The 72089-nt window shown below is 32.6% G+C and overlaps 1 long non-coding RNA gene across 1 annotated transcript; it reads left to right on the top strand.

The window, feature by feature from the left end:
• Nucleotides 1-21994: 21994 nt before the first annotated feature.
• Nucleotides 21995-36672, top strand: LOC141898500 (uncharacterized). The gene is made up of 3 exons (XR_012618565.1): nucleotides 21995-22015; nucleotides 34043-34083; nucleotides 36585-36672. It is a non-coding gene; the product is annotated as an uncharacterized LOC141898500 (long non-coding RNA).
• Nucleotides 36673-72089: the final 35417 nt, after the last annotated feature.

A 72089-nucleotide genomic window follows, 5' to 3' on the forward strand; every position in this document is an offset into this window, starting at 1 on the left:
TCTATAACCAGAAATGTATCAAACTTAGAGTTGCAGTTTCATCGTCTTCCCCCTCCCCAAACCCTCTGGCATTATTTTTCATTTTTCCAAGTTTTATCTAAGAATTGATATGCTTTGGGCCCAAAGTACAATTTCAATATGAAAAAATTGATTAAAGTTACTTTCCAGTTTCATGGGATTGACAACAATTAATTGTCTCTGTGTTCCTAGTCACTGACAATATTTTGAGCGTATTTCGTTATACACTCAAAATACACAATACATGCACAATACACAATATCAATATACACGAGGTTGTTTTCGAATCGAATGATTTGTAAGTATAAAAAATTAAATCAAGCTGTGACGAAGCGTCCGTCACTTAGATTTCATCTTATTACATATTATTACTGTAATTAAGAATTTATTCAAATGAAGTGATAATTTCATTGTTAGATCGTACCGGTATATGCGCATAAAACAAAAAACACATCTAACAATCTACGCAATCCGCAATCGATCAACTCGAACATGACGACGACCTCAAGGCATGTCTCTGTAACCGAAGGTAGAGACTAAAACACGGTTCAGGACTCGGCAGCGGAAACCGGCCCGGAAAGAATTTCAAAACGTGTATTGTCGGTACCTAGCACGATTTCAGCGTTTTTCGGGAATTCCCTGAAATTTCGGCGTTTTTATTTCAGTGTTTCAGCTTTTTCAGCGAAGTTCAGGAACCGGTACTTATGTACCAAGTTTAGGGGAAATCGAGAATAACGAAGATACAGTATTTTTACCATTCCCTAGTGGCAGTTGAATGAACTAATTTTGGCGGTTTGCGTACTATACTTATGTATATGCACTCACACCAGGTTTTTGTTTATGTCTATCATAAAATGACTGAATTACACGTAAGGAAACGGATGAAAGAATGAGTTTTCGAAATGTACGCACACATGCGTATTGTTTGCATACTGTTTGAATCGGGCTTAAATTTCGATGTTTAGAGGCTCACAGTGAGTAAACAGTTGAGTTCTAATTAATATTATACACAGTATTTGTCAATGCAGCGTAGTACTTGTGATACCGAATGGTTTCACCGACAGTGAAAGTAAGTTGCAGTTGTTTATATCCCTTCAGTAAGATCCAGTGTGAAAAAGAATATAATAATAATAATAATAATCGCAGGAATACAATAGGTTTCTGCGTAGGCAGCAGAAACCCTAATAATAATAATAATAAAGCTATAAATATAGCTGCAAAAAAATATAAATAAATATAGCTGCAAAGCAGCGATAACGGGTTTCTGCCTTGCTGGATACACGTCGTACAAGGGTGCGTGCAAACTTTTCACCGAAAGCAGTTCACAACGTTCCCCTTTTCAAAGGAGCGCCACCTAGGGGTCAACTTATGACATGGATATGTTGACCCACAAGGGCTACTACGCGCAAAGTACTTATGTACCAAGTTTAGGGGAAATCGAGAATAACGAAGATACAGTATTTTTACCATTCCCTAGTGGCAGTTGTATGAACTAATTTTGGCGGTTTGCGTACTATACTTATGTATCTGTACTCACACCAGGTTTTTCTTTATGTCTATCATAAAATGACTGAATTACACGTAAGGAAACGGATGTTAGAATGAGTTTTCGAAATGTACGCCCCCTAGTGGTTAGAATAGGAACTCATTATGTGAGGGGTTCATTGTATCTCATATCCAGGTATACGTGTATCACTTTTCATAGAAATCCCTTTATCCGCTTAGTAGATATGAATAAAAATGTATTTCCAGCAAAATGTAGGTGGCGCTCCTAGAGAACCATAAGTTACCATACATGAATACAAGTATCTTGAAAAGGGCTACTAACCTCACATCGCAACCACGTTTATATCACCAACAGTTAAGGAGATAGGAGCAAAAATCGTAGTTTTCACAGTCCCCTGGTGGCAGTTGTATGAACTAATCATGCAGGTTGGCATATTACACACATATATTTGAAATAATACCAAGTTTTGTTATTTTCATAATAAACATACCGCATTACATGCGAAAAATGGATGCTGAGATCGATTTTTCAAAATTCAAGCCCCATAGTGGTTAAAATAGGAACTAATCATGTAAGGGGTTCGTTGCATTTAGTTACCAGGTACATGTGTATCAATTTGTATAGAAATCCATTGATAGCCTTAGTCGATATAGATGAAAATGAGTTTTCCAGCGTCTTATAGGTGGTGCTACTTGAGAACCATATGAGTTACATAGTTATACCATACAATACAAGCGCCTTGTCATGGGCTACTGGCCACTCGTTGCAACCACGATTCTATCTCCAACGGTTAAGGAGCTAGGAGCAAAAATCTCATTAAAAAATTTGGGGGCCCATTTTCGAGCCCGTAGAGCCCAAACGGTTAATCGTAGATAGGGCGTGCCATTGACTTTTTTAACCTCCGGGCTGTTATGAACAACTTTCGTGCTCGCCTGAAGCTGAAAAGTCAAAGACAAACAATTTTCTCACACAGTTACTTTTCGATGTCATAATTTTCAAATGTAAAACACGCCCTGGTGGGTGAACGGGGTCCCAAATCAAAGATCCCTTCGACTTACCTCAAGGTACCTGTGTTCCGTACATCTCCCGAAAGTTTCTAGTAAATCCGTCAGGGAATATTGTAATGCTAGCAGAAGAATATAGTCATCCAGGCTCTCGCGTATCGATAGCTGCATTTATTAGCTCTATCCAGGGAAGTTACTGCAAGGATGCTATTGCTTGTACGTACGTATATGCGGCACAAACAAGGCTATAAAAATTCCTCAGTTGCGTTCACTCGAGAATGTCATATTTCAACGGCAAAACAATCGACTCGTAGAGTGATAAAAATACTTTTTACTACTGATCTAGAACAGGGCTCTCTATGACTGCATATACGGATACGCACTCAAATACACGTACTGCGGCACTGTGGGAATAAGACACGTAGGCAATACACATACGTAGATGGATACTGTTTGAATCGGGCTTAAATTTCGATGTTTAGAGGCTCACAGTGAGTAAACAGTGGCATTCTGATTAATATTATATACAGCATTTGTCAATGCAGCATAGTACTTGTGATACAGAATGGTTTCGCCGACAGTGAAAGTAAGTTGCATTTGTTTTTATCCTTTCAGTAAGATCCAGTGTGAAAAAGAATATAATAATAATAATAAATATAGCTGCAAAGCAGCGATAACGGGTTTCTGCCTTGCTGGATACAATGTCGTACAAGGGTGCGTGCAAACATTTCACCGAAAGCAGTTCATAACGTTCCCCTTTTTAAAGGAGCGCCACCTAGGGGTCAACTTATGACATGGATATGTTGACCCACAAGGGCTACTATGTGCACATTGCAACCTCGATTCTATCGCACACGGTTAAGGACCTAGGAGCAAAAATCATTGTTTTCAAGGTCCCCTGGTGCCAGTTGTATCAACTAATTATGCAGGATGGCATATTATACATGTCTTTGTACTTATACCAAGTTTTGTGATTTTCATAATAAACAGACCGCATTAAATGCGAAAAATGGATTCTGAAATCGATTTTTCAAAATTTACGCCCCCTAGTGGTTAAAATGGGAACTAATCATATAAGGGGTTCGTTTCGTTTAGTAACCAGGTACATGTGTATCAATTTTTAAAGAAATCCATTACTACCCTTAGTCGATATAGATGAAAATGCGTATTCCAGCGTCTTATAGGTGGCGCTACTGGAGAACCATATGAGTTACATAGTTATACCATACATCAATAAAAGCGTCTTCGCAAGGGCTACTGATCACTCGTTGCAACCACGGTTCTATCTCCAACGGTTAAGGAGCTAGGAGCAAAAGTCTCATTAAAAAATTTGGGGGCCCATTTTCGAGCCCGTAGAGACAAACGGTTAATCGTAGATAGGGCGTGCCATTCACTTTTTTAGCCTCCGAGCTGTTATGAACAACTTTCGTGCTCACCCGAAGCTGAAAAATCAAAGACAAAAAATTTTCTCACAGTAACTTTTCGATGTCATAATTTTCAAATGTAAAACACGCCCTGGTGGGTGAACGGGGTCCCAAATCAAAGATCCCTTCGACTTACCTCAAGGTACCTGTGTTCCGTACATCTCACGAAAGTTTCAAGTAAATCCGTCAAGGAATATTGTAATGCTAGCAGAAGAATAAAGTCATCCAGGCTCTCGCGTATCGATAGCTGCATTCATTAGCTCTATCCAGGGAAGTAACTGCAAGGATGCTATTGCTTGTACGTACGTATATGCGGCACAAACAAGGCTATGAAAATTCCTCGGTTGCCTTCACTCGAGATTGTCCTATTTCAACGGCAAAACAATCGACTCATAGAGTGATAAAAATACTTTTTACTACTGATCTAGAACAGGGCTCTCTATCACTGCATATACGGATACGCACTCAAATACACGTACTGCGGTATTGTGGGAATAAGACACGTAGGCAATACACATACGTAGATGGATACTGTTTGAATCGGGCTTAAATTTCGATGTTTAGAGGCTCACAGTGAGTAAACAGTGGCATTCTGATTAATATTATATACAGTATTTGTCAATGCAGCATAGTACTTGTGATACAGAATGGTTTCGCCGACAGTGAAAGTAAGTTGCAGTTGTTTTTATCCTTCCAGTAAGATCCAGTGTGAAAAAGAATATAATAATAATAATAATAATAATAATCAGCAGGAATACAATAGGGTTTCTGCGAAGGCAGCAGAAACCCTAATAATAATAATCAGCAGGAATACAATAGGGTTTCTGCGAAGGCAGCAGAAACCCTAAATATAGCTGCAAAGCAGCGATAACGGGTTTCTGCCTTGCTGGATGAGGAGCGCCACCTAGGGGTCAGCTGATAACATGGCTATGTTGATTCACATGGGATACTACGCGAAAAGTTCTAATGTACCAAGGTTCTATAAAGATTGGTCCAGAAACAGTTTTCTCATTAGATGATTATAATTTATTTATGCATTACAAAGATTTATGGTTAACTAAAGAAAATAGAAATAATATGATATTTCAAGGCATCCAATCAGAAAACCAAAATAAATTAAGATCATAAGCTAATAATGCAGTAGTAACTAATGACGTAGATAATTTGATTAAAAAGATTTATTGAAGCAAATATAGAATTCCATTAGACTTTGAATTGATGAATAATAATGCACATTTATATAAATATGCAATTCAAGAAGATATTATATTTGAGATAACATTTGCTCCTGTTAATGAAATTTTAATATCAAGTATAATTAAAGATATGGGTTATAAATTATCGAATATATGTTTAGAATATGATACAGTAACCGATGAAAATATTTCAAGTATAATTCAAACACAATACAATCAAGGATTTTCATTATTATATGATTATATTGATAAATTTAAAACTGTAACTATTAATGCACATGATGAAATAATTAATGAGAATATTAACTTCCCAAGAAGAAATATCAAAGGTATATTAATATTTTTTTACCATTGCAACATATTCTAATGGTGCAATACAAGTTGATAAGTATTATAATCCTGAAATAACAAAGGTAGAAATAACTATCGAAGGTATAGCAAATAAAATATTTTGTCAAGGAATGAGAATGATCGATTAGTGGCCAGAAATTAGAAAACATTTTATGAATGGAAAAGTAAAATCATCTGAAAATTGTAATATTAATCAAATTGATTATTATACCGGTAATAAATATGCATTATGGTTAGATTTTAGAACAACAGAGGATAATTCATTACATGGTTCTGGAAAAAAACTACAGAATACTAAAGATTGGATACAATTATTCATGGCAATGAAAAAAGGAAGCTTAAATTTCAAAATGCACATTTATATTATATCTGAAGCGCAATTAAATATTGTAAATTCTCAATTAGATAGTATTCAATATTAGAAATATAAAGTTAAAATTAACGATATATAAATGGGCGGTAAAAAAACTCCTAATACTAAAGAACAATATTCAAGAAATTTATATTACAACCCTGAGAGTTCGGTTGCTTATTCTTCTGTAAAAAATATATGGCGTCAAGTAAAACAAGATGAATTAGATAAGATAATCCCACAAAATTTAGTTAAATATAAAGATATAAATGAATTTATGTTAGAACAACCAACATATACAACACATAAAATAATTGTTAGAAAATATAAAACTCGTAAAACTATGGTAAGTTATGTAAATCAACAGTGGCAAGGAGATTTAATTGATATGAAAAATGTTAAGAAAGATTGGTGGATATTGAATATAATTGATATTTTTAGTCGTTATGTATGGAGCTTCCCACTTTATAGAAAATATGCTGTACAAACATCAAATGTTTTAAGAAAATTTCTTTCGGATGATAAACTAAAACCAAAAAAAATACAATTTGATGATGGAAAAGAATTTGATAATTCACTTGTTCATGAACTCTTAGATAATCATAATATTAAATATTTTTCAACAAAATCGGATAAAAAAGCAGCAGTTGTTGAACGATTTAATACAACATTAAGAACAAGAATGTGGAAATATTTTACAGCAAATAATACTTTTAAATGGATTGATGTTTTACCAAAATTGATAGAAGGTTATAATAATTCTTATCATTCTTCTATTGGAATGAAACCTATTGATGCTAGAAAACCTGAAAATGCAGAAATTGTTTGGAATAACTTGTATGGGGCATTTCTTGTAGATGATTTTGGTGAACCTAAATTTAAAGTTGGTCAAAATGTTAGAATTTCTAAGTATAAAAAGATATTTGACAAAGGATACGATCGAAATTTTACTAGGGAAATATATAAAATAAAAAAGGTAATAATAACAAAACCATATGTCTATAAATTATAAGATTTAAATGGTGAAGAAGTTGATGGGTATTTTTATGAAGAAGAATTAAGTTTAAATACTGAAAATCTAGAACAAGAATATAAAATTGAAAAAGTATTAAAAACATAAACTATTAAAAGAAAAAAATATTCTTTAGTAAAATGGGTTGGATGGCCAGATAAATTTAATGAATGGATATTATCAAGTAAAATTAAAAATATATAAATGAATAAGGAATTATTTATATTTGAACCTCATAATATGTTAATTTCTGGTGTAACAAATTGTGGAAAAACTTATTTTATATTAAATCTATTAGAAACTATTTATAAAAACTATTTTGATAATATAGTATTATTTTGTCCAACATATGAATTTAATCAAACTTATGATAGAAATATTACTAGAAATAATAAATTTATTATATTAGATCCTAAAACAGTTAAAGAAAATTTAGATAATTGTATTAAAATAGCAATTGATATATATATATATATATATATATATATATATATATATATATATATATATATATATATATATATTTATATATATATATATATATATATATATATATATATATATTGTAGCCGCGACGCCCGGAGCCTCCCTCGGAGAGGTGGGTGACTCAACGGAGAGGTGGCGCCAGGGTAGCGTTTACGGAATAAAGGATGGTACGATCTCAAAGTGTCCGAGTTCCAAGGCTTCTTCGTCAGGGCATGGCTACAAGGGTCCGCCTTCGTCGAACAATCCCGGGTAGTAGGACTGCAAAGGGGAAAAGTCATCCTCCGAAGGTTGATAAATGGAAAGCGGCTGACTCAAGGGAAAAAGGGGTTCCACGAGGGCTAAATAGTGTTAGAGGTGAGTGCGAATCGTACCCCACAACCCCATGGCTGGATGAATGGGTCGCCAGACCAGTCAGGACGAGTGTCCGCCGTGTGATCAGTCAAGTCAGGGCCCTTGACAAGACGCGAGATCACACGGTCACCCGAGCACCGGCGCCTACTTCTCCTCTGGTATCCTCTGGTGTAAAGTGTCATTCCAAGTGCCTCCAGCACGTAGCTCTCGCAACCGGCTTCTTTGGCTTGCCCCAGCTTACTATGGACTCATGTGACACACAAATTAGGGGAATAAAAGGGACACAGACCTCCTCCTCTACTCGCGACAGAGAAAACGAGAGTTTTAAAATTCAATATATATTAATAATATTTTCCAAATTTAACTCGTACGTTCATATAAATGAAATGTATATTATATTCTATAATTAAACAGAATAAACTTTTAAAAATCAACGTAGAAAACTTGCTCTGATTCATTATTTTTAACAATCTAATAAATAATCTAATTATTGCATTTGCCCGGAATTTAAAAAGGTCGAGCTTATTATGTCTACGGATATATACATAAATTAAGCTCAAAGATCATGTGTCAAGAAAAGAATTGACAGAACCGGGTCGCCGAGTTGACCCCGATAACGTTGAACTGACGGCATCTCAGAATTTATATATAGGTCGCCACGTTGACCTATATAAAACGAGATTTAATAGATCGCCAGGTTGATCTATTAAAGTCAAAAGGGAATCAAAGTGATTATAGGTCGCCAAGTTGACCCAGAGCACAAGATCATTAAGCAATAGACTTCGTAACGAGGGTCCTACCCGACGCCAAGAGGACTCGGCGCCGGGTTGAACTACGTACCTCAGATAATTTGAGCGAACTGACTTTCTCAATTCAAAAAAGTGCAAGGTGACATCACGCTGCACTCAGTGCCACAATGACGTCAGGAATGCGAGCAACGTGACGTCACATTACAACAAAATGGCGGACATTGGAGCGTGAGGAGGTAATTTTTATATAAAACCTAATATGATTAAGTTATAAATGGACGGAACGATAAGAAAAATACGTGAAAACATTTTGATCCAAGGTTTATACATTCTGTACAAATTTCAAAGCGATACGATAATTTAAAGGTGTGGGAAATGATCGGACAAAATTGCAAAAAGGGGAGATTTAGAAAAGTTGCGCTAATTACCGCCCAAAACCGACCGACCATTTCCAACACCGGAAATACAAAACTATCAACCACGCGCAGGGCGGCGGAGGAGCTCTGCAGAAGAAAACACCCCGAAAAACAACTACGGCAAGGGATTTTCCGCTACAAAGCCCCCCACCAGCCCTGAACGTCCTCGTTCAGACGAGGCGACATAACAAAACATACATGTTATACAATATAGAAAACATACAGGTTATACAATATATGTGAGGGAAACGACGACAGTTCACGATACCAATTTTTGAATCATAGCGCTTTTCATCTCGTCTTGAATTTCGCAAAACTTGCAGGTGAATTTGTCTCCAGGCAAACCTTCTATTGAAATGACTCCGCCCCAGAGCTCATGACGATGGATAATGCGGAATGGTTTCCGAGGGTCGCTAACAGGTTCCGAAGGCTCGAGCGGTATCAGTTTGGGATAACTTTGCTTGGTCGCTGGAGCTTCTTCCGGTTGGTGAAGCTCAGGAAAAATTTTAAAAAGAGTGTCGTCGGCCATATCATCTAAAGTTAAAATTGGCATGTCGAGCGTATCTACGAGCGGCGGATCTCGCGTGATAATTTTGCGGGCCGGATCTTCTAATGATACATTAACGGTCGCCTCCGAAACGCAACTTGTCGACGGGTTACAGACAATTTCGTTCGATTCCACGACGGACGGCGGTATGTTCTCACAATCGAGAAACGGCGTTGGTTTCTCAGCGGTCGACATCGTAGTATCGATATTTTCGGCGATCGCGATGGTCGATTGTAACAGAGGCGGCTTCGACTCTTGATTTTTGATCAAACGGATGAGTCCGGTATACTTCTTCTTGTTTGATATGAACATCGCCTCATGTTCTTTTTCGATATGAGTCATAATGACTTCTCGATCCTCCGAGCCGACAGCGCACATCATGCAACGATAAAATCGTGCATAAGCATATTTCGATTCGCCGAATCGGTTCTTATACGCCTCGCAGTGTAGGAAGTGTCGTTCCCTCTTGTATTTTCGAGAGAATTTGTGCTGACAATACCGACAGTACCATTGGCCGTCTTTTCTCGCGCCAGCACGGCGCCCCTTCGATATACACGACAACGTCTGATGATCTACCTTCATACTACAATGAAGTAATAAAAACACAGTTTTTAATTATGCGACATCGGTTTCGTCAGTCCCAACCTAAACGTCGTGGTGGGAATACAGGGCGCCCAGTGCGGGTCTGATAAGGCTGCGACTCTGTAACATCGGGGCCATCTTCAGATAAAAGAGGGTTTACATCACATCGGCTCAACATATAGGTCTTGAGCCTATCACCATGTACGCATTTCTCTTTCCCGGAGGGAAGTTTGATGCGGAAAATAACATCGTTAAAGTTTTCTAAGACGTTACACGGGCCTGACCACAAGCACGACAGCTTCTTAGATTTGCCCGATGGAACAGCAGGGGTGTACAACCAGACAGTAGAACCTATTGGAAACTTCGGTAATTGAGATTTAATGTCGTATTGAATTTTATTTCTTTTAGCACGTTTAAGAGTTTGGTTGCGGACTTCGTGAAATGACTCGGAAAAACGGTGTTTCATCTCTATGACATATTGACTACTCAAGACAGGAATTTCGCTGCGAGGGCCGCCAGTGATTACGTCAATGGGTAAGTCTACCTCGCGACCTAACATCAATCGGTTAGGACTGAACCCAGTTGCATCGTGTACGGTAGCCCTGTATGCCATTGTGACATAGGGCAGATGTTGGTCCCAGTCCCTCTGATTTTCCTCAACTTTGATGGATAAACACATTAGCAACGTCCGATTATAGCGTTCAATCATTCCGTTTGACTGCGGACGAAACGCTGTGCTCCTGGTCTTGTGTATCTGAAGTAATTCGCAGACTTCTGCCATTAATTTGGACTGAAAATTTCGTCCCTGGTCTGAGTGTATGATCCTTGGAACGCCGAACCGAGCAACAAATTCGTCTACAAGTTTCCGAGCGCAAGTTATTGCTTCCAGGTTGGGAATTGCATATGCCTCGACCCATTTCGTAAAATAGTCGCCGACTACAAGTACGTATAAGTTTCCATCGTATGTTTCAGGCAATGGACCTAATATGTCCATCGAGACTCTTTCCATAGGCTGGCCTACGAGGTAATTATTCATGGGTGCCTTCTGTCTATTTGAGGGTTTCTTTGAAGCGCATTTATCGCAGAGTTTACAAAAATTCTTCACGTCGTCATGGATACCGTACCAAAAGAAACGGTCGTGTACCAAAAAGAGAGTCTTTTTGACACCGAAATGTCCCCCGACTGAAGATGAGTGGATATGAACAAGAACTTGTTTCCTGAACGTCTCAGGTAAGATTAATAAAGTAGAGTCAGGGTAACCCTTTCTTCTCTTGATAATATATATGAGCCCCTCAATCATCTTCAGATCGTTCCAGTGGGTCCAATAAAATTTGCAGGCAACACCCTGTGAGGAAACTTGGTGCCATTTAGGCCGTTTGTCGTCGTCGACGTGTGTGAGGATCCACTCCAAGTCTCTCTCTTTCCTTTGTTCTTCTTTCATATTTTCGAGTGACCACTCAGTCGACGGTAAGAACTCGCTGTAGGAATAAGGCATGTCGTTGTGAATTGTCATTTTCTTAACTACTCGATTCCTTACAGATGCTGGTGTTTGTTTTTCAGAACAGATTCCATCGATCCTCTCGCACTGACGACAGGGCATGCGCGATAGAGCATCCGCGTTACCATGGCTTCGACCCGGTCGGTGTATGATGTCGAACTGATATACACTCAATAGAGATATCCAGCGAGCTACTTGTCCTTCGGGTTCTTTGAACGACATAAGCCATCTCAAGGACGAATGGTCGGTCCGGATAGTGAATTTCTTGTCAGCGAGGTAATATTTGAACTGTTTTACAAAGGCTACGACAGCTAAAAGCTCTCTGCGGGTTACGCAATAGTTCCTCTCGGCCTTTGTCAAACAACGACTGGCACAGGCGATAATTCTTTCTTTTCCCTCTTGGACCTGGCTAACGACGCCTCCGATCGAAAATGCAGATGCATCGGTGTCAAGAATAAAAGGTAAACTTGGATCGGGGAAAGCCAGAACTGGTGAGTGGGTCAAAATCGACTTCAGCTCGCGGAAAGCTTCTTCGCATTGAGCATCCCATTTGAATTCTCTCCCCTTTTCCGTCAGACGATGAAGCGGTTTTGCAGTTTCAGCAAACCCTTGACAAAACGACCGATAATACGATGCTAAACCGAGGAAAGATCGAGTCTCTGTAACATTCTTAGGAGTGGGCCAATTCTGGATTATTTCGATTTTGTTTTCCGAACATGATATGCCATCAGCGGATATGTGGTGCCCAAGAAAATGGACTGATGTTCTAAACAGCTCACATTTCTTAGGTTTTAATTTTAGGTTCGCCTGTCGCAGACGATTGAAGACAGTACGCAGGTTGGTCATCATCCCAAGGAAACTGCCCGCATGAACAATAACGTCGTCCAGGTAAACTAAAGCAATTTCCGGAATAAGACTTCTGAATACCTTTTCCATCAGCCTTTGAAATGTAGCACCACTATTCTTCAAGCCCATGGGCATCTTACGGAATTGATATAGGCCTTTCCCGCCCACAACGAAAGCTGTCTTTTCCTTAGAGTCTTCGTGAACCTTCACCTGCCAGTACCCTGATGCTAAATCGAGGGTACTGAGGTACTTCACGTCAGCTAGCGATCTGATAGTGTCGTTAATAAGGGGTAAAGGATAGCTATCTGCCTTGGTTAAAGCATTGACATCACGATAATCTAAACACAGTCGAATACTATTATCTGGCTTACGAACCACAACAATACTGCTGCACCATGGACTATCAGATTCTTCAATTACGTGTGCTTTCAGCATGTCATCGACTAACTTATTAACTTCTTCTTGTGTTGCAAGGGGCAACCGCCGAAAGCGTTGTTTTGTCGGAACAGCGTTACCTACGTTGATGACGTGAGAAGTCTCCGAGGCTTCTCCAAGATCTAGGCTGGAGGAGGCGAAAACATCCGAATATTCAGATAATAGGTGTTTCACATCTCGACATTCTTCGGCGGACAGACCTTCACAACTCCGGTGGTACAAATCTCTCAGAAATTCAGGTAATTGGTCATTCGACTTCGACGCATCTGATGTATTAGTTTCCGTATATATTTTCGAAATTTGTCCAATTACCCCTAAGGGTGTCCCCTTATGGATAATCTTCGGATGCGAACTAAGGTTCACCATTCGAACAGGAATACGACTACTATTTATATTTACAACCTCTTTGGCGACCAGTACTTCCGGTCCTAGCCTCCAGTTGTTACTAGATTCTATTAAACCCCATTGTCCAGGTGGTAATGTCGTCTTTACGTGACCCGACACCATGACTTCAGAATTCGGAGGTAAGACTATTTTCTCATCGTTACGTACATAGGCAGAATTCCGTTCGAGCTGGCCCGTCGGAATAGAAAAAGCTTGATTCCCTCGGCATGTCACAGTGCCGGTACCCGGATGGATATGGCAGTCATATGCGGTAAGGAAATCCATCCCTAGAATAGCATCATCTGTGATGTCAGCGACTATCACGTCCCACATTATATCAGAAGAAAAGAGACCTAACGGAACTCTAGCCGTCCCTGCGACATCCAGGGGGCTATTATCAGCAGTATATAAATTATACTTTGTCTTCTTCAAGGTGAGTTTCTTCTTTAGATTGATTTCAGAAAATAATTTCTTACTCCACACTGTGAAGTGGGCGCCCGTATCTACTAAATACTTTGTGTCACGACCGAGAATTCTTGCAGATAAATGTATAGTTTCAGGTAAGATGTTCTCATATGAAAGAACCTTGATCTTTCCTGACTGATTAGATTTGATAGGTAGGTGAGGATGTGTCTGTCCGGGTGTTACCCCTTCCCTCTCAGGAGTAACAGCATCTAGTTTCCCTGCTTCTTCGCGTAATTCGGCTTGGGTTGTTCCCACGGTCTGTTGGGAGCCTGTCTTCGACCTCCGAGGAGGGGACAATTAATTCGGATGTGGCCTTGTTGGTCGCAGTTAAAACATCTTCGATTTTCTACAGAGGTCGGGTTCTGAGTTTTAATAGCCCGGACGTCGGCGGCCAACCGGGTAACAGCATCCGTCAGTTGTCGGATAGCCCTGGAATCTTCAGAGTTCGCAGCAGGCGTTGAGGCGACCGCGTTTATTTGCGACTTGAAGTTCTCATGGTTACGAATGTTTTCCATTGCGTGAATGCTTTCTAATTCAAGTGCGTAGTTTACAAGTGCATCAAATGAGCATGTATCCTTCTGATACATGAGAATCCGGGTCTCGACTTCTGGGAGGGCTTCGATGAAATGGTTCCGACAGAGGCGTTCCCTCTGTTTTGGGGTCAAGTCAGGATAAGCTAGTCTTCCCATAGAAATGATCGTCTGACCAAGTTCCTTCAGTGATTCGCCTCGTTTGCGTCGACGAGATCGTAATTCGGCAAGGTGAATCTCTGCTCTATGACTCGGTCCGAATCTGCTCTCCAGGGCTGTACATAATTGGAAATAATTCGTTATCTCATCGCTTGTCAAATTGCAAGCCAACTGCCTTGCAGCGCCACGTAGGTGTGAAAATAACATGTCAGCTTTGGTCTGCGAGTCCCATCCATTCAGACGAGACACCGTCTCGAAAGTTACTAAGTAATCATTCCATGGTTCATCACCATTGTAACACTCAGGTTTCATTTTACAGGTCAAGATACGGGACATCTGACCTGAAACATCAGTGCGGGAAGATCGAGACCCATTCATCACAACAGGTCGAGGAAACTCATCAATGACTGGAGCATCAGCGGGTCTAGGGACCCCGGCGTCAGGATAGTCTCCAGAACTTCGGTTTACGAACTCAGCAGGCGACAAAGCTCGTTCTCCTACGACTAAACTCTCGGAGCTACGACTCCGAGTAACACTTCTAGACATCCCACGAGTTTCACGACGACTCATAATTGTGTTTATAGTATTCTCGGACTATATGAAAACCTATCGTATTAGATAAGAGAAACGAGAGTCATTTCACGCGTCACGTCATTAAAATATGTTCCTACTTTATCTAATTATTTGTATGAATATTTAATTTAAACGCTGTCACGAGGAGGAGGCCTGCAAAAAAAAAAAAAAATAAGGGAACCCAGGAGTCAGCCACCGAATAGTTGATCCTATCAATCCGTCACACGTCATCAGCTAGCTTCAAGGATAGATACCTCGTCAGTTTTATCACTGATCCCACCGCTGCCACCAATTTTGTAGCCGCGACGCCCGGAGCCTCCCTCGGAGAGGTGGGTGACTCAACGGAGAGGTGGCGCCAGGGTAGCCTTTACGGAATAAAGGATGGTACGATCGCAAAAGGTTGAAAGCCTGTTTTGGTCGATGGCGAGTGACGTCACTAGTACAAATTCCGAGCGGTTCGAATCCCACAATACGCCAAAATCACTACGGCCGCTCTGAGCGCACATCGCATTTCAACGTTGCCGTTTAATAATTGTAAAATAACTAATAATAGTTTAAGTTTTATAAGGGTTAGAAGTACATTGTATTTACTGCTAGTGTATGTATATATCATGTACGGTTGCGAGAAATCCCTGCCCTGGTTAAACAGTAAGTCCACTAAATCTTTAAATTTTAAGTTGTTTAATGAAACTATTATTGTTTTAAATTGTTAAAACTGCAAACTATGGTTGTCGAAGATGCACCTTCTTCACATCCTTTGAAATCCTGGATAGCATCGCTGTCGGCAAAGACCTTCAGGTCTGTCTTCAACGGCACATCGCTTCTGGAACAAGCGACTACTGTGTTATCAAATCTGAACTAGGTAAAAAAATGTTCCCCAAAAATAAAGACAAGTAAACGGATTAATTTGAGGTTTGAATGTTTTTGTTTATTTGTTGGTTTAAATCGAACCCTCGTCATCCTGATCTCCATAAATCTAAGAAAAGTATTCGCACACTTAAAACAATAAAATACGAGCAATAAGCAATAACATCAGACTGGAGTAAGTAACTTTACTTAATTCACAGATACAATCCTACACAAAACAATAGCTATTCAGTGGCGGATCCACCCCTCTATTTTTACCGATGTAGCCGCAAATCTATGCGTTACTGAGTAAAAACCGAATGAAATGTTTCTATTAAGTAATGCTCAGAATGCACCTGCTTGCATCTATTTTTCCAAAAAATTTTTAGGGAGGGTCTTCGCGTTATCGGTGCTTGCTCTGGAATGGCTTACAGCCATCTGTTGTTGCTTTCATTTGCCCCCCCCCCCCCCCTTCAAAATGCTGGATCCGCCCCTGAGTGCAGACAAAATGATCGACAAAGACATACAGAACTCTAAAACAACAGTTAACAATTTAAGCAACGATAGACAAAACAGATAGCTGATTACTTTACAAACCTGTTGTCAGAACCTTAATTATTTTTACATGTACATACAGAGGACTGTTAACAATTCAACCAATGAAATTGCGATAGAGATACAGAACATACAGCTTTAACAGTAAACAATGCAACCAATGAAATTGCGATAGAGATACAGAACATACAGCTTTAACAGTAAACCATGCAACCAATGAATTGCGATTAACTAAGACCTACGAGCAATTATCAAGTTTGATAATTGCTCGTAGCTAAGACATACAGGACAAACAGGACTAACTTAATTGCGATAGACATACAGGACATACAGGATTAACAGTAGACAATTCAACCAACGAATTGCGATTAACTAAGACATACAGGACTAAACCACAGGACATACAGGACTAACAGTAGACAATTCAACAACCAATGAATTGCGATTAACTAAGACATACAGGACATACAGGACTAACTTAATTGCGATAGACATACAGGACTAACAGTAAACAATGCAACCAATGAATTGCGATCGCGATCACAAAGACATACAGGACAAAACCACAGGACATACAGGACTAACAGTAGACAATTCAACCAATGAATTGCGATTAACTAAGACATACAGGACATACAGGACTAAACCACAGGACTAACAGTAGACAATTCAATAACCAATGAATTGCGATTATTTAAGAAATACAGGACTAACTTAATTGCGATAGACATACAGAATATACAGGACTAACAGTAAACAATGCAACCAATGAATTGCGATTAACTAAGACATACAGGACATACAGGACTAACAGTAGACAATGCAATCAATGAATTGCGATTAACTAAGACATACAGGACATACAGGACTAACTTAATTGCGATAGACATACAGGACTAACAGTAAACAATGCAACCAATGAATTGCGATCGCGATCACAAAGACATACAGGACAAACAGGAATAAACCACAGTAAATTGCGATAAAAAAGACATACAGGACTAACTGCAGTAAATATATAGGGCCTTAGGAATGCAAAATACATTCATTTTGTCGAATTTAAACATTCCACAACTTATTTCATTATGTCATTTCCAGTTTTCAAAGGGAATTTTCTTAACTTCAGATGCCTCGAGGACATAAACATATAGAAAGATCTGTCCCAAAAAAATGTCAAGTGTCTTTCATAGTGCAATGGGCCCTGGTTTCCACGTTTATATATCACATATAAAATTCTACAGAAACAATCAATGAATAAGTGAAAATTTACGAATAACAAACAAGACATTCAAGCAGTTGAGTAAGTTAAAATGGGACCAATCTATATATATTATATATGGATTATACAATTTAATCAGGGACAGCCTTGAACCGAGGTTGATGTGTCCATACACTCTCTTCATACACTCTCTGAACATGCATGTATGTATACTGCTGCCAATTGATGATAAGTCAAGGATGTTGAAGTTCTAGACATGGTCAGAATCATCCAGAGACATCGGCACGCATCACAATAACTGATGATTTTGCAGTAACCTGTAACATAAAAAATCAAGCGGTAATCTATTCACAAAATATATTTTCCTGAAAGAAAAAACCTGAAATAGAGCACTATAAACACCAGTGCATATACATCGCTTCTTAACCTTATATATAATCGAGTAAATATATAGGTGACTAAGTGACGGTCATTATAGGCTTCTTCGTTCACCATGGGAAATGAAAATATTTCTAACGTCAGGGATTCATTCGAAACCCGATCAATAATATTCAATACAAACTATTTAGGAAATCGGGTCACAATGAAAACAAAACCACCTGATATGTTCAGGAGGAGCCTCATTGATTGGAGCACATTTCCAATGATACCATCTATGGCAATTATCACATTCAATTGAGAATGTGGACTTTTTCTTAGGATTAGCATTGCAGTTTTTGTGGCAGACAGGGCAGGTTTCAGCAACTAACTGAGAAGGGGTTTTTTCAACTTTTGATGAAAAAAGATTATCTAGTTTCAATTTTGCTAGGTTTTGGAGGCCTGCATTTCCAGGTTGATCTATAAGAATTTCTAATTCTTTTTCAGAATTGGAATTATTGATTTCTGTAATAGGAGAACTGTTGAGATAATCATCTCTATTATTATAATCGATTACAATAGATTTTTTCTTATGATGATTATGTTCAATACCAATGTGCTTTTGAAGGAATGTTTCACTTGCATATGAATTAATAACCCCATCTGCCCAACAAATAGCACATGAGATAGGTTTCAAAGATGAATGAGAAGTGGATATGTGCCTATCTAGTTCCCTGCGACATGAACAAAGATATGGAGGAATTATTTTGTCTTTAATACAAAAGGAACAGACAATACTTTTTTCAAATAAAACAGACTTCGAGTCATTTTTAACAACTGGTATTGACTTAATATCTTTTGGTTTGGTATCTTTTGATTTTTTCGGTAAGGATGATTTATTCTGACTTAAAATATCTGCTGAAAATTCGATATCATTGCCAGGATCTGGATCAGTGGAGTCTATGGTTTCAATTTCTGATATTTTAGCTTTTTTACCTAGTTTGATAGCAGCATTTTCAACCATAGCAGAAAAGGATACACCTCTGTTAGCAGGTCTAATTATCTTTCGCCCTCCGTGTCTTGCATTCTCAGCATCTTTAGGCATTGTAACCTTAGGGCAGTAAGGGTCTATCACTTCAAGTTCAGGAAGGTTTATGGCAACCTGATTGTCCTTGATTGGACCCTCAGCACGCCTATGAGCCATATTGTGAGGTTGTCGTTTGGCTGGTCGTCCGCTTATTAACTTAATTCCACAGTGGCTTTCATTATGTAAAATACTTAGAATGTGCCCTTTCCGAGCAGCATTGATATCATTCGAGCTAGCAATGTGGGAATGATCTTTTAACTTATCAATGAGGGTAGATGAAACAGAACTATTTTGTCGAGTAAAATTGTAAGTTGGCAGAGGCTCCACAATGTGGAATTTATATGCATCAATTAAAGCCTTTGTTGTGGTTATATTGTTTTTTTGGGCAAAACAGGCAAAAAGATGTTTGCAAAAATATGGTTGTCCAATCATTATAAAAGCTTCACAAGTACATATACCTAGTTTCAAATTGATTAAATGGCAATTACCATCTACGTATGAAAGACAATTTTCAGGAACGATTGTAATAACGTAATTGAATAAGATACGACTGGATATTGAATCTAAATTTCCTATGTACCTTCGGCATTTTTTTGAAATGTCGTATGAATGTTCCTCGGATATTGATACTTTATCGGGGAATCTTTCTTCTAAAACATCAAGCTGATTGAATGTATATTGAGTATCACCATTGAAAAAATTATCATTATCTTCTAACCTATTTAAGTTCTTTCGTGAAGAACTCTTCACAACAAACCAATTAGTTTCTTCATCATATTTTAAAATCTCATTATTCTGTAATAAATCAAAGGCTCTTTTGCAACACTTTTCTATCTTTTCAAGGTGACGTATATTCTTAACTCGTTGGTCAAGTTGCTTAAATTGGAGATTGTTCATATTTGTCGCTTTGATCTCATCATTAAAAACATTTTCAAACAGTAATCGTACAAAAGAGGATATCAGTTTATTTAGGTGTCCACTTAAGTAGACATCATCTAGTTGTTTGAATTTGCGCTCAGTAATATTATCAGTTAATAGCAAAGGGTTATTTCTGTTAGATTGGTCTGACTGATAAATTGATTCAGCATTGAATGCATCAGATTAAATTTGGGAATTAAACCAATTCTTCTTTAGGTAATCAATAAATAATGTTTTTGTATCTTGCGACATAAGGTCTAAAGAAATATCATTCTCAATAAAACTAATAAATGAATTGGCTATATCAGTTCTAGAGGAAGCATCCCATGATCTCATAATGCATTTGAAACCAGTTTCTAGAGGCTTGCAAAATAAGCGAAGTTCTTGATTTTCATTTCATATACTGCCTACGGCTACTGCGACTGGTGGTTCGGTTGGCAGAAATTACTTGTTAACATGGGGGGGGGGGGGAAGTAAGCGTGGATGAAGACAAATTAATTTAGCCGAGTAAGTAGCAAGTAAGTAAAGTAGTGGCAGTACAGTAGGCCTAGCGACAATGTGAGTGTGGTGGTAACGTGGCCGTGGTGGCAATAACAAGACTCCAAAACTGGCAAAAGCCAAAATTAAAAAGCCCTGCCGCCGCGCGGTCGCGACGCCTCGCCTGTACCACCGTGTACGATGCTCGCGGCGTTCACCAGTGTTACCCAGTGAGTTTTTTATAATCTTGCAATCTACCTCTTTTTTCAAACCAATATTCCCACCAACTGGTCCGGAGACAAGCTTAACACGTTCGGAAAACATGATTCACAATCTTTTAATCAACAGCCAGCAAGAATACACTTGACAGCAAATTCAAATTCAGCGGTTAACCGTTAAAAGTGAGTTGTTTAGCTGTGGGAGTAACAAAAAGGCGATCTTGATGACGTCACTAGCCATCGACCAAAACAGGCTTTCAACCTTTTGCCACACGATCTCAAAGTGTCCGAGTTCCAAGGCTTCTTCGTCAGAGCATGGCTACAAGGGTCCGCCTTCGTCGAACAATCCCGGGTAGTAGGACTGCAAAGGGGAAAAGTCATCCTCCGAAGGTTGATAAATGGAAAGCGGCTGACTCAAGGGAAAAAGGGGTTCCACGAGGGCTAAATAGTGTCAGAGGTGAGTGCGAATCGTACCCCACAACCCCATGGCTGGATGAATGGGTCACCAGACCAGTCAGGACGAGTGTCCGCCGTGTGATCAGTCAAGTCAGGGCCCTTGACAAGACGCGAGATCACACGGTCACCCGAGCACCGGCGCCTACTTCTCCTCTGGTATCCTCTGGTGTAAAGTGTCATTCCAAGTGCCTCCAGCACGTAGCTCTCGCAACCGGCTTCTTTGGCTTGCCCCAGCTTACTATGGACTCATGTGACACACAAATTAGGGGAATAAAGGGACACAGACCTCCTCCTCTACTCGCGACAGAGAAAACGAGAGTTTTAAAATTCAATATATATTAATAATATTTTCCAAATTTAACTCGTACGTTCATATAAATGAAATGTATATTATATTCTATAATTAAACAGAATAAACTTTTAAAAATCAACGTAGAAAACTTGCTCTGATTCATTATTTTTAACAATCTAATAAATAATCTAATTATTGCATTTGCCCGGAATTTAAAAAGGTCGAGCTTATTATGTCTACGGATATATACATAAATTAAGCTCAAAGATCATGTGTCAAGAAAAGAATTGACAGAACCGGGTCGCCGAGTTGACCCCGATAACGTTGAACTGACGGCATCTCAGAATTTATATATAGGTCGCCACGTTGACCTATATAAAACGAGATTTAATAGATCGCCAGGTTGATCTATTAAAGTCAAAAGGGAATCAAAGTGATTATAGGTCGCCAAGTTGACCCAGAGCACAAGATCATTAAGCAATAGACTTCGTAACGAGGGTCCTACCCGACGCCAAGAGGACTCGGCGCCGGGTTGAACTACGTACCTCAGATAATTTGAGCGAACTGACTTTCTCAATTCAAAAAAGTGCAAGGTGACATCACGCTGCACTCAGCGCTGATTGGCTGAGTGCCACAATGACGTCAGGAATGCGAGCAACGTGACGTCACATTACAACAAAATGGCGGACATTGGAGCGTGAGGAGGTAATTTTTATATAAAACCTAATATAATTAAGTTATAAATGGACGGAACGATAAGAAAAATACGTGAAAACATTTTGATCCAAGGTTTATACATTCTGTACAAATTTCAAAGCGATACGATAATTTAAAGGTGTGGGAAATGATCGGACAAAATTGCAAAAAGGGGAGATTTAGAAAAGTTGCGCTAATTACCGCCCAAAACCGACCGACCATTTCCAACACCGGAAATACAAAACTATCAACCACGCGCAGGGCGGCGGAGGAGCTCTGCAGAAGAAAACACCCCGAAAAACAACTACGGCAAGGGATTTTCCGCTACAATATATATATATATATATCATTGGTTCAACTGTTTTAGAAGTATCAAAATTATTAATGTATGATTTTTATTATAATGTTTTACAACCACTTTTTGGGGAAAAACATATAGAAATCTTATATTTTGATTCTGTAACAGCTGACACCCCAATATTATTAAAATGTAATGATAAAATTTTAATTAGAAGAATTTCAGAAATAATTCCAAAACAAAATGAATGTTATATTTCATATGGTGAGAAAGAATTAATACAAATAAATGGTTTAATGGATGTTTGGACAAGAAATGGATGGAAAAAATTAAAGAATATTATTAGGCATAAAACAAATAAGAAAATCTATAGAGTTAGAACTAAATTAGGGTTTGTAGATGTTACAGAAGATCATAATTTAATTAAACGAAATGGTGATGAAATAAAACCAACTGATATAAAAATTGGAGATGAATTATTACATAAAAGATTTTTTCCAAAAATGAATCATATGTCATTCGATGAAATTATTGATAATATTTATAATATAGAACCTGAAACATTAGAAGAAAAAGAATATTTTATCAAAGGATTTTTCATGGGTGATGGTTCAGCAGGTGTGTATAATTATGTTTGGGGTAATAAATATTGTTGGTATTTATGCAATCAAGACTTGAAATTATTAGAAAGAATTAAGAAATTCTGTGAAGAAGTTTATTCACATAAAACATTTGAATCATGGATGTTATGAAATCATCAGCAGTTTATAGAATACTTGTAAATAATCCTAAAGATTTTGCTATAAAATATAATGATGAATTCTATATTCATGCAATAGTGAAAAGTAATACTTCAACAAAAGAAAAGATAGTTCCAGATTATGTTCTAAATGCAAAAGATAATTTAAGAAAATGGTTCTTCATTGGATTCTACGCAGCAGATGGTGCTAAAAAATTTACAAAGGATAAAAAGATAACCTTTGCACAGAAAGGAAAAGTTGCTATATCAGGATTAAATATATTATGCAGTTCATTAGGATTTAATATGAATATAGAATTAATTAAATCTAAACCAAATTGTTTTAATTTAAGGCATACAGAAAAAGATTTAACTGAAGAAGTTAGAGATTTATTTGAAATATATAACTCATCAGATTATGTTTATGATTTATCAACTGAAGATGGTACATTTAACTGTGGATTTCCATTAATTTGCTTCAATACTGACGCCTACATACTAAAAATCAAGACAAATGACATAACAAAAGACTTAAAAACATTGAAACATCATTTTGATTTTAGCAATTATCCCAAAGATCATGAACTATTTAGCAATGATAATAAAAAGATTCCTGGTAAATTTAAAGATGAATTAGGGGGTGATGAAATGATTGAATTTGTTTGGATAAGAAGTAAAATGTATAGTTATAGAACAAAAGACCATGAAGCTAAAAAATTAAAAGGAATAACAAAAGAAAATGTATTTATATTTATTATTTAACGATTATTATAAAAAACCTAAATTAACAGAAGAAGATATGGAAAATATAAAAGAAACATTCATACAAATATTAAGATATTATGTGGATAATAGTATAACAGATTCAATTAATTATGAATTCTTTTTAAATAAGATTTTAAATTATCTAAACATCGATATTATAATTCCATTTGATGAATTAACAAACAAAAAGAAACAAAGAGAGCGAGATGAAATGTGGAATAATATAGAACTTTATTTAAATGAGAAAAATGAAATGGAAGAACCTAAACAAATTATACAAGAACAATTAAATGAAAAAGAAGAAACCAATAGTGATTTCGAGTTTGACGATATCGATCCATTTTAATAACCATAAGGTAATGTTATACCATCATCTGAAATATGTCTTTTATCATCAAATGGATTTAAACTAGTTTTTTCAACTTCATTAAAACAACTTATATCCAGGATTATCATTTACATTGAAATATCTATCACCTAATACACCTGAAACTCCTCCTCTTATAGATTTTTCAAATAATAATAATTGATCTATATTTGTTAACCAATCCATTTTTATGTCTGTAAATTTTAAACCACAATCCCAAGTTAATCCTGGTGATGAATAACAATGGCAAGGATCAATATTAAAATATTTTAGGTTTACATCTCTAAACCTTTCGAATATATCCGATAATAATAATACATCAGATTTTAAATATAAATCTACTAACTGCCATGATTTGTTATTTTAAAATGATTGCAAATATTCAATGTTCTATTATATACTTCATCTTTAACATATTCATTTTTTAATTCACCATAGAATTGTTCTTTTAATAATTCAGTTATATTAAAATCATTATGCGATTTATAAAATGAATATGGTATTGCGCCTCTATATCTCATTAATTGAAAATCATCATTATTTGGATAGTGTTGTTTTAATATCTTTAATTCATCATCAACTAATGATTTTGATAAGTTATCTAATGAACTACCTAAAAATCTATATGAATCCATAATCTTAGACACCCAAATTGGAAAGATATATAATTCTCAGATGTTTTAGCTAACATTTTAAATTTATAAGTTGGTTGGTATTTTATCTTTTGATCTATTTGAATTTAATTTTTCTATTTCATTATTGATTTCTTCTATTTTATGACATAGCTGTTTGATGAATAAATGAGCTTCATATCCTGATAAATTATGAAATATTACTGGAACAAAGTTAATTTTCTTAGCTTGTAAGTTACAATTCTCATGGGCTGCGCCTCTAAACTTTCCATTCAAATGAGCATGGTCTCTTACTTTTTTAAATTAAAAAATATAGCAAGTCTGCAATTTATCATACAGCGGCACACATGTCGAATCTCACAATTATTACAATACAATTCAAACATAGATTATGGAACATGAGCAATTTTTCTAATATGTCACTAGATATTATCAATTTCATAGTCAACGTGGAAAAATAAAAAGCCTTATAAAGTACAGTTTGAAATTACACTGCAAACAAAACTAATTTGAATCACGATATCCCTGATATAGAAATAAAACATTAAATTCCCACAATTGAAAATTGGCTTAAAAGTTTCTCAAAATATATCTAGATTTCAATTGAAATTCATACCAATAGGCAATGGAGTACTGTATCATTTTTAGTCAATTAAAAATTGTGGAATTTTAACCTTTAAAAAATGATATATTGATAACTTTGGGCTACATGCTATCCGTCGACAACATCACTATTCTACTCCCATATTTACGAGTATTATATAATAGATTGACATGGACATTTTGAATACATTTTATGTAAATAATCATTACACCATCAACCCTATAACCAACTAATCGTCTAAACCCTAAACCTCTTAACCCTAACTATTTTGAAACCTAACAATCTGAATTGTAACCCTCTAAACCCTAACCGCCTAAACCCTAAACCCTTACCATCTAAACATTTAACAATCTAAACCATTAACCCTCTAAACCCTAACCCTCTAAACACTAAACCCTACAACCCCTGTGAAGCTGGCTACCGGTTCCCGGTTCCTTATTCGGCTCCCGATTCAAAACCATTTTGAATCGGGAGCACAAGGTTCACAGTTTTTCATGCAGTCAACCTCGGCTAATTCCTATCACCGTCCTTACATTAATCAGAGTGAGATTGCTGCCCGGCCAAATTGCCCCGTAACAACTGTTTTCATGGGTGCCAAATGAGCCCTGAATAAAAACGCTGGACCAGGTTCAAGCCAAATCTAGCACGGGCTAGAGGTTCCGGAAATGACAAGCAATAGGGGTAATGGGCTTTCATACCAAAGGTCGAAAGGTCGAGCTCATTAAAAACAAAACATTAAAAGTAATTTAAAACTATAATATATTTTCATAACCGTGTGCATTTTATATTATAACTAAATATTTATTCTAAGATATCAATAATTTAAATTTTAAAAGCATATTGTATTAAATCCATTGGTCGCTCCACTACGCTGCCGCTCCGCTCCGCGACCAATTGATTTATTTACAATACACAAATTCATATAATCAAATATATTCAAATAATAATAATTATTCTATTATTCAACTGAAATACACACGGTTATGAAAATATATTATAGTTTTAAATTACTTTTAATATTTGTTTTTAATGAACTCGACCATTCAACCTTTAACCTGAAAGCCCATTACCCCTATTACTCTTAAAATATTCATGTACATGAATAACATTTAAATTGACAGATTATTCAATATAAAAGTATATATTTACAACATTATTTCAATATTCATATTTGTGTGAGTTAGATTTTTAAACATTAAAAGTGTAAGTAAAGTGTGATTGAAATAATGCATGATATAAATCATTGAACTTCTAAAATCAATTTAAAAAAAAATTTAGTATTAAAATGGAAGCAAATAAGTACTACTGTCCAACATGTAATATCAATATAGATAAATCCCAAAAAGCAAGACACAATAAAACTAAAACACATTTAGAGAATAAATTGAAACTAGAATATGAAGATGATATATTAGAAACTAAATTAGATGAATTAAAGAATGAAAAAGAAACATATAAATGTGATACATGTAATCAATCATTCAGTGATAAAAGATATTATAAAGAACATTTAAAATCTAAAAGTCATATTAGAAATATGAATAATGATATTTTAGGTGAAGATTATTTTGATAAAGATAATGATAAGAAACAGAAGACAATTAAAAGTATAAAAAATAAATTAAACAATAAAAGACCATACATAGAAGATGTAAGAAAATATATTAATTCATTAGATAATAAAAAAGATATAGAGATAACCGAAGCATTTAAAAGTGATATTGGCCCAGCAGCTATCGAGTTGAAATTTCATAAAGGAAAAACATTAGAAGAAAATAAAAAACATTTAGAAAATATGAAAGAAATAATAAAAATAATAACTGATGTTGAATATCCTAAAATAAGTATTTCATTAAAAGTTAAATTCATAAAATCTGAAGATAAACCAATATATAATATAAATTCTCATTCACAACATATTATATATAATCAACATATAGATGATAAATTAGATAAATGTTTTAATGAAGTAAAAACTAAAATAGAAGAGAAATATTTTGAAGGATCTGGTTTAATATTTGATGAAATAATATTTATGACTTTACATGTTTATAACACAAAATATAATAAGTTAACTAAATCAAAACCAATTGATGAAAATAACGTATCATATTACGTATCATAAGAACCAGATATTGAAGCATCGAGTTATATTAAACTACCATTTAAAACTAATGCTGTAATAAATGTACAAAATGAAGATGATAAATGTTTTCTATGGGCTATAAAGAGTTGTTTACAACCAACAGAAGATATTACACATAGTTTTAGATTAACTCATTATAAACAATTTGAAAATAATTATAAGATAGATAAGTATCCTGTTTTAATTAAAAACATCCCAAAAATAGAGAAGAGATAATAATATAAAGATAAATGTATTTGATTTAATCAAATTACCAAATACAAAAGGTAACAATATAAAACATTATACATTAGAACCTTTATATCTATCAAAAGATTATGATTCAAATGATGTTATAGATATACTATATTATGAGAATCATTACATGTGGATTAAACAAATCGATTAATTTTTTTAATCAGAAAATGATCACCATAAAATATATCTTTGTAGAAAATGTTTACATAAATTCAGTAATGAAAGTACATTATTAAATCATAAACAATTATGTGAAAATCATGATTATTGTAAATTAGTTTTACCAAATGAAAAAGATAAAATATTAGAATTCAAAAAATATGATTACAAAAATAAGGTACCATTTGTAATATATGGAGATTTTGAATCATTAAATAAAGAATTAACTGATCAAGATAGAAAAGAAATATATTATAAAAGAAAGAAATTAAATTCTAATGAAAATGATCTTTCAGATGAAACGCCAAAACAAATACTATTAAAAAGATTCATCAATCAGCTGCTGCTTTCGGGTTATATATTAAATCTGATTATCCAGAACTAATTAAAAGTGAATATTATGATTATAGAAATGAAAATGTTATCAATCATTTTTGTGACTTATTAATTGAATATGAAATAAGATTTAGTAAATTATTGAATACAAATATAGAAATTATAATGACAGAAGAAGATAAAGAAAAATTTGCGTTTGCAGATAAATGTTATTATTGTGAAAAGATATTTAATTATAAAGATAAAAAAGTAAGAGACCATGATCATTTGAACGGAAAGTTTAGAGGCGCTGCACATGAGAATTGTAACTTACAAGCTAATTAATTTTGTACCAGTTATATTTCATAATCTATCAGGATATGATGCACATTTATTTATCAAACAGTTATGTCATAAAATAGAAGAAATTAATAATGAAATAGAAAGATTAAATTCAAATAGATCAAAAGATAAAAAACCAACTTATAAATTTAGAATGTTAGCTAAAACATCTGAGAATTATATATCATTCCAATTTGGGTGTTTAAGATTTATAGATTCGTATAGATTTTTAAATAGTTCATTAGATAACTTATCAAAATCATTAGTTGATGATGAATTAAAAATATTAAAACAACATTACCCAAATAATGATGATTTCCAATTAATGAGATATAAAGGCGCAATTCCATATTCATTTTATAAATCACATAATGATTTCAATATATCTGAATTATTAAAAGAACAATTCTATGATGAATTAAAAAATGAATATGTTAAAGATGAAGTCTATAATAGAACATTGAATATTTGGAATTAGTATGTAGGCGTCGGTATTTTTTTTTGATTAATGGGAACCCAGAATTGAACGTTCCATCATCTGTTGATAAATCATAAACATAGTCAGTTGGGTTATAAATTTCAAATAAATCTTTAACTTCTTCTGTTAATTCTTTTTCTACATGCCTTAAATTAAAACAATTTGGTTTAGATTTAATTAATTCTATATTCATATTAAATCCTAATGAACTGCATAATATATTTAATCCTGATATAGCAACTTTTCCTTTCTGTGCAAAGGTTATCTTTTTATCCTTTGTAAATTTTTTAGTGCCATCTGCGGCATAGAATCCAATGAAGAACCACTTTCTTAAATAATTTTTTGCATTTAATACATAATCTGGTACTATCTTTTCTTTAGTTGAAGTATTACTTTTCACTATTGCATGAATATAGAATTCATCATTATATTTCATAGCAAAATCTTTAGGATTATTTACAAGTATTCTATAAACTGCTGATGATTTCATAACATCCATGATTCTAAATGTTTTATGTGAATAAACTTCTTCACAGAATTTCTTAATTCTTTCTAATAATTTCAAGTCTTGATTGCATAAATACCAACAATATTTATTACCCCAAACATAATTATGCACACCTGCTGAACCATCACCCATGAAAAATCCTTTGATAGAATATTCTTTTTCTTCTAATGTTTCGGGTTCTATATTATAAATATTATCAATAATTTCATCAAATGACATATGATTCATTCTTTGGAAAAATCTTTTATGTAATAATTCATCTCCAATTTTTATATCAGTTGGTTTTATTTCATCGCCATTTCGTTTAATTAAACTATGATCTTCTGTAACATCTACAAATCCTAATTTAGTTCTGACTCTATAGATTTTCTTATTTGTTTTATGTCTAATAATATTCTTTTATTTTTTCCATCCATTTCTTGTCCAAACATCCATTAATCCATTTATTTGTATTAATTCTTTTTCACCATATGAAATATAACTTTCATTTTGTTTTGGAATTATTTCTGAAATTCTTCTTATCAATATTTTATCATTACATTTTAATAATATTGGGGTGTCAGCTGTTACAGAATCAAAATATAATATTTCAATATGCTTTTCCCCAAAAAGTGGTTGTAAAACATTATAATAAAAATCATACATTAATAATTTTGATACTTCTAAAACAGTTGAACCAATGAATATAGGTTTATTAAATTTCATTGACGTTCTTTTTAATTTAACTGCTGTTAAATAATCTTCAAATCTTTTATTTCCTAAATGTCTAGGACTTGATTGTAAATGTCTTAATCGTTCAGAATTATTTACTAATTCAATATCATTTCTATTTCTAATATTTTCACATGTTTTACCATAAAAACTATTATTCATTAATTTGAAGTAATCTTTTTCAAAATCTGTTTTTGATATGGTTCTCTGTTGAGTATTAAAATCTATATATTTTTCTAACCACTTCGATTGATTAAATTCAATATATCTATGTACTTTCTTTAATTTCATTCCTTGTTTTAGATAAAATTTTAACATTCTATAATGAACAATATAATTGTATTTATTATTTTGAGTAAGTATTAATTTTTCTGTAAAAACATGATCTTTCGGTTTTATTTTCTTCTGGTATTCACTTAAATAACTATCATCTACAGTTAAATGTTCTGGGCAATAAGGTAAGTTTCTTGTTTTAAACTTTATATTTTCAGGATATTCTAAATCAACTACAAAGAAATAACCGATTGGTGCTTCATCTTCTAAACTCATAATTGCGCTTTCCCAATTAGTTTTATCACCATTTTCAACTTCTGTTAGTATAAAATTTTTATATGGTTGAGGTTGCATCATTGCCCAACCATATAAATTATTGGCGTCAATATATAATAATTTATATTCATCATTTGCTTTAAAATACCATAACACCACTAATTTCACCTCTAATTCATTTTTCAAATAATAAAACCATATCTGGTTCTTTTAATAAATCTAATTCTACATTTGTATATTTTAAACCACATTGCCAGGTTAAACCAGGACTAGAGTAGCAATAACAAGGATCAACATTAAAATGATTCAAATTAACTTCTCTAAATTTTTCAAATATGTCAGCCAATATCATAACATCTGATTTTAAATATAAATCAACTAATTCACCATGATTTTTCATCTTAAAATGGTTCCAAATATTTAATGTTCTATTAAACGCTTCGTCTTTCACATACTCCTCTTTTAATTGGTCATAAAATTGATCTTTTAATAATTCTGTTACATTAAAATCATTGTGTGTTTTATAAAATGAATAAGGAATTGCGCCTTTATATCTCAATAATTTAAAATCTTGTTCATTTGGATAATAATATCGAGTTATAACAAAATCATTATCAACTAAACTTTTTGATAAATTATCTAATGAACTTGCTAGAAATCTATAAGAATCTAAAAATCTAATGCAACCAAATTGAAATGAAATCTAATTTTCAGATGTTTTAGCTAATAGTTTAAAATCATATTTTCTTACATTTACACCATTCATAGCATTATATTCTTCTATTTCTTGATTAATTGCACCCAATTTTCTCGATAATTGTATAAATAGATGGGTATCATAGCCTGATAAATTATGAAATAATATTGGTACGAAATTAACTTTCTTAGCTTGTAAATTACAATCTTCATGAGCAGCTCCACGATATTTTGAATTTAAATGATTATGATCTCTAACTTTTTTATCAAATGAATAAAAACGTTTTTCACAATAACAACAATGAGTTGCATAATTATAATCAATTTCATCTTCTTTTGTCATATTTATTCTTTTATTTTTGTTTAATAATTTTGCAAAATCACTTTCTAATTCAATCATTTTGTCACAAAAATCATTAACTACATTTTCACCTCTGAAAGAAATATATTGATTTTCATATAATTCAGGATAATTTGATTTTATATAAATTCCATAAGCCGCAGCTCTTTGATGAACTTTTTAAATTGTATTTATAATTGGTGGGTCTTGTATTGTGTCTTCATTTAATTCATTTCCTTTATCCATTGATTTTAATAATTGCTTTTTGTTATATATTTCTTTTCTATCTTGATCAGTTAATTCTTTATTCAACGATTCAAAATCCCCATAAAATACAAATGGAACAATATTCTTAAATTTATGATTAGTAAATTTCAATTTATAATCTTTTTCTGTTGGCATTATTAATTTACAAAAATCTTTATTATCACATAATTCTTTATGTTTTATTAATGTATTCTCAGTCATAAATTTAGATAAACATTTTCTACATAGTTAAATTTTACGATGATGATCACTTTCTGTTCTAAAGAATAAATCAATTTGTTTTAACCACATATAATGTTCATTTTCATCTTTTTTATAATATAACAAATCTATAGCATTTTCATCATCATAATATTCTGTTAAATATAAAGCTTCCAATGTATAATCTTTAATATTTTCACCTTTTGTCTTTGGTAATTGCATTAATTCAAATACATTTATTTTTAAATTATTAACTTTTTCTATTTAAGGAATAATTTTTATAGTTACTGGATATTGATCAATTTTATATAATATTTCATATTTCCGATAATCTGTTATTCTACAAACATTTTCCTGTGTTGGATGTAAGCAACTAATAATTGACCATAGAAAACATTTATTATCTTCATTTTGAATATTTATTACTGCTTTTGTTGTAAATGGTAATTTAATATAAGATGATGCTTTAATATCCTTTTCTGTTGTAAAGTTTGAATCATTTTTAAACATTTTATTACTTTTTGATGTTTTATTTCTTTTTGTATTATAAACATTTAAATCTAAATATATATTTCATTCAATGTTAAGCCAGAACCCTCAAAATATCTTTCTTCAATATGACGTTTAAATTCATTATATATTTTTTCTAACTTCTCTTTTATTTGTGTTTTTGAAATTATTTCTTCAGAGAGTGTTTGAATATCATAATCCATTTTATCTTCTGACTTTAAAAAACTTACTTTCCCAGAAATACTAATTTTTGGATATTCAAAACCTGTTATTAAATCTAGTATTTTTTCCATTATTTCATTAAATTTATTATAATCTTCTATTGTTGAACCTTTAAAAAATCTAAATATAATAGCTGCAGGACCAATTTTACTATGTAATGTTTCTAAAATTTCAATTGTATCTTTTATTTCTAGTGAATCGATATAATTTCTAACATTTTCCATGTAAGGTTTATTTGAAATGGATTTAGTTTTTGAAGTTGGTTTTTTTACTTTTTGAGGTTTATCGTTTTTCTGGCTGGTGTTCATTCTCTCCCATTTATTAGGAAAAAAATTACTTGTGGTGATGAGTGGTGTCTCGCCCTCTCGTCCTCTGATCTGAAACCCACATCTTCCAATTACTGATTTCCATTGCACACAGACGAAAATATTACGCTATAAACTGAAATATAAATTTAGCCTAACGGCCGTGAAGGTTTGAAAGGTTTTTCCAAAATATCAAAGCATTAAGGATTTCAAAGTGATATTGCAATACGTACTTTTTATGGGGTACCTCAAGGAACACACAATGGGATTCACCAAATAAAATATTTCGAGCGAGGCATAAGAATCAATGACAGATATATTTTCTGGAAAGGACTGGTCACGGAAATTATGTTTTAATCCTTTAGATGTTTGTCATTAATTGGTTTGTCATAAATTGATGGGTCCAAATGTACCGTGTTAAAACCACAATCAGCAAACATTTTCATTATTGCCAAAGACTGAAAATGTTCCATTGCAAACAAATTAAACAAATTAACAGATATTCATTTAAAAAATTCATTCAGTTGAACATGTAATTGTAAATAATTTTATCCTCCCTCAAGCATTGAAATGTTGGGTGAAATGGTGAAAATAAATCCATTCTTTTCTTATTCTGTTCTGATCAAATATTTACTTGAGTTGCAGACATCGGCACGCACGTGGAACCGGGAGCCAGCTTCACAGGGGTAACCCTTCACTCTAAACCCTAACCCCTTTACCCTACCCCTCTAAACCTAACCCGCTAAACACTAAACCCTCTAAACACTAAATCCTAACCCTCTAAACCCTAACCCTATGAACCCTACCCCCAAACCCTAACCCCCTAAACCCTTTCCCTCTAAACCTAAACCTCTAAACCCTAACCCAATAAATCCTAACCCTCTAAATCCTAACCCTCTGAACCCTAACCCCCTGAACCCTATCCCTGTAAAACCTTACCCTATAAACCCTTAACCCTTACCATCTAAGCACTTAACCCTCTAAACAATTAACCCTATAAACCCTAAACCATTACCATCTAAACACTTAACCCTCTAAACAATTAACTCCCTTAACCCTACCCCTCTAAACCTTACCCTCTAAACCTAACCCTCTAAACACTGAACCCTCTAAAAACTAAACCCTAACTCTCTAAACCCTGTCCTTTAAACCCTAAACCTCTAAAGCATAACACCCTAAACCCTAACCCTATGAATCCTAACCCTCTAAACCCTAATCCTCTAAACCCTGTCCCTCTAAACCCTAACCCTCTAACCCCTAAACCCTAACCCTATAAATCCTACCCCTCTAAACCCTAACCCTCTGAACCCTAACCCTTTAAACCCTAATCCTCTAAACCCTGTCCCTCTAAACCCTAACCCTCTAACCCCTTAACCTTATAAATCCTCACCCTCTGAACCCTAACCCTCCGAACCCTAACCGCCTGAACCTAACCCCTAAACCCTATTCCTCTAAACCTAACCCTCTAAACCCTAACCCTCTGAACCCTAACTACCTAAGCCCTAACCCTATAAATCCTAACCCTCTAAACCCTTACCCTCTAAACCCTAACCCCCTAAACCCTTACCCTATAAATCCTAACCCTTTAAACCCTAACCCCCTCTAAACCCTAACCCTATAAATCCAAACCCTATAAATATATTATTAAATATATATTATTATATATATTCAAATATATATAATAAAGCCCAATATAATATTACTTTAATATAATTAATATAATATTTCTATCTCTTTAAACCCAAACCCTCCAAACCCTAAACCTCTAAACCCTATTCTTCTAAACCCTAACCTTCTAAACCCTAACCCTACTTTTCTAAAAGAAATGAAAGGATAGTAGAATAGGGGAGTAAAATAGTAGTATAGTAGGATAGTTAACTATTCTAAAAGAAAGTGAAAGGATAGTAGAGTAGGGAAGTAGAATAGTAGAATTGTAGGATAGTTAACTATTCTAAAAGAAATGAAAGGATAGTAGAATAGTAGGATAGTTAACTATTCTCAAAGAAAGTGAAAGGATAGTAGAGTAGGCAAGTCGAATAGTAGAATTGGGGTGTAGAATAGTAGAATAGTAGAATAGTTAACTATTCTAAAAGAAATGAACGGATAGTAGAATAGGGAAGTAGAATAGTAGAGTAGTAGAATAGTTAACTTTTTTAAAAGAAATGAAAGGATAGTAGAATAGTAGAATAGTTAACTTTTCTTAAAGAAATGAAAGGATAGTAGAATAGGGATGTAGAATAATAGAATAGTAGAATAGTTAACTATTCTAAAAGAAATGAAAGGATAGAAGAATAGTAGAATAGTTAACTATTCTAAAATAAATGAAAGGATAGTAGAATAGTAGAATAGTTAACTATTCTAAAAGAAATGAAAGGATAGTAGAATAGTAGAATAGTTAATTATACAACTATTATAAGATCCCGCACCATTATGTTCTATTATAGGTTCTGGTTGAGTTATTTTAGTGTCTGTTGGTACTTTTTGTATTATTGAACGAGGAATTGATGGTAATAATTCGCGATCGTATCGTTCCGTTGGTTCTACTGTGCGTATAAATCGCCTGAATGTCCTTTGACTGCATTCAGATCTAAGGATGAATTTTTTCTACATGCTCTCTCAGCAGGCTCACTCTATGTGAATTGAATTCACACAGCGTGCTCTGGTCTCGGGTTTACATGTATTTTCTTTCCTTGATGATTTATTTCTACAGTTTCTTAGATGCCTTCGCTTGTTCGTGCCTTCCGATAATGAGCGCATGCAGTATGAGCATTTCCACAATTTCTCGAAAGTAGGAGCCATTTTCTTTAAGCTAGAAATATGAAATCACATTTCAGTTATCCAGCGGCGTGGCTTTCGGACTACCCGCCCCCTCTTGTTGTCTGGTCACTTGAGATCTCATACTCTTCATCTTGAACTGTATATTCTTTGTTATTCTCCCTATCTTTAGTCGCCATGTATGGCTTTAATCTGTTATAATGTACTGTCTTCTCTACACCTTCGTCCGGCAATTGTATTCTGTATACTACATCGTTTACTTCTCCCTTAACTATACAGGGTCCTAACCACCTATTTGCCAATTTCTTTGATCGACCTTGTGGAACTGTTGGATTAAATAACCAGACTAAATCATTGATTAGATATCTACTATCCTTCGTTCTAATATCGTAATTCTTCTTATTTCTTATAGCTCTACGGCCGGTATGAAAACGTACTTCTTTGAACGCCAGTTCCAGACATTTACTCAAAGAAATGATATACGTGGTATAAGATTTCTCTACTTGAGAAGACGGTCCACCTACAATCACATCGATTGGTAAATCTACCTCTCTACCAAGCATCAAGTGATTAGGAGAATAACCTGTGACGTCATGTTTCGTGGCTCTGTACGCCATAGTTACGTCAGGTAGGCACTCATCCGAATCTTCTTGATCATCATGGATTGTCATGGTCAAACAATTCAATAAAGTTCTATTAAATCGTTCGACCACTCCATCAGACTGTGGATGATACGCGCACGTTCTAGTTTTCTTTATTTCTAATAATGCACATAATTCTTTCATCAATCTAGATTGAAAGTTAGCACCTTGATCTGTATGAATTATTCTTGGCACCCCAAACCTCGATATAAATTCTTCTACTAATTTACACGCTACGGTTTCTACGGACTTTGATCTGGTAAAGCATAAGCTAAAATAGTCACAAACTACTAACATATAGGTCATTCCATTGCGTGAAGTAGGCAATGGACCCAAAATATCCATGGCTATTCTTTCCATTGGAAGACCCACTCTGTATAACTGTAAGCTAGCTTTTGGTTTCACTGCCGGTGTCTTTCGAGCACCACATACAAAACAATACAAGCAGTGTGTTCTTACATCTTGCCGGATGTGATGCCAATAAAAACGGCCGTGCACTCTCGTTAAAATTTTACGAACTCCTAGATGTGCAGCAGTTATAGAGTTATGTAAACTGTGTAAAACTTCTTCCCTGTAATCTTTCGGTAATAATAGTAAAATGGATTCACTGAATCCTTCTCTCTGTTTACAGATATATAAAACATCATCTATAATCTGTAACTGTTGCCACATAGCCCAATAAAATTTTGCGTCTTCGCCAATGACCCTCTGGAGCAAATTGACTATACGTATATTGAGTTTCAGTTATATCTTTTTCTGATAATAAGTTGTTTACTCTACTCTTTCTCATTTCATTACAGGTGCCCTGATTTTTTCTTGTTATACGATCGCATTGTGTGCACTCTTGTCTTGATAATGCATCGGCATTACCATGATTCTTGCCTGGCCTATGGATGATCTCAAAATCGTAAGTACTTAATACAGATATCCACCTTGCTATCTGTCCCTCTGGTTCTTTAAATGACATTAACCATTTTAAAGAGGCATGATCTGTTCTTAAGGTGAAACGCTTGCCCATCAAATAGTATTTAAAATGCTTAATGAATGATACTACAGCCAACAATACTCGCCTCGTTACACAATAATTTCTTTCAGGCTTGGCTAACGTACGACTTGCGTATGCTATCACCCGTTCTTTTCCATCCTGAATTTGTGACAAAACTGCTCCTATCCCCGTATTGCAAGCATCTATGTCTAGTATAAAATATATATTCGGGTCTGGATTTGCCAATATCGGTGCTGTCGTTAATAATTCTTTGGTATTTGTAAAAGCCGCGTCACAGTCGGTGACCACTTAAATTCGTACCTCTCGTTTTCGTACCTCTTGTACCTATCTTGGATTCTTATTTTCTTACTTTCTTGGATTCTTACGTACGTCTAGTACATAGATATATGAATTAATTTTATAATAATTATTCTAATTTTGTTTCTAATAAATTTATAAAGTCATCTTTGTTTATATCTAATCCACTGATATCTGTAGGTATATTTATTAATTTTAGTTGAACCATCAGTTTATAATTATTATATATCTTAGCTTCTTTTCTTAATTATGCCCCCGGCTCAACTTTAGCCGCCGCAAGTGACGTTAACAGTCTAGAGGCTGCAATTGTTGACCGATTGTTTTAAAACTTGGTACACAAGTAGGATATCACTTGGGACAGAACCCTTTTTGAAATTGGATCGATTCGATTTAAATCATGGCCACCAGGAGGCCGACATTAAAAACGACGTTAACGGCCTAGAGGCCGCAATTGTTGACCGATTGTTTTAAAACTTGGTACACAAGTAGGATATCAATTGGGCCAGAACCCTATTTAGAATTGGGTCGATTCGATTTAAATTATGGCCACCAGGGGGCCGACATGAAAAACGACGTTAACAGCCTAGAAGCCGCAATTGTTGACCGATTGTTTTAAAACTTGGTACACAAGTAGGATATCACTTTGGGTAGAACCCTATTTAGAATTGTTGACCGATTGTTTTCAAACTTAGTACACAACTAGGGTATCACTTGGAGTAGAACCCTATTTAGAATTGGGTTGATTCGATTTAAATTTTAGCCACCAAGGGGGGCCGACATGGAAAACGACGTTAACAGTCTAGAGGCCGTAATTGTTGACCGATTGTACCTTTATCATTTGCATCAAAGATGTTAAATGAAATATAGAAACACCGGCAATTTTGCAAAATAGCTGAATCATTTCACTACAGGATCTGACCATCACTTAGTACACAGGTAGGGTAAAAGTTTCATTGGTTAGAGGATTGATATGTCATCATTTGCACAATTATCTTACCTTAGTCTCTCAGTAAGGTCATGTCAGTAAGGTTAAGTTCAGTGTCTAACCCTTTTGAAAATGATATCAAAGACAAATGCTTCCTAAAGCAACTGCTCTTCTATATAGTAATATATCTTTTTGTTACTCTTAATATTTATCAGGCTACATCATAGCATAATACATCTCACTAGTGGTTTGCCTGCTATCCCCATAGCACAAAATTACACAGGGGGTTTCAATTTGTTTTTCTTTTCCATTTTTTATCATTTTCAAGTTTTAATTGGTTTTTTTGTTAGTATTGTTTGTTTCATTACAGTTTTCTTCTTTGTTTGTTCTAAAGTTACCAATATGACTTTCAGTCATTTCATATTTTTCCATACATTATTTCCTGACTGGTAAGCAGTGGATCATAAAATCACCAACGTGTACTATAATTGGCTATCATCAGATATTCATTTGAAGCAATTTCAGAGTTGTACATGTAATTTAAAGTTCATTGCTTTACCAATAATATTTTATTAATCTACTACTAACCAATATATTTTGTCATCAGAAACCTATCATATGGAACTCACAACCCTTTGCTCAATACCATTAAAAACGCCATAAAAGTTGTCTTTATGTGTGAGGTAATAATCTACACCATTTAGCAGCTCTTAATCTGGGGCCCAAAACAGATAGGTCACAGAAAGAATCAAAATTAACCTATACTATATTAATAGAATATATATATGTATAGCTCTCTCTTATAGATGCGAACCTTCATTAATGATATCTGGCCTTCATATTGCTATAGTGTAACACAAAATACTGTGTTTAAAGTATAACACAACTTCCACCTTATGCTATTCAAAGGTCTCAATTGAACCATGGTTTCGTTATATACCATGGCATCTAATGCAGACTTAGACGTACAAGAGGCGTATACAAGCATGCTATCATTAATTGATAACATCGAACAGAAATGTGACATGCAGATTATTCTAGACTGTTTGAGGAGTGCTATCTTATCTCTTCGGGACAATGGCAACACACAAGCTGAGGCTGGAGTGAGAAGAGCTATTAGACTAATTCATGGGATTTTGAAAGGAATTCAAGTCGATACATCCTTACTCAAACCATTATTGGCCAAATCAAGAAAGCTACAGATGACCATCTGATGTTGAAAAATGATATTAAAAATCGAGAGTCTGAACTGTCCACGAAATCCCAAGGTTTAGAAGATGCTCTAATGAAGATACAGGAGAATTAATCTTTCTGGAAAGATGGGTCATACTAAACACCGTCAGACACCGTCAGGAACCGTCAGACACCGTCAGGAAGACCGTCAGACACCGTCATGAACTCACGGGTTATACTAAACACCGTCAGGAAATAAAAAACAATGATTGTGAATTCTAAAATTGAATATTTTATATCAAAATCAACACTCAATGAGCCCTACTGTGCAAATTGAATTTGGAAATACATTTTTTTATATGACACGAGTTTTCCTTGGTAAACTCAACAATACGTTGTGCAAATTGAGCAAATTTTGTGAAATAAATCTTTTCGTAATATATCGTAGTTTTTAGTTTCTTACGTAGTTTGAGTTAAACTTTTTTTCCGATTTTGTTTCTAAATCTAACATTCACTTTATTTTGCCAAATTGTTATTACTTCGAAATGACAACAAAGTGACTGATTAATAAATTGCAAACTGGGTCTGTTCCATGTTCCATGTTTTTGTTCCTACGCAGATAGAGAAACGTGTTCCTTTAAACTGGACTAATAATAATTGCGAAAGTATGAACAATCTCATAAAACTATCGACGAATTGGAAAATTTTGAAAATTCCTGATCTCATTGAGCGCCTGAATAGTATAGTAGGATGCGATCATGAATACATTTTTCAGTGCAAAATCAAAAACAAAATCGATCGAAAAAGTTATCAAGTCCAGTGACGGAAAATTGAATATCCCGAAAACCGCAAAAGTAGCGAAGAAACCAGGGCAATTAAAGCGTTCAAGAGCGACGAGATCAATTACAATAAAAAAAAAACATAACTTGACACATACATTCTTATTGTCATATCAATTTTCATGGATATTTGTATCAACTAGTATATATAAATTTAATTTTCTAGTTAATTTTTCATTTGTTTATTTTGTATAAAATCTTATATTATAATAATCTTATAATATAATTATTCTAAAATAAGATCGATTACTTATTGCCTTGATTTCAATGTACATTACAGTTGGAAAAAAGTTGAATAAATTGCGTTTCCTATTCATGTAAATATCAATTTTGTCAGTCATTTACCTTGTATAAATTTTTCAAAGTTTCTTTTTTTCATTAGATTATTTTGCCTTTTAAAAGTTGAATAAATGGGCCGCAATAAATTGTTTACCAGGGATTGCGTTTCCTATTCATGTAAATATCAATTTTGTCAGTCATTTACCCTGTGGAGTGTATTTGTATATTGTTATTTTCAATTTTGCCTTTATTTTAATTTCGGCGTACTCTTAATGTATAAGCTTGAGTTGATTTCTCAAATTGTGAATAAACAACATTTTAGTATTTTCAAGAGTCGTTTCAAATTTACTTTCCTTTTCTGCCTTCAAGATTCACTCTTGATGACGGTGTCTGACGGTTTCTGGCGGTTCCTGACTGTGCCTGACGGCTCCTGACGGTGTTTAGTATGACCGTTCTGTTGGAAACGAGAGTTTTGTCGATTTCAATGATGATAATGTTGATTCATTCGAAACAAGTACTCCAAAGAAACGTAAAATAGAGTCTGATGAACTGGTTAATGACAATAGTGAAAGAGATGAAAAGGATCTGAAAGGCAACAAAGGCAACAAAGACAACTAAAAAAATCTTAACATGTATATGGACAATAGAGATAGCATTTTTTATCTTCATTTAACTCTGAGTATTTTTATGGCTATATTTTTGATATGTCAAAATGACATTTTTGTAATCACAATGCGTAGGTCTAAGCCTTAACATCAAGGCTCTATGTCATGATTTGTTTATGACGATAGTAAAGAGATGAAAAAACTGGAATGCAACAAAGACAACTAATCTTAACTCTAACATGTATATAGACAAAGAGCACATTAAATGCTTATGTTCATTTATTTCTTTAGTATATTTTTTATGGCTATATTTTTTATATGTACAAATGACACATGTGTAGGCCTAGGCCTTAACAACAGGGCTCTATGTCATGATTTGTTAATGGCAATAGTGAAAGAGATTTAAAGGAACTGAAAGGCAGCAAGGACAACTCATTACTAACATGAATATAGACAAAGAGCAAAAATGCTTATCTTCATTTATTTCTTGAGTGTATTTTTATGGCTAGGCCTATATCTTTTCTTTGTTGAAACGATATCTTTAGTAGTAATAATGAGTAGGCCTTACTAGGCCTTCACATCGGGCTGTGTGTCATGATTGATAATTTTACTGAAAAAAAGAAGAAAAGAAAGAAAAAAATGCAAAACAATAATATAGAAATAAATTGCACTTTTAGATATTTTTTTACTTTAACCTTGAGATAGGTAAGAAACTTTTCTTTTTAATACATCAGTGCACAACATAAGCACCGTCATATCATACTATAACAGCACTTTCCATTGACCTTATTATATTCATAATGTTCATTAATTCTCTTCTAGGACAATTCACTTTACTCATATCAGCCAAACATCATTTACATGTATATAGCTGTAAGTCTTACTCCATTTTCCATAAGAATCCTCAAAGTATACTCCTAGATATGATACCCAAAAAAATGAATATTGTCAGTTTCCAATTTTCTTTCATACCAAAAGAGTGTTTACGGTATGTCATATAATAATATGGACAATTTCAGATGCATTGTATTGTCCCTTATACCAAAAGTTATTTTTAACCAGTTTATTAATGCAATGCAAATCATAAGACTTAGATGCAATGCAAAAAATAAGATGTTTAATTTTAAATGGCTTTTTACCAGTGATATGACTGAGTTAACACATGTAGTGTACCGTTGAACTCCTAGTTGATCTCATTCATGACATGTTTGAACGGAGGACTTCAACCCCATCATCTCTCCTTCAACTAACCTCTAACCTAAGTTACACTAACATGATCAGGGTGATCACGGTGGATATAATAAAATATGACTGCATCTTCATTTTAAATTGAGCATGAAAGGGCGCTACCGGTGATGTTAAAAAGTCATCAATATGACCAATTTTAGCTGACTTTTGCTACAAAAAGCTTTTGATCAAAATGGGCTACAAATACTGCTTTTAAACTTTGAATAGGGTATTCTAAAAATTGTTACTACAGCATAATTCACAATTTTTTCAGACCCCAAGTGTTCAATATAGAGACAGAAAACTGTATTATTATTTGAGAAATTAAAATTCAAAAACTTTATCTCACTTTACATAATTAAATCAAAATACTATGCACTGTCTTATCTTTTCTTAATTAATATTTTAACGTATAAATCACACACCTATTCTCTTTACTTTCCTTTGCAGAAAAACAACCATGCCTAAAACCAAACAGGCTTCACCTTCTAAAAGACGGAAACTATCAAGAGAGCTAATGATACAGTCATGATGTTTGTATCACAGAACAGGCGAGTCCTACCTTGATATCAACTCCTCCATTATATGAATCAATTGCAGATCACAATATCCGTGATAAAACGATACGAGTAAAATCCCACAATAAATGAATTAAGTGATAAAATGTTTATTAAAACATATAAGAAATATTTCGGGTGGTTACTACCACCCTTCTTCAGTCTAAAAAGACTTGCCGAATACAAACACAGTATTAATACATGAAATATGAAATAAGACACGAATCGCTGCACATTAGGTTATGAGGACTAGAGCACTGACATAACTTGAAAGAAGTTTATTATGGGGGCTGAAACCATTATTGAGGTTGACAGAACGATCGGAATGAGTAGTAATCAAAGCAGATTCAACTATATGTCGTTTAGTGCGACTACTGTTGGGAAAAATAATATTGGCTCCAGAAAAATCTAAATTGTGTCCGGTAACCAAAGAATGAGAGACTACCCCACTTTCTAATTAATAGTGTTTGTATTCGGTAAGTCATTTTAGACTGAAGAAGGGTGGTAGTAACCACCCGAAATATTTCTTATATGTTTTAATAAACATTTTATCACTTAATTCATTTATTGTGGGATTTTACTCCTCCATTATATATTTCATGTTTACAAACAAAAAATTTTCTGTCTTGAAGACACAACCCAAAAGACGTGTCTATACCTCCAATTCTTGAAATAATAACTACACACTTAAAGTATTGCAATGCATTCAAGCACTTGTGATGCAATACATTCTAGCACATGTGATGCTCTAACATACCCCAAACCAATCTAGAAATACAACAAACATACTACCCAGGCGTACTACAGATAATCATTCACCTTTTCCTACATTGCAGGTTCTTCACAGGCACCTGCGCCTTTTGACTGCATTCAAATTCCTAAACCTCAACAGGTCTTGCCTGCTAAAACACAAAAACTATCCACAGAGCCAATGTAAGATGTTTGAATTATAACACAGGTAAATTTGTTCTAATTTTATCTTGTCTTTATTCTATCTCTTCCTTTGTAACACTATTATTCACATTAAAGTGCCACTACATGAACTTAACACATCATCCTCTGTCTTCAAGAAATAACCCAGTGAGACATGATTATCCCAATTATCAACAATTCTTGCGGTGCATCTACTTGATGCACTTATAAATTTACAATTTATAATATCTGCTTATTTTGTATCAATTGGAACCAGCTCCATTAGTGTGATATAAGTGTCATGTTATCAGCCTATGTCACATTCATGCATCATGTAGGATATAATTGAGGTCACACTTCTAGTCCATTACAACATGATAATCTTTTGCCCATTACTAGCCTTGTGTATCCGTCCACTTCTGATCTAACTATTTTGGTTTTTTCCATACTACTAGCCATCATCTACCTCTTCTTCTTTTACAGATTCTTCACAACTATCAGTGCTTATTCACTCCATCCAAGCAACTCGTCGCCAAGGAGATCCAATTTTTGGACCGACTGCTGGAAATGAATGTCTCTCCAATTCAGTACTTTTTTTAATTCACTACCACATCTCTCCGTCAGTAACCACACAATTATTTGATGATATTCTGATTGAAGGAAATGATTTGCATCAAAGTATAGGAATTAATCGTTACCTGCTGCATACTGAACTTCCATCACGCGTTATACTACATTCTGGACAAACATTTTCCTTACATTTGTATGAATCAATAGCTGGCAACACCTACAGTGGCATAATTCAACATGCTCCCTTTTGGAGTTTAAAGGATGCATTGGATATCGCCTAACCTGTAATTACATCTTACTGACTATGGGGTCAAATCCAGGATAGGCAATATCCATTGTAAAGATGGCTAACAGATATGCACTATTTGACCCTCATGCCAGAGATGTCTTTGGAATGCCATCTCACATTGGAAAAGCTACTTGTATGTATAGAACTACGGTGGATGCTATTCTCACTCATATCAATCATCTTGCATTATCACTGTTTCCATCAAGCCCTGATGTGTGCCAATTTGAATTGACTCCATTGGATATCTCTGAAGCTCCAAAAACATTTTCTGATAGTTCTCTGATCAATAAATATTTCGACGAACAATCATCAAAACAAGCTAGACACAAAACAAGAGCACTCTTATGGTCTGCTTCAATGCTGAAACAAGCAAGGGGTGAGAAAGAAACGAAGCACCAGTCTGATCCTGTAGTGAAACAAACTAGACGCGAGAGAGAAGCTAAGCAACGGTCTGATCCTGTAGTAAAACCAGCAAGACGCGAGAGAGAAGCTAAACAACGGTCTGATCCTCTAGTAAAACAAACTAGACGTGAAAGAGAGGCAAAGCAACGATCTGATCCTGTAGTAAAACAAGCAAGACGGGAGAGAGAAGCTAAACAACGGTCTGATCCTATAGTTAAACAAGCAAGAGGTGATAGAGAAACAAAGCAACGGTCTGATCCTGTAGTTAAACACGCAAGAGGTGATAGAGAAACAAAGCAACGGTCTGAACCTGTAGTTAAACATGCAAGAGGTAATAGAGAAACAAAGCAACGGTCTGATCCTGTAGTTAAACAAGCAAGAGGTGATAGAGAAACAAAGCAACGGTCTGATCCTATAGTTAAACAAGCAAGAGGTGATAGAGAAACAAAGCAACGGTCTGATCCTGTGGTGAAACGAGCTAGATGTGTAAGAGAAGCAAAGCAACGATCTAATCCAGTAGTAAGACGAGCAACCCGTGAGAGAGAAGCTAAGCAACGGTCTGATCCTCTAGTAAAACAGCAAGACGTGAAAGAGAGGCAAAGCTACGATCTGATCCTGTTGTTAAACAAGCAAGACGTGAAAGAGAGGCAAAGCTACGATCTGATCCTGTAGTAAAGCGAGCAAGACGCGAGAGAGAAGCTAAACGACGGTCTGATCCTATAGTTAAACAAACAAGAGGTGATAGAGAAACAAAGCAACGGTCTGATCCTGTAGTATAAACAAGCAAGAGGTGATAGAGAAAGAAAGCAACGGTCTGACCCTGTAGTTCAACTAGCAAGAGGTGATAGAGAAACAAAGCATCGGTCTGATCCTGTAGTTCGTCAAGCAAGAGGTAATAGAGAAAGAAAGCAACGGTCTGATCCTGTAGTAAAACAAGCAAGACGTGGAAGAGAAACAAAACATCACTCACAACCACATGTAAAAAAAGCACACATGTTTCAACAATCAGCTAGGCGAAGACAATTAAATGTACCTCAAAGAGCGAAAATTAAGATTTCTGATAGATTAAATCATCGCGTCATCCGTCAGCTATTGATGATGTCCTCAAAAGATTTCGAAATAATATCTGTAATTTCCCTGAGTATGTCTGCACATGCTGTCGAAGATTATTGTATAAACTGACTGTCAAGAAAGTGACTAAACAACTGCTTATGAAACTACCACCTGATAGTCAATCCAAAGGAATTACAGGCAGAATTTCAACAGATGATACTGAATGGATTTGTTTTACATGTTTACGTTATTTGACTAAAGGAGATATCCCGCCACAAGCTAAATGTAACAACATGTCTTTACCTGATATTCCACCAGAACTCAAAGATTTAACGCAACTTGAGCGACGACTTCCTTCACAGAGGTATCCGTTTATGAAGTTATTAGCACTACCCAAAGGTAAACAAACTGGTTTAAAAGGCGGTGTTGTCAACATCCCTGTGAATGAAAATGCAGTTTGCTACAACTTACCTAAGACCCCACAAGATGCTGGTCTCATTCCACTGAAACTGAAACAAAAAATAGTCTACAAAACGTATGATAAATTTGAATTTATTCGCCCTAATAAAGTACTTAAAGCTCTACAATGGCAGAAGAAGAATAATAAGTTGTACCATTCAGTGGGCACAAATTATAATTGGGAACAACAAGCAGAAAATGAGGATATTGATATGTGGAAGGAATTAACTGGTAAAGAAGAAACGGTTAAGCCAAGAAAACACAATTCCAATAAGAATTATTCAGATGGTTTGCAGGACATTCATGCTCAGAATAAAATTGTCAACCGAGCAACTGTTAACCACCAAAACCATGATGATGCGGGTAAGAAACTTTCCATGATATGCACAGGATTCATGTTGATCATGGAAAATGAAGCAACTGTTAACCCACATAACCATGATGTACCTATGCATCTGCTTGATGATATACAAGTGGTCGATGATCAAAATACAAGGAAATACAAACGACTTCATTCATCCAACCCTCAGCTGTTGACTCTGATGATTACTACTTGATCCCATTTCTCAGTTAAGAGGTGTACATTATGAAGCCTGTTTACAATCTACTGACCCGTCCATAGATGCTGACACCGCTAGAGTTATAACACCAGGGGAAGGGAAAAAGCCAATCAGTCTACTTATGGATGACCACATTAAAGAAATGGCATTTCCAACTGGAGAATTTGGCTGGAAAACTGATAGACTGATAAATTTAACCGTGAAGAAATACTTTCAGCAACGTATTCTAGATGAGTCTCAAAGATTCGCAGCTGACATAGAATATATATTTGTTGCACAGACGATAACAGATGGTAAACAAGTTACAGACAGCATCAACATAGCACTACGGAAATCATTTCTCCAATCTCCTAGTGAATATAGTCACTATACTGCTAGAAACTTCAAGAGTCCGGATAATATCAGAAGTTTTATTGGAAAATATTATGCATACCAATTCCTTCAACCCATTCGTGGAACACCTCCATATTGGCAGAAAGTACAGTATAAATTATTATCTAGCATTAAACAATTAGGAATCTTCACCTGGTTTTTTACATCTGCAGCTGACATGAAATGGCATGACACTATACAAGCCATAGCAAGACAAAGTGGTACTACACTACGCTGAATGTATTGAAGGAATGACTTGGGATCAAAAATCATTGTGGCTCAGAACTAATCCTGCAACTGCTGTACGTCATTTTGATTACCGTTTTCAATGTTTCATGAAGGATGTTATACTCAGCAATGCTCATCCCATTGGAGAAGTCAGTGGGATACTTTTTTCGAATCGAGTTCCAACAACGAGGATCACCACATGCTCATGGTGTATTGCGGATAAAAGATGCACCAAATCCAGAAAAGGATTCACCGGAAATAATAGCAAAATTCATTAATTCTTATATATCAGCCCAACTTCCAAAAGATGAAGATTCAGAACTCTACACTCTTGTTTCTTTTCTCCAACGCCATTCACACTCTGCAGCATGTAAGAAGAAAGGTACCCATTGTCGATTCAACTTTCCAAAACCTATTTCAGACAGAACTTTGGTACTATACCCAGAGGACCTTTCCAATGAAGCCCCAAAACAAACAGCTCTTAGACATAAACATTCGCTTCAAGTGTTGAACATAGTCAAGACCTATCTGTTGGAAAATGATGTTGACACATTGTCAGTAAGTGATGTCCTATATATTTGTGACCTAAAGAATTCAGATTACTATTCAACATTGAATGATAGACACTACTCAGTGATAGTACGGCCTGGGTCAAACTCGAGCGAGTTGCAGATGGTGAACAGCGCACCATACGGCTTGAAATATAATTGTGAACTGATACAGATAAAAATAGACTGTCGAGGAAAGTCTCTGTCTTATCATCTGGGTCATGGCACCTCACTTCCCACAGGTCGTTATTTCCACAGTTAATTGAGGGTATCAGCTTACATAGTAAGTGCTAATACATGAAACTATTTCACTCCTTTTTGACTGGGTAGTTGAATCCGAGAACGAGAACAGACTTTGAAACAGATCAACGCAATATATCGGCTAAATCAAGATACCTTTTTGATTTGATTTGATTTGAAAACTTTATTTTTCAAATATAATTTACAGCATAGTGTACAAAGCATAATACAAAATACAGTAAATTAGACCTGGAGGGGCCTGTAGAAACTAAGGAATAGTTTGTATAAAACAGGTCCTTCAAAAGAGAAAAGAAAAAAAGAGAAATGCAATAAAGAAAATAATATGCTCACAGTCAACCCTTAACACACAAAATGCAATCAAAGTAAACTATGATAACAGCTTGATTAAGATATAATCATTTAATAAGCTAATTATTTTCTGAAATATTCCAAAAACAATAATTTTAGTTCGAATAACTGTATGATAAAATCAAGCACAAAGTTGCTTTCTATAATTTCTTAGGAACAGTTTAGAATTTTCCATGTTTTTTAGATTTTCACTGATGTTATTCCAAAGTAAAGGGCCGGATACTTTTACTGAAAATTTTCTTCTTAGACTATTGAAAGAAAGTGTTTGTAAATCTTGACGTCGCCGAGTATTGTGACTGTGGATTTGAAAATTTTGGTTCCAATAATTTTCGAATGATTTCGGTAATTCGGAGTGGACAGATCTGTAGATAAAAGTACCTAGCTGAAGTTTATTAATATCTTTGAGCTTGAGGATATTAAAAGCTTTGAATATAGGGTCAGTGTGCGCCAAATAATAGGAATTAGAAATTAGCCTGATAGCTCTTTTTTGCAATACAATTAATGGCTGAAGTTTATTTTCAAAATTTCGTCCCCAAACTAAGTTACAAGTTTATTTTCATCATCGCAATAAATGTAATCACAGACATTCGAAATCACAGATATAATTGATAACAATTTAATAGTTAAAATTATATTCAGTTATAAATTTGATACATTCATATTCTCAAATGATTCATACATCATTCATATTCTATAAACAATTTCAAGTTATACCACTTTTGAGAAACAGTTTTAAGACTAGTCTTAATGAATTTTTGGTTTTATCAATAAAAACCCGATTCAAATCATTTCAAATGATATTCAAGTCTTTTGATCACGTCTTGATAAACAAGTGACAAGTGAAATTTGCAGAATCTACGAATCTACTTCAAATTTTGAAGAATTTCTACCAATCTTATCAACTGCGGCCACGACAATTAGAATCGCTTTAGGTGACAACTATCTCAGACATTCAGGCCAAGTAAATGAGCCCAATATCTTGGCCGCAGACCGTGTATTAATCAACGTTCTCCAATCAGATATCCATACATCCCATTCTAATTAATAATAGGCCTACAATATGTGATTTTCTGTATTTTCAATGTAAAATATTTAGTTTGGTCACTCTAACCACATACCAGCGCTTATGTATCATTTAGCTAAAATCATTCAATATTTTGTTTCAAAAATACTACAGCATTTGTTTTGCTCCTTGTACAAAGCCATGCCAATGACACCGACCAAACATACACTTGCTACAGACTGGGCACAATTCGGTAGGCTAGATGGGGAACTAGCAAGCAAGCAAGTATTAGAGATTCCATCCATCAGGAACAAGGCAGTTTAACCTTATTAAGGAATAATTCTATAGTTTATTCTAAGTTTACTTCATCTTATTGAGTGACACAAATTAATTACTGATAAGCACTGACTAGAGCTAAACTGTTATATTAATCAAATACTCAAACATGTTGATTATGATTAGGCACATATTTACATATTTGATAATATTCTATCCCATTTGATCCAGTAAAACAGTATTTCATCTATTAAGCAAGACAGTAATAGATAGATGAAAATTTCGATGTCAAATGAAATGTATTAACAGTTCATATATAGAATTTTGATGAGATGATAGCCATACACCCTATCAGTCACTAAAATTCCTTAAAAGCGCATACTAAGCATCAATGTATATTATAAACATTATTGTTATTATATGAGTTTAACGGCATCAAAAATAGCTGAAAATCTAATTAGGTCAGCAAATAACTGTGCACCAATGACACATGACAGGGTATCATACTTTGACAGGATTCAAACTTGAATACAGTTTCGATGAATATAAGGGCTCTGAGATAACACTGAAAAAAAATCTATCAAACGGAAAAATACACTTACCATTAAAATCAGAAAATATCCATATTCCACTTGTAAGCCAGCTTTTCTAAAAGTTTTCTGGGACGCAACAAAGTTGTATAGTGTTTGTCATGACTAGATTTATTAGATAAAACACATTTGCGAAGGTCTTTTTTAATTTGATGATATGTCGAGTGAACTAAAGATTGCACTGCGTGTTCCGACCGGCGTAATCTATCCGCATTTAAAGTCATGAAAGTTTTACTAAGTTTAGCCTGATGACGAAGCTCATCATATCTGGTGACGCATTCGGCAGGCCCGAGTACCTCAAACAACAACTTCCCCCATGATGTTTGTATTACTGGGTAATCTGATCATTCTTCCTGAGAAAAAAAATTCAAAACTTTAGTTTCATTTTTATAAGATATGAAAATATGTTCGGCCTAGAAGCTTATTACCTGATGTACTTCTGATGGGGAAGGTATCAGTTTCATCTGGCAAACTGGGTCTTCTGGTTCCAACTAAAAATAATAGAAACACAATAAGAAAAGCTTAATGATATTGAATGGAAGTAGTGTTGAAACATGTTTAATGTCTACTAAATTTCTTGAATTTCCCAAAAAAAAAATAATGATTCGGATTTTGATCAGATGAGGGTGCAATGACCCAACCAGTCAGCTTTAGCTATTTTGATCATCGGGGGAGGCACTTTCTATTAATCAAACTCAATTTAAGATGACATACCTGATTTGATATATTTATTTCCTCCTCTTGTTCTTTTTCGGTGTCGGGTTGTGCACTTTCTTCGATTGTACTTGCCGGTAATGTTTCATGATCCTGAAAACCCAAAGTTTCTATTGCTACAGTTTGAAAGTTTTTTGAACAATCTTTCAAGATAGATAACTTACATTCGGGGTTTGTGCTTCTAATTGAACATTTTGAGTTTGTTCGTTTTCGTCATAACCAATCTCCGCCTGAAACAAATAGCATTTCACGTGAATATAGCTTCAATTCAAAAAAGCTTGAACAACTTTATTTCTTGAAATACAGCAAACCTACGTCATTTTCTAAGCCCGAATCATCCAAAGAATCTCTCCGAAATGATATTTTCTCACCATTATAACGGATCCACAAAGCTGGGATATCAAATACGCCCTCAGCAAGTATAAAAGAAAGAAAGGATTATTCAACAAATTAATTTTTAGTTTTGATAAGATAAATCTAAGTATATCTATATGTATATGATATTTGGGCTCTTCACACACCTAGACTCTTCTCAACACAATTATGCCTGTATTTGTTAATTATATCAGATTCTTGATGAAGGGTAGTACTACGGAATGACATCTATGACGGTCTTTCCGGTTTAAAATCATCTTGATCGTCACCATCAAAGAAAATAATATCGTCGCCATCCCAACTCCACCAGACACCTTCACCACAGTTAAAAACATCAGAAAGTCGTTTAATATGGTGTTGCCACGAAGCTGCATCGATTTCGTGACAAGAAAATCTAGAGTACTTTGAGGGAGGGGGTATTAATCAATCTTGGTACGTACTTTATGTACAAAACTCAAATGAAAATATTCGTTGGTGTTTTATCGGCTTTTAGTACCGGGTATGTAAAATCAATAAACAACAATACTTGCTTAATTCTTTTGTTGCGTCATTTATTTAATTATCGGAATTTTGTTCTAGACAAAATGTCGAGGTACCAGAAGTTTATTTCTGTTTTCGTGGAAACTAAAGGTTCTGAAAAACCTAGTAGGCCTAGTCTTCATGAAAACTTCAAACTTCCGTATATGTTGATGGAGCCCAGTGCCTGCATAATCTTTTTCGTAGGAATTCACCCTAACCCTAATTCAGATGAAAAATTAAGTTTTGTGACTCTATCATCCTACGAATAAAAATTATGCTGCCTGGCAACAGGAGAGGCTGAAACAGAAACAAACAAACAATTCCACTTGTGACTTGCAGTAGACTTCAACTGGGATTTCCCCAATACCGGGTACCGGTATCGATCTTTCACGCACTTGTTGGTACATCATTAATGAAATTAATGTTTTATTTGTGTTCTTTGCATCAATATAATTGGGGGGGGGGGGGTGGTCATGGGTGCGTCGGTACGTACCTAAGAGGGGGGTCAGTGAATTTGGTACAAAGGTGGTACAAGGGGGGAGGGGGGTCAGAAAAACGGGAGATTTTGAGGTACGTAATTTGCGAACGCTCCCTAAAGCATGTTTATAAGTTAGATTATAGAACTGTAGAATAAGTCTTGGCGAACGATTGTTTTCGGATATATACATACAACGGTTAATTAAAACAAGCGTTTTAAGTAATTGTTCGACATCAGTGGTAACAAGATCCTGTGAATATAAACGATAAATAACGCGATAAAGAGAAATAACGGCTTCTCTATAGTCACATCCACGATACACATTTTTGCCCGAAAATAATGCATTGTACGCAGCACAATATAATTTCTTAGTATTCTCAGGCAAGTGAAGTTGAAGCTCGAGTAAAACATTCTTAGAATGTTCTTTACACGTATGAAGAGGTTCACAACCAAGATTTTCGTACGTATCCAAATTCATAGAAGATAGTGTTTCGCGGTGATTAAAAAATAATAAAGATGGCACACGCTGAATACCTGAAAGTTCGTCACGTAATAAATCGGTTAGATCGCTCTTGGTTGAGTTTTCATCATATTGAATATTACGGCGGTCTAGCTCAAGTTTTAAATTTTCCTTGGAAACATTCGAAAATGGATGTGTTATTCCGTTCGCTTGAAGTGAACTAAGCGGAGATATATTTACAGTGCGTATCCGTTCATCGGCCGATATATATTTAGCATTCAATGCAGCAGGTAAAAAAGTTAAATAATTTCGCATTCAATTTACAATCAACACACGGAAAATGTCCACCTTTTTGATGTCCAAATTCAAACTGTTGAGCCGGTGAATCTCCATGGAAAAAGCGTATGACATCACGAACTGGAGTCCCATCGGGAAGATTGAGCGTGATCGACATTTCTTTCAAACATTCCTGTCGAGCAGTGGTAAAAGCAAGCTGATCTTCCTCATTCGCACGACAACGACCAAATATGTATAACATTGGCTTTTCTACAACAGCTTGCACATCAATAGATTTTCCGGTTTTAAGTAAATATTCCTCATCAGTTAGAAAAAATACAGGGTCATATATGGAAGAAACAGTATGTAATATATGTGAACGATTCGCAATCGTACTTTCATCATGCCATATTATCAGGTGGCGAATCCTGAACGAATCAACGAGGAGTTTTTTAAGAGCATCACGGCTCTGCGCAATATCCACATCACATTTCAAAAGTAACAGTTTAGAAATAATTTCATCACGCGGAAGAGAGTCAAAATAAGCATCGGAATGATCTCGGATAAGTCCTAGTTCCGAAAAATAAACTAATGAATCTTTCCGAAGATTAACGAGCGGAATTCGCCGACCGGTTAAAGTTAAAGTCTCTTCCACAATCTCGACTTCTTGAGAAATTGTCGTTTTCGTAAAGTCCCGTTCCGCAATTTTGTCACCGACAATCAGTTCTCCAGATTCCACTAGGGCATACATGTCTGATTTAATTGTTGATGAACATCGAGACACCGGAATAGAAATTTCACCACCTTTTCCACGTCTCAGTCTACGCCGAGAATGGGGGCATTGTAAAAATGCTTCTTTTGGTAGGCCTTCAGATAGCAGAAATTCTTTTACAATCTCGCCCTTATTCGAACTGAAAATGGGTGAATTGGTTTTCTTTGATGTTATCAGATACTGACGAGATAAAGCTGAACAGTTTATTTTTTTCTGACTATTCGCTAACTGGATGGCTTGTCTCAACATACTTTCACTATCAAATTCTAAGTTAACTATTGTTGGTATGTGTTTTTTAGAAGGAACACCTTCATAACCTTCGAGCTTTCTTCGTTTTTGATACCGTGCATTAGCTTCAGCAGGAGTTTCAAAAAATGTAGCTTTTCTCTTCCTGTCGTAAGCAAGGAAGCTTTGATTTGATGCTAAATGAATTATAGTATCATTCTCTCGCATTTTCTGCTCTGAAGCTCTTTTACATTTCGAAAATATCTCACGTCGTTTTTTCTTTTTAGCTTATACCGTCTCTTTTTACATAAGTTTAATTGCGGAATGCGTACGAAATAATCACTAATCTCCTCTTCATATCTCTTCGAAAAAACAGTTTGGCATTTCTTATACAAGTCATACGCAGCTTTAGTCTTTTCGGTAATGCTTGCTTTCAGTGGTTTACGTCCACGCGTTGAAATGTTGAGTGACTCTGTTAACTCAGATACAAATCTTCTGAAACCAGGGAAAAGCTGAAGCAATGAAGAATCTTCCGCACACGCAGCACATTTTTCGATTGAGTGTTTAGTCTTGTCCTCAGGTGAAAGTTTGCGAAAGTTTTCGGAGGAATAAAACAGCACAAACTTCTCTTTCAAATCCCGGTCGCTCCACTTCGCATTAAAATTATCGATTACGATTTGCGAATCGGCTTTGAAATTTATAAAATCCATTCGAAACGAAGCAGCAACATGAGTATCAGAAAACAAATCCGATATGATGTCATTGTATGCGGAATACCACTGTTGTAGGATTTCATTTTTCGCACTGACAGATTTTCGTCCACGTAGATTACCAATGCCGGAGCGCGCCAACTTAATAAAAGATAGTACATAGCCGCACTGAATCCGTGTAGTCTTCATTGCAATAAATAAATGTACCGTAAGTAATAGGGATAATAGGCTTTCAAATCAAAGGTCGAACGGTCGAGTTCATTAAAAACAAAACATTAAAAGTAATTTAAAACTATAATATATTTTCATAACCGTGTGTATTTTATATTATAACTAAATATTTATTCTAAGATATCAATAATTTAAAAAGCATATAATCAAATATATTTTAATAATAATTATTATTCTATTATTCAACTGAAATACACGGTTATGAAAATATATTATAGTTTTAAATTACTTTTAATATTTGTTATTAATGAACTCGACCATTCAACCTTTAACCTGAAAGCCTATTATCCCTATTACTCTTAAAATAATCATATAAATGAATAACATATAAATTGACAGATTATTAAATATAAAAGTGTAAGCTCTTATAGAATAGATATATAAATAGTTATTTTATAAATTTATATTCATATGGAAATTGTAGTCTCAGTAATAATTTTGAACCTTTATTATTCTTTAATTTATTCATATATTCATCATGTAATTCAGTAGGTATAATTTGATTTTCTTCCAATGATTGTTGCATAGATTTTCTATCTTTGTTATAAAATAAAACTAGAAATCTAATGTTTTCTCTAAAGTCTTTAACAATTGAATTATATTTTTGATTTAAAACCCATGTTGTTATCCCAAAATGTCTTCCAGAGAAAGCTAAATAACATAACTCACTTTCTCTCACTTTTGAATCATGTAAATTTGCGCAATCATCTATAATGAATAATGTATTTGATCCTTTATAAGTATCAATTGCTATTTTTATACAATTATCTAAATTTTCTTTTACTGTTTTAGGATTTAATATAATAAACTTTTTTATCTTAACTATATCTCTATTATATGTTTTATTCATTTCATAAGTAGGACAGAATAATATTATATTATCAAAATGATTCTTATAAATAGTTTCTAACAAGTCTAATATGAAATGTGTTTTACCACAATTGGTTACACCAGTAACTAACATATTATGCGGTTCAAATATAAATAAATCTTTATTCATTTATTCTTTTAATTTTACTAGATAAAATCCATTCATTAAATTTATCATCATATCCTTTGTATTTCACCAAAGAATACTTTTTTCCTTTAAGAGTTTTTGTTTTCAATACTTTTTCTATTTTGTATTCTATTTCATCTGGGTTTGGTACAAGTGATAATTTTTGTTCATAGAAATAACCTAATATTTCTTCATCTTTTATATCTTCTTATTTATAAACAAATGGTTTAGTTAATATTATCTTTTTAATCTTGAATATTTCTTCTGTAAAATTAGGGGTATAACCTTTATAAAATGTTTTTCTATATTTAGATATTCTTACATGTTGCCCTATTTTAAATTTAGGTTCACCGAAATCATGTGTAACAAACGCGCCATATAAATTATTCCAAACTATTTCTGAATTATCTTCTTTTCTAGCTTGTATAGGTTTCATATTTATAGAACTATGTTTAGAATTATTATAACCTTTCACTAAATCATCTAACACATCGATATATTTATATGTTTCATTAGCAGTAAAATATTTCCACATTCTAGTTTTCAATGTTTTATTAAATCTTTCTATAATAGATGCTTTTTTATCTGAATGTGTTGAAAAATATTTTACATCGTTATCAGATAATAGTTTTTTAAAATGTTTGTTATAAAATTCCTTACCTTCATCAAATTGTATCTTATCTGGAATAGCTTCTTTAAATATAGATTTAAAAGCATTTGTAACATTTTCTATTCCAGTTGTATTTTTGATTGGAATTGACCATGCGTATCTACTGAATATGTCTTTAAGATTCAGTATCCAAAAATATCCTTTGTTGTATTCCTCTAAGTTCTTCATTGTTAATTAAATCTGCTTGCCATTGTTGATCAATATATGAAACCATAACTTTTCTTGTTAAATAAGTTTTATCCATTTTCTTGTGTATTTGATATGTTGGTTGATTTTGTAACCATGATTTTAATTCACTATATTTTATATTACCATTTTCTTTATCAGATTTAATTTTATCCCATAATTCTGTAACACTAGAATATGATACTTCACTTTCTGGGTTATAATATAACTCTCTTAAATATTGTTCTTTTTTCATCTTATTTTAATCCATTAATAATAATTTAGATTTAGTTTCAATGACTTTATGATTTGACTTATTTTCTGGTATGATAGGTTTATTGTCATTGGAATCATCTTATCTTTATCATCAGATTTGAATTTTGATTTATATATTACACCGGATAATATAATAACTGTTACTAATCCAATTGTAATATATAATTTATAATTACTTCCAGCATTAGAAGAATCAGATGGATTATTATTTGAATCAATATCAGATGAAGTCTGTGATTCATTCATATCAGTTAATTTCTTTTTCTTAGCTTTTTTTAATTCTGAAGATCTTTTACCTAATTCTCTTGCCCATTTAATTTGTTTCTCGGATCTAGCCTTTTTCTTAACTCCATCACTCATCTATTTTAGTTAATTTTTGTTCTGATTCATTTTCTGTTTCGACGTTTGGTTGTAGTACATCTGTTTCAATCTTACCTGATTTACATTCCATAGGCTTGATGTTCGAAAATGTTATGACGCCAGTAGAAATTAATGTCATAACCGATCCTAATTGAAATGAAGCATAACCAACCCATTTTTGTAATTCAGTCATAACTAAGTAGTCATTTTTCAAATCACTATATAATTTATTTTCATCATCAATTGGTATTAACTGGTTACATAACTTAGAATAACATTTGACAATACCATCTGAAATAGAATCATTTATTCTAGCTAATCTAGCTTCTTCATAAATCTTAAAATATTTTAAAACTTTATCTGGTTTCATAGAGTCTAGTTCTTGAAAAGTAATGATTCAATTAAAAAACTCATTAGTTTTTCCACCGGCAATCAATAGTTCTATATGATGCTTACAATATAAATAGTATTCATAATCTATATTGTTATTAACTTGAATAGAATTAGAAACAACTGTATCTTTATTATCACTTATACCCAAATCATCTAATGTTTTTTCAATATCAATACTATTCTTACTCGATTTCTTTGTCATTTATATTAGAGAAATTTAATAAGAAAAATATTATAAGTATTATAAAATGATACTAGCTAGTTAAAGCTAAAGAATTCTAGTATTGACTACTGATACTAGCTATTTCAATTTAAAGAATTTCTATTTGAATCTATTCAAAATATAAAGTATTCTCTTTTTGAAAAGAAAATATTAAAAATAAAATTTTAAATAATTTTAAGTAATTTTAAATACTTTTTATTTAAATTAGGATTTAGATTAACTAGACTACTATTGTCTATCTATTAGGAGCAGTAATTATAACTGTCCAGATAAGTCATTTCGGATTCTCGATAAATAAATCCTAAAACTGAAAATAAATTCAAAGAAACGACTGTTGGAAATACTATTTCATAAACACATATATATATTTTATTCTACAATCATTATCGATTTCCACATTCCAAGCCGCTCCACTCAGTCCCGGTAAGTTATGCGTGGAATGCAGGAATCAATAAAGTATAATACAACATCTGTCACTGTGTGTCATTAACAACAGCTTAATGACGCAATTGAAATTCCGACAAACGTAATGCATTGGAAGCCTATACAGTATGGCTAAACTGCTACAGTCTCATGAGTTGAAATATCCATTATTTCTGATTTCACATCCATCTATCTTCACTTTCTTCATTCAATGGCCTTCATTTTGTTATCTAAAAGATAAATATCTAGCGTAGAATAAAACTAACTTGAAGTTGTAGTTGTAAAATATAAGATAAGTTTTGCATGTTTAACGTTTCCCAACGCCTTAATAACAACAAAAACAGTACTTACATTTATAACTGTAAACTCCTAAAATTGTGTTTATAGAGAGAATATCCTATACGTTCCTATGCTTATGTGCTGCGCGTTTATAACTGCCAGTTATTCACTAGCTAAACACTGTCTGTGCAACATATGTTCCTTCCTTTGTAATATAATTGATTAATCCTTTTCAACTGAAATAGCACATTCGATCAATATTCAAATGAGATACACCCTATTCAACTGAATATGAAATACGGCACAGATGTTTTTGTAAACAACCTAATACAATTACATACAGGCGGTTTGACATAGATCGAGAGTAACCGGTTTTCTAAGCGTTTAAGCTTCAACGTATTTTTCATTATGGGTTGAGTTCCATAATTCAACAAATGTCTTTGCTTTATCGTTTATAGTTGATCTAAATATAATTTCATATCTAGTTTGTTAGATTTAATTATATTTTCTTTCTTTTCAAGAGGCCTTAAATTTCTCCAGTTCCATATTAGCTTCTTATTACAATCATCACTCATGTCAAATTTAGAAATCGGCAACACGTGATCAATATGAAAGTATTCACCATAATTATCTATATTCATTTTATCATCGAATTGATATATTATCCATGATTTGAGAAATTCATCTGAACAACCCAACAAATTAGATAATGTTTCTGAATGTGTTTCTTTGTTGAATAATTGTGTTAATCTAGATCTTAAGCATTGTTTCAATCTAAAATTAAGATCTGTTTGATATCTTTCTCTCATATATTCTGCCATATAATAATTATAATGTTCTATATTATCTTCTCGATATTGTTTGGTATATAGTTTAGTGCAGGTTTTACAGCAATATTGAAAACCATCTTTGCTAATCTCACGCTTACTAAATTCTGTTAAAGCTAATTTATCTAATTCACATTTAGAACACTTCTTGTAATATATATTTATAACACCAGTGTTATTTGTAATATTTATAGTTTGTGGTTGTTCTGGTTCCATTTATTATACATATTTTTTTACTAAATTGATTTTAGAAGTTATTCATTTATATGTTATTCATGAATACCTATGTATTAGATACCCTATTAGATACCCTATTAGATACCCTATTAGATACCCTAATACCTGATACCCTATTAGATACCTTAAATACTTAAAACCCCCTTTTTTAAAATAAATATTATTTATACAATTTTCAACCAATTCATTCTTATTTTTTCAACTAATATATGAATAAGTTTGAAAATAATAAAGGTTATTTATTATTACTGAGGTTTCAATTTCCATATGAATATCAGTTTATAAAATAGGATATTTTATGTATTAGATTGTATTAGATTGTATTAGATATGTATTAGATTGTTTTAGATATGTATTAGATATGTATTAGATACGTATTAGATACCTTAAATACTTAAAACCCCCTTTTTTATTTACTATTATTTTATACAATTTTCAACCTTTATTATTATTTGAGTGTTAGATAATTAATTTTTGAATCATTTTCAATATCATACCCTAACAATTTTCCCAAATTCTCTACCGTATCTTCTTCTAATTCTTCATTATTTTTATACTTATTCTTCGTCCTTTTTGCCGCAACATCAATAGTTGTTTCATTGTTATGCTTACTCATCCTTTCTATCATATCATCAATAGTTTCTTCTTTATGTTTCATAGAATCTTTATTATCAATATGCTTATCTGTAACTATATCACCATGTGGGTGCCGTATGGCGCCATTTTCATTATTATCTTTATTAGTGTTTGCTCCTAATATTTCATTTACAGTGTTTGATCCTAATATTTTATTAGCATCGGTTAAATCTAATTCATCTTTATTAGGTGTTGCTAATAAAAAATCTTCATATAATTCTTTACCATTTACTTTTTTATTTGAAACAAATTTTGTAACATATCTAAATGGGTGTTCTATAAATTCTCTTAAACCAACGCGTTCTATAACATTAGCAATATGTGAATTTGTATTCATATGTTTATTCCAATTTGATGGAGCGTTTGAAAATTCACCTTTACAATAATCACAATAATTTCTATTTTCACTAACATTTAATATTATTGCATTATCATATGTAGAAGGTATTACATTATTAGATGTAGAAGTTATTACATTATTAGATGTAGTAGGTATTACATTATTAGATGTAGTAGGTATTACATTATTAGATGTAGTAGGTATTACATTACTTAAATTATCAACTACACCACTTTTATTATTATCGATTTCTATTAGTTTAGTTTTATAAATTTTGAAAATAGGATCAAATATCAAAGCTATATTACAAGGTATTACATAATATAAACCATCATTATTTTCATGTGTATCGATGTATGGAATATGTTTATATACTTTACCTCCTTCCATTTATTATATATATTTTTATTAAAGTTAAAATTCGAATACATAACACTATCTAATTGTGTATTTACAATATTTAATTGCGCGTCAGATATAATATAAATGTGCATTTTGAAATTTAGGCTTCCTTTTTTCTTTGTCATGAATAATTGTATTCCATCTTTAGTGTTTTGTAATTTTTTTCCAGAACCATGTAATGAATTATCCTCTGTTGTTCTAAAATCTAACCATAATGCATATTTATTACCGGTATAATAATCAATTTGATTAATGTTACAATTTTCAGATGATTTTACTTTTTCATTCATAAAATGTTTTCTAATTTCTGGCCACTGATCTATCATTCTCGTTCCTTGACAAAATATTTTATTTGCTATTCCTTCGATAGTTATTTCTACTTTTGTTATTTCAGGATTATAATACTTATCAACCTGTATTGCACCATTAGAATATGTTGCAATGGTAAAAAATATTAATATACCTTTAATAGATCTTCTTGGGAAGTTAATATTCTCATTAATTATTTCATCATTTGCATAAATAGTTACAGTTTTAAATTTATCAATATAATCATATAATAATGAAAATCCTTGATTGTATTGAGTTTGAATTATACTTGTTTTCATCAGTTACTGTATCATATTCTAAACATATATTTGATAATTTATAACTCATATCTTTAACAACGCTAGAATAATACAATTTCATTTACAGGAGCAAATGTTATCTCAAATATAACATCTTCTTGAATTGCATATTTATATAAAGGCGCATTATTATTTATCAATTCAAAGTCTAATGGAATTTTATATTTGCTTCCATAAATCTTTTTTATCAAATTATCTGCGGTACGAGTTACTATTGCGTCATTAGCTCCTGATCTTAATTTACTTTGGTTTTCTGATTGGATGCCTTGAAATATCATATTATTTCTATTTTCTTTAGTTAACCATAAATCTTTATAATGCATAAATAAATAATAATCATCTAATGAGAAAACTGTTTCTGGACCAATCTTTATTGTTAACTTTTTAATCAAATATCTCCCAACATTATCAACAACATAATTATTATTATTACCGATTACTTTTATATCAGCTGATAAATAAATACTATTTGGAACGTAAAAAGTATTTTGTGTTAATCGAGGAATTCTAACATATAAAGTTTCATCAGGATTAATATTAGAAGGGTTATGAGTAATTATATGATGTGATCTTTCTGCTTTAATAGCATTAGATATTCTAGAAATCTTAGAAGGACTTATATAACTCCCACTCATTTATTTAACAATAAAATTAATTATTTATTTTTTATCATGGTTACTTGATATTTTTTGATATCATATTCACTAACCCAAAAATAATAGCACTTACAACTGTAATTAAAAATGAAATAATATGTTCAGCAGCAAACTTAAGAATATTCCCAGCAGATTTCAATATAAAACCAACAATTGATGCAATAATTCCTGGTAAAGCTGCAGCAGATTTTTTAGATAGTTCTCATAAATATTTTGCTAATTTCTTTAAACCATCCCTAACTTTATCTTGTATAGAATTATTATCTGGGGGTTTATCCGGTTTATTGGGAGTAGGAGTAGATTTTAAAGCATTTGATATAGCTAAACCAATTGTTGTGAATACTATAGTTACAGCTGTTAGAATTGAAAGAATTGTTATTTTTAAACTTAAATAATAATTTTATTCTATCTTTCAATGATATTTTAGAATTTGGTTTTATTAGATATCTTTTAAAAACATCTTTTAATCTATCAATATTATAATCATATGATTTTAATAATAATTTAATTTCTTCTTTTTGTAATTCTATGTTATATTCTAAATCATCTTTTTCTTTTTCTAAACGTAATTCTTTTTGCCTATATTCTATTTCATCAATAACTTTATTATCTCTATCTAATTTTAATTGTTCTATTTCTTTATTTTTATCAGTTAATTATTTTTCTAAAAATCTAATTTTAAAATCTCTTATTTCTTTTTCATGCGCAATTTTATCAGATGCAAGTCTTATACTAATAATTTCTCTAATTGCTTTATCAGAAAATATATCTAAATCTTCTAATTCTTGATCTGTTGCATCAAGTAATCCCTTCGGTAAAAGTTTTTCAGTTTGAACTTCTCTTGAATTAGGTCTACTAGTTTCTGGTTCTAAATTATTATCGATTGTTTCAAATAATTTATTAATTCTTTGTTTAAATACTCTTTCATTTTTAATAATTTCTTCTTGTGTTACATCTTCTATTTCATTATTATTCTTATTCTTTTAATTCTAGATAGTACTTAGTCAGACTTAAAGCAAAGTTGATTCTGCTAATATTTTGTTTTGTTTTTTATAAGAGATATCAATATAATAATCACCTTTCAAACGATAATAAGATTCACCATCTAAAAACTTTAATTCTTGTACTAAAAGTCTGGCGCCTCTGGCATTTATATTATATCCAGATTTTTCAAATATAGGTTTGAAATTATGAATATATTCATTATATTCTAAATTTTCCTTTAATAAACCTGGATTTTCATTTTCAATAGGTATTCTAGATCTAGTTCTTCTATCAAATTCATCTGTTGATGGGCCTTTAGAACCACTATCTGCTAAATTAGAATTATATGCTGATTCATCATCATTATCAATATTAGTTTCTGCATCATTATAATCATCATCAATATATCCCTCATTATTATTTCCCATTTCTCCCATTTCATAATCTTCTCCACCTTCTGCCATTTACATAATACAAAAATTAAAATTTAAAATATAATATTCCTCCGATTACAATTCCTATACAAGTTATAGCTAATTTAGCATTTTTCATGGGATTTATTATCATCATTTAGTTTAATTATATCATGTTGAATAATATCAGTTTCTTTATTTTCTGATGTATTGTAATCTTTTATTTTAGAATCATTATTTAATTTTATTAGTTTTAGTTTCTGTTGATTGAATGTGTTTTTTATTTTTTTCACTTTCCATTAATTTTGGAGCAGTGATAATCTTTTTATTCATATCATTCAATCCAAATGAATTATTTATTGTTGCAGTATTAATTAGATTATTATAACCAATTATATTTCCCATCTTTAGTACTAAATCATTAGAAATAATGAATAGATTAGGGCCTATACAATAATTTAATCTAATATGTGATTTATCTAAATAATTTTGATATCTTACAATGTTTTCTGGAATCGATCTATTTTTATCATTATGAATTGAATCTTCAAATAATACTTTAAATTGTTTTTCTGTATCGAATGATGTATTCAAATTTCCAATTATCGGTGATCTTGTTTCAACTTGCGCACCTAGAATACATATCAAATAAGTTCTAATAGATTGATTTATTCTTTCTATACCTGATTTAGTAAAACCTTCACTATTTTCTAAAATAAAATAAACCCAACCATTATTGTTTTCTTGTTTTAAATGATCATAAAATTTCGGTAATTTATTGAAATTTAATGTTTCTAAATCCTTTGTTTCTATTTTACCATAACCTAATTTATTATTATAGATATTATAAAAACTATTAGATGGTATGGGAAGTGCACAATATTCTGCAATCTTTTTAGGGCAAGGAAGTGATCTTATTGTTCCAATTTTTGTTCTAAAATCAGAATTATTTATATCTATATTAAATTCATTACAAATTTTATAAAACTTTGATACATTAATATTATTATCTAATTCTTTAAAATATCTAGATCCTGGTAAAGCGCACTCTAATTCGTTTAATATTATTCTGATTTGAAAGTATGTATGAAATCTAAATAAACTTTGAATTAATTTATATTTAGAATTATTCAAATGATCATTCCAACTTTCATTCCACATCCTGTTGTTGCACAATAAACAGCAAAATTTAATTGGTTCTGCCAATACTTCATATTAGATTTTAATAACCATTGTTTTTCATCTTTCAATTTTTTAAAATTAATTAAATATACATGAAATATATTTTCCATCTTTGCATTAAAATTATTAGTTTCAGTAACATAAATTTCTAAATTAGTTAATGAATCTAAAACTTCATTTCTATATGTAATATCTTTATTAAAATCTATTGCTGGAATATTATATTTAATTGATTTATTATATTGGGAAGCTTTTGGAAAACTATCTACCATTTATATAATTAAAAAATTAATAATTTATTAACTCTTTTAATAATTTATCTTGTTCTTCAACTGTTATATGGCCATTTAAACTCATTATATAATCTAGTGTATTCTTTAATTTATTAATTTCTTTTATATTAGTTTTAATTTTTTCTTTATTACTTTTTATATTTAATTTTGAACTTATACCGGTTAAAACACTTGAACTTAATCCTAATACGCCAATTGATATAGCTAAAGGTGTTAATGGACTGAATATTGCTAGAAATGTTATTACAGAACTAATTGTAACCGAACCACTTATAATCAAATAATATATAATTTTACTTTTTAGATATTTTTTCTTTTTAACTTTTAAGTCACTTTCAAATTCTAATATTTGTTTTTCTAAATATATTTTTAATTTAGTTTTATTTATATCATGAGGAATAATATCAATACTATCAACTTTATCTTCCATTTATTTAGAAAAAAAATTACTAATAAGTAAATTTATATGCTACAAATATAACAATAACTGTTCCACCTAAAATCCAAATTATTTCATATTTCTGTTGTTCTTTACTTGGGGTATAATAATCTGATAATTTAGGTTTGTATAGATGTAATTTTTCTTTATTGGTTACCGCGTTATATAAACTCATTGCATCATCGACTGATTGAAAATCTATGTGAAATCTTCTGATCATATAATTCTTTATTGATGTAAACCATATAGTTTTGTCTCTTTTCTCTATATTCTTCTGCAGCTTTATTATATTTTTCTAATGCTAAGTTATGTCTTCTTTGTTCTCCTAATGAACTATTTTTATCAATATGTTTAAATAAATATCCACCACCAGTAAATGCTAAAGCGTTAACAATTGCCGATCCTATAATAGTTATAATTGCAGAAGCCATTTATTTAGAAAAATAATTACGCATTTATATGGGAGGAATATATTTTTGTTTTTCCAAATAATCAATAGTTAAATTAGATAAAGTAATTGCTAATGCTAATTTTAAAATATCATTTATATCAAATCTATCAACATTAACACTTCCCATTTTGAATACTTTTTTTAATACCATTGAATAACCAACAGTTCCAACTGATAGTAATGCTCCATTATATAATCCAGTTATTATCCACTTATTATCACTCATTTATTTATCAAAAAAATTAATATCATCAAAATATTTAGTTATCTTAGTGATGATTAATTCAACATTTATTTCATTACTAGTTTTATGATTATCATATATTTTGGTTAATATGTTTTTAATATCATCAAAAATTCCATCTTCATTTAATTCATAATATTCTAAAGGCGATTTAATTAAATCAATTACTTTTTCTATATTATAATTTTCTTTATCAATCATTGATGCATTGTTAAATGATTTACTTTTTATATCAGTAATTACATCATTTAGTTTAATTCTCATTTCTTTACCATGTTTAAAATCAAACCCAAAACATATACTCGGGCCTACAGTTATATTCATTTATATAGTGAAAAAAAAATTACTCTCTACATCTTATAACTAATTCATATATCACAGGAAAGTTATTCAAATCAATTAAATATCCATTATGATTTCTAATTTCTAATCTAAAATTATTAAAACGAGGAATGCATGGTTTGAAATCACATTCTGTTAAATTATAATTTATTTGCGTTCCAAATTCTTTAACATTCTTCAATGGTAAAATGTTTAATAAACCAGAATTACAAGTTATATCTTTAGTTGCTTCGAATGTTTTTGTAGGATCGATTAAATTGCAATAAATATAAAAGTGTGTAAAAGGTATTAAGTTTGGTGTAGCATCAGCATTGCGTATCCTTACATCTGGGGTTATTCCTAAAATTTTAGCTAAAGGTTTTTTAACTAGAAATTGATGTTGATCTTCATTACCTAATTTTATTCTTATTTTATCGGAGCTATCACTTTTAATCAGTCTTAATCCAAATCCAGCAGATGCACCCATTTTCAACCGAGCTCTTCTATTAATTTCCTGCGCTAATGTATCTAAATTATATAATCCTGGTTTAAGATAAAGATGAAACCATTTACTTTTATTTCTATCATGAATTAAAAATACTCTATGTTCAATAGTTTTATCCGATACATTGTAAAAAGAATTACATAAACTTATATTAACTAATTTTAAATCAACACAATTCTTAAATTCTCTATCTAATTGTACTAGTAAATTATGAGATTTATAATTTGTAAGTCTTCTAGAATCTACAAATATTCTGTATTCTTTTAATTCTACCATTTATTTTACATATTTTCTTATTCGAAATCTATTTCATGGTGCCCTTTTTCATTCTTACCTTTGTATACGAAATAGAAATCTCCAGAACATAATTTTTCTAGATCTTCACTTGATAATCTATGAAATCTATCAGGTAAATATGTTCTGGATTTATATGTATTTCCTTTTAATCCTTCATATTCTAAGTGTATAACTAATTTATCTCCATAGTTATTAGTAACTGTATCAATATTTGTAATTAGATATTTCTTATGGATTGTTAATTCTGTTAACTTTTTGAATTTATAATCTACAGATTTTACATTGGTAGTATCTTTTATTCTATCTAGAAATGATTTGTTTTTCTCACTGTGCGCTTGTTTACTCTCCATTTTAATAACATATTTTTATTAAAATTTGATTAACACATTAGAATTCTTTTCATTATCTCGTTCTCTTTTGTTTCTTCACTTTTAAATTTTAAGTATTCATCTAAATTACAACCATAAGCAACTGTATGAATTCCATCATCCAGAATATATCTTTTATCATCAAATGGGTTTGGACTTATCTTTTCAATTTCTTGAATAAATGTTTCATGATCTTCAGATCTTAAACATCTCATTTTATGTTTTCTAACTTCTTCATTGAATATACAATTGATGTAATCTTTGAAATGAATATTCTTTTCTACTACACTTTTGGTTATTCCTTTTAACTTTTTAGCTTCATGTTCATTCATGTTTCATTCTGTAAAACTTCAGTTAATTCAAATACTCCATAAGGTTGTGGTTTCATCATTGCCCAACCATACAAATTATTTGCATCTATATATAATAACTTATATCCAGGGTTATCATTTACATTGAAATATCTATCACCTAATACACCCGAAACTCCTCCTCTTATAGATTTTTCGAATAATAGTAATTGATCTATATTTGTTAACAAATCCATTTTTATATCTGTAAATTTTAATCCACAATCCCATGTTAATCCTGGTGATGAATAACAATGACATGGATCAATATTTAAATATTTTAGGTTTACATCTCTAAACCTTTCGAATATATCAGTTAATAATAATACATCTGATTTTAGATATAAATCTACTAATTGCCCATGATTTTCTATTTTGAAATGATTCCAAATATTCAATGTTCTATTATATACTTCATCTTTAACATATTCATTTTTTTAATTCATCATAGAATTGTTCTTTTAATAATTCAGTTATGTTAAAATCATTATGATTTTTATAGAAAGAATATGGAATTGCTCCTTTATATCTCATTAATTGAAAATCATCATTATTTGGGTAGTGTTGCTTTAATATTTTTAATTCATCATCAACTAATGATTTTGATAAGTTATCTAATGAACTATTTAAAAATCTATATGAATCTATAAATCTTAGACATCCAAATTGGAATGATATATAATTCTCAGATGTTTTAGCTAACATTCTAAATTTATAAGTTGGTATTTTATCTTTTGATCTATTTGAATTTAATCTTTCTATTTCATTATTGATTTCTTCTATTTTATGGCATAACTGTTTGATGAATAAATGTGCATCATATCCTGATAGATTATGAAATATAACTGGTACAAAGTTAATTTTCTTAGCTTGTAAATTACAATTCTCATGCGCTGCGCCTGTAAACTTTCCATTCAAATGATCATGGTCTCTTACTTTTTTATCTTTATAATTAAATATCTTTTCACAATAATAACATTTATCTGCAAACTCAAATGCTTCTTTATCTTCTTCTGTCATTATAATTTCTATATTTGTATTCAATAATTTACTAAATCTTATTTCATATTCAATTAATAAGTCACAAAAATGATTGATAACATTTTCATTTCTATAATGATAATATTCACTTTCAATTAGTTCTGGATAATCAGATTTAATATATAACCCGAAAGCTGCAGCTGATTGATGAATCTTTTTAATTGTATTTGTTATTGGTGGTTCATCTGAAAAATCATTTTCATTAGAATTTAATTTCTTTCTTTTATAATATATTTCTTTTCTATCTTGATCAGTTAGTTCTTTATTTAATGATTCAAAATCTCCATATATTACAAATGGTACTTTATTTTTGTAATCATATTTTTTGAATTCTAATATTTTATCTTTTTCATTTGGTAAAACTAATTAACAATAATCATGATTTTCACATAATTGTTTATGATTTAATAATGTACTTTCATTACTGAATTTATGTAAACATTTTCTACAAAGATATATTTTATTATGGTGATCACTTTCTGTTCTAAAGAATAAATCTATTTGTTTAAAACTCATTCGCTGGGGATATATTTCTTCATTATCCATTCAATCTGGGGGAATTAATTTTTTCTTCATATTTCAATGTAAAGGTCGATACATTTCCAGTGTAGAGACCCTCCTAAAACCAATATCTGTTATGAAGCTAATAGGTATCTCTACCAGAAAATGTTAGTTATAAAAAGTTTGGACCTACGGGTGCAAGGTAGACCCCAAAACCTGAGGTCAAGTTGAGGTCACGCAACCAAAAAAGTCGCCGACAACCAGTACATACTGCCTGTGTGTGTAGAGTATATACAATCGCTTGTGAGCTCTCTATAGAGCATGCTGACTCAGTGTAAGCAGCCAGACTCGACTAGTTTGCCATCTATCGGGGGTAATAGGAACCGTCACTTGAGGCGTGGCCACGACCCAGTTTCTTTGTTTACGCTGTCACGTGAGGCGTGACGACGCCAACTGAATTCCACATATAATGATTCTTATAATATAGTATATCTATAACATCATTTGAATCATAATCTTTTGATAGGTATAAAGGTTCTAATGTATAATATTTTATATTGTTACCTTTGTTAAATCAAATACATTTATCTTTATATTATTATCTCTTTCTATTTTTGGGATGTTTTTAATTCTAACAGGATACTTATCTATCTTATAATTATTTTCAAATGGTTTATAATGAGTTAATCTACAAATATTATAAGTTGCAGGATGTAAGCAACTTATTATAGCCCATAGAAAACATTTATCATCTTCATTTTGTACATTTATAACAGCATTAGTTTTAAATGGTAGTTTAATATAACTCGATGCTTCAATATCTGGTTCTTTATAA

This window comes from Tubulanus polymorphus, chromosome 2 (genome assembly GCF_964204645.1).
Source record: "Tubulanus polymorphus chromosome 2, tnTubPoly1.2, whole genome shotgun sequence".
Taxonomy (NCBI): Eukaryota; Metazoa; Nemertea; class Palaeonemertea; order Tubulaniformes; family Tubulanidae; genus Tubulanus; species Tubulanus polymorphus.